Source organism: Mustela nivalis, assembly GCF_964662115.1.
Source record: "Mustela nivalis genome assembly, chromosome: 11".
NCBI classification, from domain to species: domain Eukaryota; kingdom Metazoa; phylum Chordata; class Mammalia; order Carnivora; family Mustelidae; genus Mustela; species Mustela nivalis.
This window is the reverse complement of record NC_139030.1, coordinates 98988216-99060304: the sequence shown is the minus strand read 5'-3', so window position 1 is coordinate 99060304 and position 72089 is coordinate 98988216. Positions and strand designations below refer to the sequence as shown.

The window sequence follows — 72089 nt, the reverse complement described above, 5'->3', positions numbered from 1 at the left end:
AATAAAGTTGGAGGACTGACAATACCTGTTTTAAGACTTATTATAAATCTATAATAATGATTGCTGAAAGAATAAAGAAATGGGTTGTAGGGAGGGAAAAAATGAAGCAAGATGATTTCGGTGGGGGACAAACTATAAGAGACTTTTAATCACAGGAAACAAACTGAGGGTTGCTGGGGGGTTGGGGGAGGGACAGGGTGGCTGGGTTATGGACATTGGGGAGGGTATGTGCTATGGTGAGGGCTGTGAATTATGTAAGACTGATGATTCATATGCCTGTACCCCTGAAGCAAATAATACATTATATGTATTATTATATGTATAATAATAAGGAAAAGAATGAAGAAACAGATCATGGAAACAAAATAGAGAGCCCAGTAGACCCACATAAATATAGTCAAATGGTTTTGGGCAAAGGAGCAAAGGCAATAACGTGGAACAGAGATAATTTCTTCTACAAATCATATTGAAACAACTGGGCATCCATATGAAAAATAGTAAATCTTGACACAGATCTTAAACTCTTAACAAAACTTAACTCAAAATGGAAAACAGACCTAAATGTTAAACCTAAAACCATAAGACTCCGAAAAGATAACGTAGGAGATGTGGGTGTGATAATAACTTTTTAGATATACATCAAAGGCATGATCCCTGAAAGAAATAACTGATAATATAGACTTCATTAAAATTTAAATTAAATTAAAATGTCTGCTCTGTGAAAGAGAACATCAAGGAATTGAGAAGACGAGTCACAAACTGGGAGAGAATATTTGCAAAAGACACATCAGATAAAGAACTGTTATCCAAAATATGCAAAGAATTCTTAAAACTCAACAATAAGAAAAGCAACCTGATTTAAAAAGTGGGAAAAGACCTGGACAGCAACCTTACCAAAGAAAACACACAGATGGCAACATATGAAAAGATACTCCACACCGTAGGTCATCAGGGAATTGCAAACTAAGACAATAATGAGATCCCACTACACACCTATTAGAATGGCCCAAATTGGAACACTGACAACACGAAATGCTGGCAAAGATGCGAGGCAACTCTCACTCATTGCTTTTGGGAATGCAGAATGGTATAGCCACTTTGGAAGATAGTTTGACATTTTCTTACAAAACTAAACATACTCCTACCATATAGACCAGCAACTGGGCTCCTTGGTGTTTACCCAAATGAACTGAAAACTTAGGTCCACACAAAAACCTTCCCATAGATATTTATAGCAGCTTTATTTATGCTTGCCAGAACATGGAAGCAACCAAGATGTCATTCAGTAGATGAATGGATAAATTAGTACATCCAAATAATGGAGTATTATTCAGTGTTAAAAAGAAATGAATTATCAAGCCATGAAAAGACATGAAGGATGGGGCACTGGGTGGCTCAGTGGGTTAAAGCCTCTGCCTTCGGCTCAGGTCATGATCTCAGGGTCCTGGGATCGAGCCCCACATCGGGCTCTCGGCTCAGCAGGGAGTCTGCTTCCTCCTCTCTCTCTCTTCCTGCCTCTCTGCCTGCTTGTGATCTCTGTCTGTCAAATAAATAAATAACATCTTAAAAAAAAAAAGACATGAAGGAAACTTAAATGAAAATTACAAAGTAAAAAAATCCCATCTGACAGGGCTACATACTGCATGAGAACAGAAAACTGTAGAGACAATAAAAACCCCTCCCAGAGTTAAGAGAGAGGAAGTTATGAATGGTTATAGCACAGAGGATTTATAGGCCATTGAAACTATTATATGATACTATGATGAAGGATACATGTCATTAAACATCTGTCAAAATGTTTAATGCATAGAAAGTAAAACACCAAGAATGAATCCTATTATAAACTATGAACTTTGGGTAATAATGATATATCAATGTAGGTTCATTGATTGTAACAAATGTATCACTCTGTAATAACAAAGTGATACATTTGTTACAATCAATGAACCTACATTGATATATCATTATTACCCAAAGATTTTGATGGTAGGGGAGGTTGTACATTCGTGGGGACATGGGGTCTATGAAAACTTTCTGTATTTTGCAGTCATTTCTGTTGTGAACTTAAAAACTGCTCTAAAACACAAGGTATATCAATAATAAAAATATGTATGAAGAAATATATTTGGGATAATATGAGAATTTAGTGATTATTCATAGTTTAGTGTGCATTAGTTAAGGGGGATGTCTTTTTTCTTCTATGAAGGGGAAAAGTGAGCTTTGATTATGAGTAGGGAAAGGAAGAAAATGGTAAGGGCTTAGAGAAACATAGTAACACGGATGGGTAGAAATCAGGTAGTAGAGGAATTAAAATGCACCAGTGTCCATTTTTTTTTTCAGCTTAAAAAGCTATCTAGATTTTGTTCTATGTTATATGAAGTCATTGTTGCATTGATATACACAGGTTTATTTTTCTTTTATAACTCAATTATTTGCATGTGTAGTTTTGTGTTTTCCTTTTCAAGGGTTTTATTCCTTAATTCCTTTTCTAGTCTTATTGCATTAACCAGAACTTCTGGAATAATGTTGAGTAACCAGAGTATGATAGCTGAATTCCTGGGTCTTGTTCCTGACTTTAATTTGAATATACCCAGGATTTTAATCATAAATATAATGTTTGCTTTTGATTTCTGTTAATAATCCAAGATTAGAAAAATACATAACAGTAAAGTATACTAAGAACTTTTTAGAAATGGCTTTTGAAATTTGTCAAATATTAAACTATTTTACTTTTATTTATTATAACTTTTGCATAAATTTCTTAACTATTTATACATATGCACATGCTTACACACATGCATAATTTTCATAGATGCATACGTGTGTAATGTCTGTACTTTTTACATTCTTACTACACTTTCTCCTATAACCCAGATGAACAGTTTAAGATGGATCCTTCTATTTTTTCCCCAAAATGATATAATTCATTACACATGTTCATTGCATGTACTCTTTTGGTTTTGACTTCTCTTATTCAACAATATTTCATGGAAATGCCTCCAGGTTAAACAGATGTTACATTTTAGTCTTGCCTCTGGTATTTATTAATTGCATGTCCTTGGGTAGGTTAAGTAACTTTTCTGGCACAGGTTTTCCCACCTAAACATGAGGATAATTATTCCTTTCTCTAAGGACTACTGTGAGAACCAAATGGTATCACACATCTAGCACTAACATGAAACCTGGAAAATACTAGGTTCCAAACCAGGGCTACTTGATCTCAAGTCCAGCAGTGGGAGAGCCACCCACTTTTGGCAATCATGGCCTTTGGCCCAGGGATTTGTAACTCAGCAAATGCCTGAGTTACCTGAGCACCTGCTGCAGGGCCATGCGGGTACCTTGTGTGGCGCTTGGGTTCAGAGCAACAGTCGGGATCCCCACAGTCTGGTTTTGAATCTATGTCCATCTCTTTGCTGTTACGTTCATTACTGGGGACAGACTGCTTAGTTTCTCTGTGTTCCACATGCCTCATCTTCAAAATGCAAACAACAGTCCTCATCTGTTACATTTGTCATGGGTGTAAACGGCACGATGCACGTGGCACACTTGGAAGAGGGACAGGCACACCGAAATGGGGACAAGCAAGTAATGTGAAAGTATATGGGTCTCGAAGCCATTCAGCTTATCTTTGCCATTTACCCGCTGTGTGACTTTGGCGGTTACCATGAGCTGTCTAATCCCCATCTTCATGTGGAAAACGGGGATTCTAATACCCGCCTTCAAGTGTTGCTTGAGAGTAACGGAGGTCAAGAATGGTCAGTGGGGGCAGAATGGGCGCTGTGCACGCAGTGCAGGCTGCCTCCTGCCGCCCTTGCTGCATATGGTCCAGGCTACGAGTGGCTTTGGCCATCCAACAGCTCTAACCACCCTTCCCCGTTCTCACAATTCCAGACATGGACCTGCCAATGAACTACCAAAGTGCATGCTTTCAGTGAGCTGAAGCGTGTCTGGGTCCCGACTGTCCATTCTCTTCAAGTGGTTCATCACCTTTCCCAGCAGGGGCTGGGGCACTCTCTGCTCTCAGGAGCCTTTGCTACCTTGTTTTGTTTCCTTCCTGTATGTGGAAATATACATTTTGTTTGAAATTTCAAGATCTCTCCAGAAGACTACAGATTTTCTTCTGGTCAGGCGACCACAGGAGGAAAACTATGAAATGCATTTGCAGTTAGAGAACAGGGAAATGGGACCGAGATGAGGTGGGCAGGTGGGCATGGCTATGGGCTGGTTTTCCTGCCTTCATTAGGCTATTGCAATTCTTCAAGGACATCCTGGTTTCCTTTTCAGAACTCTGAGTGGAAGCTCTCCCACTAACCTCCCCAAAGCAAAGCAAGATAAATAAATGGGTAGGTTTTCAGGTAGTCATCTTTCAAAGCAAACACAAAATTCTTTTGACAGAATCCAAGGGAAGGTATCACTACATGGATCGATCCATCTCTTCCTGCAGAGATTTTCTTGCTTTTGTTGGCAATACAGGGATTTAATGAGTTAGCTTTATTGGCCTATACAGCAAACTGTTAAAACAACAACAACAACAACAACAACAACAACAACAACAACAACAAAAACCTTTCTTACACTGCATGGCACGCATGCCTATGGAACGAGTTGATGGGTATTTTTATTTTTTCATTTTGCGAGCTAAATGTGATTCAGCAGCACCCCCTAGTGGCTATATTTGGAAACTGTCGGAAGTTGTGCAATACAAATGAATTTTGGGACTTCAAAGCAGGAAACGTATAGAAAAACTATTTTTTCTTTAGTACCTAGTAATATGAGCTACCCTGACACTCCCAAGTATGTTTAATTACATAGAACTCTTTTTAATCACCTGACTGCTTTGTTTTGTTTTGTGGGTTTTGTTTTGTTTTGTTTTGTTTGGACAGCCTAACTGAATAGAAACAACTGCTTTTCTCTGTTTTGGCCTTTGGAATATTCCATCTGGGCCATGCCTCTGCCTGTCACCACAAGCAGCACAAACCCAGGAAGGGGTGCCCAGTCCTATTCTTTGATTAAAGAAGATTCTGCCGTGCTGCCACGCCATGACGAACACAATGGATTCTGTATTCTACCACAAGCAGTTGCACTTTGATATCACTTTCTAAGCTGTGGATGCACACTGTTTGTACTGCTTGTCAAAGTAATTATCCCAGCTAACCACAAAGAGGTCGATGCTTCAGCCTCTCCATCAGACATTCCAGATAATTAAGAGTTACCTTATATACTCCTTACATAGATATCTAGGGAGATCTAGTCATTATCATGAAACCTGCTGATGGATAGACTCTCTATAGTTTAGTACTAATTAAAAAAAAATACATTCGACAGACAGAGATCACAAGCAGGCAGAGAGGCAGGCAGAGAGAGGAGGAAGCAGGCTCCCCGCTGAGCAGAGAGCCCAATGCGGGGCTCGATCCCAGGACCCTGAGATCCTGCTTGGAGCCAAAGGCAGAGGCTTTAACCCTCTGAGCCACCCAGGTTCCCTGTTAGTACTGACTTTTAAATAAATTATTAAACATGAAAAAGCTGATAAGATGAAACACTTAGGCAACCGAGCCAGCTGGAGAATATATAACGGAAAGAGTGAAATATGTGAATCCCAGCCTCTGCCCGTTGCTATTTTCTTGATCCTCAGTTTTCATATCTGGTAAAATGAAAACACTGAGCATCAAATGAAAGGTGTGTTAAGGTCTTAGCACAGTGTGCAGAAACTTGAGTAAACGTCAGTTCTCTCGCTATGTCATATAGAAAGAGGGCGAAGTTAAAACAGAGTTTACAGTTGGTAAAGCTTGAGTTGTGGGATTTGAATTAATGACGCTGCGGCTTCAAGAAAGTGTAGTGAGTATAAGCCTGGACTCTGGGATTCCCTCCCCATATTTCAGATTCTAGATCTGCCACTTAACAAGCAGAAGAATGTTGTACAACTTACAACCTATTTGTCACTCGGTTCTTTGCTTGCTAAGCAGGGATAATAGCAACATCTATCTTATCAGATTTTGTAGGGATTAAATGATTTTGTAGGAATTAAATGATTTTATAGATTTTATTTTTACCTATTTGAGTCAGAGAGAGAGAGAGCACAACTGGGGAGAAGGGTCAGAGGGAGCGGGAGAAGCAGGCTCCACACTGAGCTCTCGATTCCAGAACCCTGAGATCATGACCTGAGCCAAAGGCAGATGCTTAGCAGACTAAACCACGCAGGTGCCCTGGGCTTAAGTGATTTAATACAAGTAAGTGTTTACAAAAGAGTCTGGCATATAGTAGATTCTCAGCAAACCTTGGTTGTTATCAGTATTAAAAGGAGAAATACATCAAAAGAGCCTAGAAAATCAAAGATAATTAAATCCCTACATTTTCTACTGTAAACGTGCTCTTTTAAGTCATATACTTAATTATTTTGTGTGGTGTCAACCAACACTGCCCAATAGAACAATACTGTGACCACTTACAGGATTAAAGCTTTTGTAGGAGCCACAGTAAATAAAAGTAAAAGTCAGCAGTGAGAAGGCATAGTAACACCCCAAATCCCTTGGTTGGATACACTGGAAAGGATAACTCTCATCTGTAATTTTTCTTGCCCCAAAGAGAAAGCCTCATTCCAACCAAGAGAAAACACAGATAAGCCTGAACTGAGGGTTTTTCTGCAAAATGAAAGATGAACTGCTCTTCAACAGCATTAGGTTCATGAAGGATGAGGAAAGACTGGGGAACTGTCACAGGTTGAGACTAAAGAAACATGGCAACTAAATTCCATGTGGTATCTTGGATTCAGTCCTGGAAACAAAGCAAAACAGAACAAAACCAGTAGAAACAAGTGGTGAAAGTGAGTATAATTTGTAGTTGATAGTATCAGATCAATGTTAATTTTTTGGTTTTGAGAATTGTACTATGGTTATGTGAGATATTAATTTGAGAGGAAGCAAGGTGGAGATTATATGGGAACTCCATATAGCTGTGCAACTTTTCTGTGGGTCTTCAATTGGTTTAAGTAACTTAAAATTTAAAAAGAAACAAGTAGGGACACCTGGGTGGTTCAGTCGGCTAAGTGTCTGACTCTTGGTGCAGCTCAGGTCGTGATTTCATGAGTTGGGGGATTGTGCAATTGAAACTTGGGTTGGGGGGGGGCTCGCTCAGTGGGGAGTCTTTCTGAGATTTCCTCTCTCCCCACTTGCATGCTCTTTCTCTCTTTAATAAATAAATAAATATCAAAAATGAAAAAAGAAACAAGTGAACTTAGCTTTAATGTTTTATTCAACTCAATACATCCAAAATATTATTTCAACATGTAATTGTTATGAAATTATTAATAATATTTTATGGGTTTTTTATGGTCTTAAAAAAATCTGCTGTGTATTCTAGACTGGCGGCACATCTCAGTTTTCACTAGCCATTTTTAAGTGTTCAGTAGCCACACGTGTCTGGAGGCTGCCATATTGGACAGCACAGGAATGAGGGATGTCATTCTGGGGGCCAGTGTCTACTTGGCAGCATTTCCCTGCAGTGACACCTTTTCCAGCTCTGGTCTTGGGCCTTCCCCTAGAAACTCTGAGCCCACAGAGATGATTAGCCCCTAGGAGGGGGCTCAGGTAGACTAAGTCTGGTTACCATTGTTTTCTGGGCTCTGAGAAAATGTATAATGTGTAAAGACCATAGTTCTTTCTAAGGAATGAAATGTTCATAGCCCCTGTACTCTCCAAAGGGTGGAATGGATACAATTAATTTTAAGAGGTGTAAGACAAAATGATTTTGAGTGGTATTTGGACACTGAATAACATTGACTCACAAAGTGAGAATACATTTTTCTCATTTCAATTTTTATTCTTTTTGATTACATTAAAGAACAAGTCTCATTTAGTTCCTTTGTATCGTTAGCATATTGTTAACAGAGGCTAATCTCAAACTCTCTCTTGCTAGAGTTTAATGCTTTATTTGTTTCCATTTTGTTTATTTTTGTCATTGCCTTTTATTTTTGGCAGATAATCTAGCTTTCCATTTAATTACTGATATGAAAAATTTTGAAGTTTTTTCATCTAAATGAAAGACTTTCTTTTAATATTTTATTTATTTATTTTTTAAACAATCTCTATGCCTAAGCTGAGGCTTGAACTCAGGACCCCAAGTTCAAGAGTCACGCGCTCTACCAACCGAGGCAGCAGCGCGTGCCCCTTTAAGTTTTAAGTAAAAAAAATGTAAGGACAAATTTAGTAAAAACACAAATATTAAGATATTTTATAGCCCAATTTGGGAAAAAATAAAAACAGAAAAAACACCCAAGAATAACAACCACCAAAATCTCTCGGGACTACAAGAATGTTTCAAGTTTGGGGAATTTACGGATCAGATCTTCGTTTCAGAGGTACCCTCCTTTTATAGAAGCTCGAAGAAAATATTTAAGCCTAGAAAGGCAGAACGAGGTATTCTCAGTAAATCAGTAAATCTTTCTCTAGAGATTAGTTTCCTTCTCATAGTCCCCTGTTCCTCGGGCTGTTGTCTCTCCTTCCCTCTTTTATTTTATTTCTCACGCCTGAGCCCTTTCTCCACCCCCTCACGTTCTCCTCACCCCCTCATTTGTTGCCTCTGCCTCTGTATCTTCCACCATCTGACCAATCAAGGTGCTGGGTCAGACACCTGGCACTTTCCAGGTTCCTCTGGGGTCTTCAGAAGAGGACTCGCATACAGAAAGGCCCCTCCTTGGATATTTTGAATCCAGTTAAGGTGACTTTAACAACTTCCGGGTTCAAATTCTGCATAACTAGAGGGTACTTTTATCTGTAGAGAGTAACCCTGCCCATGACGCTTTCATGCTTGACTTCTCTTGGACCCAGGGGTGGGTTTTCCGGGTGGTGGTGCACACCATTTTATGTACTTTGTGCACTGCTGGGACAGCACAATGAAGCTTCTGGAGTGTGGCTTTGGATAACTTATGTTCTTGAAGGACTGATATTGTAACATAAAGTTCTGGGGGTGCTTAGGAAAAGCACTACCAACATGAAACTAAATATGTCCAACAAGGCCATCCATTTGGAAACGACCTAGGGGAAAGCAATGACAATTTCCCTCTTTCCCACCATGGTCCTGGGTGGAGTTGGATAGGAAAGAGAGACTCAAGGGAATTGTTCCCACCCGTGAGACAATATGAGAAAACCTCACACCCCAGAGCTGAAACTAATGTCCAATGCTGCATTTAAGGTCCTTTGACGTGACTTCTCTTTTCTCGCAATCTTTTTCTTTTCTTTTCTCTTCCTTTCTTTTTCAAGATTTTACTTATTTGAGAGAGAGAGTATGAGCAGAGGAAGGAACAGAAGGCAAAGGACAGGGACAAGCAGACTCTGTCCTGAGCAGGGAGCCCCACGGGGGGCTGAATCCCATGACCCTGAAATCATGACCTGAGCCAAACCAAGAGTCAGATGCTTAACCCACTGAGCCACCGAGGCGCCCCATCTTTTTTCACATCTCATATTAGTCCTCTTGTCTCTAGATTCAGCTTTTGAGCACATAATAAGGGATAGCTTCAACTTTTTGCTAAATCTTACAGGTTGGACCAGAGAAAGTTGGAGTTTTTTTGGTTTTGTTTTGTTTTGTTTTGATGACATTGAACAAGCCCTGCCTCTTCAAAACAAAACCCACTGAGAAATCTGGTGTCACATAAACCTCACCACCACCGCAGGCCCAGTGCAGGGCCCCTAAAAGACAACCTGCGGTTAAATGGTATTGACCATTTAACCACGCAGGTCATGGCGGAGAAGTGTGAAGAAGGGGTGAGAGTCACGTGCTCTTTGTCTGTAAAACCAGTGCAGCCCACACTTACCGACCCAACGAAACATGTTAGATTCTAGTGGAAGTACTTGACCTGTGCTAACTTACCCAATGCCTACAACAAGCCAATGAGTCAGAGATTGTCACTGTTTTCATTTTACCCTGGAGAACGGGGACCTCGGGTTCTGTCACCTGCCTGTGGGTCTGCATGCAGCTAGAAAGCAGGGGTGGGGAACCTTGGGCTCAAGCCCAGAAGGCGTGGCTGCAGGAGGCCCGCTCAGCCCTGCTCAGCCCAGCTTCACCCCTGCACCGTGAATGGGTCTCTGCGGGCCGGGGGTACGGCTGACTCCGTAGTCTTGTAGCTAACCAGAGTCTGTGAAGGGAATCCAGTTTTCCCTTTTGGGAATCCAGTGGTATTCCACAGGAAAAATTACTAGGCGTTGGGGGGTAATGAATACCACATTTGAGAATGAGAGAAAACTTCTAATTTTATACATTTGAAGGAAAAACTCCCAGAAACTATCATTAAGAACATGAAGCCTCACTAAATTAAATAAAAATGAACAGCTCTGGAACTTGAAAGGAAAATGAGACAGTATAAAACAAATGACTCCACGAAGAGGGTTTCTGCCACAGATGGCAGTCCGTTTTTTGAGGCCAAGATCTCTAAAACCCTAGCAGTTTGGTTCTGATTTTCTTTGAGTTTGTTTTTTAATCAGTCCCAAACCTACTTGATGCTTTTACATTTATTTTTCAGGCAGTGGGTTCCCAAGCACAAATTCCAAAAGAGAAATCTATTTTTTTTTTAAATTTCCACTATAGCAGACATATGATAACCTATTAGTTTCAGGTGTACATCATAGTGATTCAATATTTTTATACATTTTTAAATGATCCCCATGATAAGTCTAGTTACCTTTTGTGGGCATACAAAGTTATTACAATATTATTGACTACATTCCCTACGTAGCGTGTTACATCCCCATGACTTATTACTTTTTAATGATTGCAATAGAAGCAGGAGGTATCTTGGTAGTATTTACTTCTAGAGAGAGAAAAAAAAATAAATGTGATTTCCTGGGGGCTCTTTCTTTGTTCTCATTGCTGTTTAGACCTTCCCTGTTCATATAAGGCACTGGCCAACAACAAACGGAATAGACCATTAATCCTTAGGAAGCAAATCTGGCAAATTAAGGGGTTTGGTTTAGGTCAGGGCTCCTGGAGACCTTGCGGTCTCAGGTAAGGCGATGAATAATGTTTGTTGGAGTAGCAACACCTAGAGGCTGGGTAGGGAACTGACCTCTATGATCCAGGAGGAGTCTTATCGTATCTTATTTTATTATTTTATTTCTTACTCTTCACCCCAGTTGAATTGCCATATCTCGCCACCTGCTAATCCTTGCACTTTATCATTGTGTGAGAAGAGAAAACACATTAAGTCCTAACAGGCCAAGTCCTTGTTTAGAAATGAGGCTTGTCTGCGTATTTGGTGGGACGATGGGCAATAGCCCAACCCCAGGTTAATTTCCCCCGAACGGCTGGCGAATACATGCACTGACAATTTTACTGCCTCAAATGATGGATCTGATGGCATATATTGCTGAACAGATAGATAACAAAATGGCTTGCCTTAGGGTTTATACATACAACTTGCAGCTTCATGATGCTAAACAATGAATTAATGCGTTTTTCTTGGTCTTGTGGAGGAGGCTTTTTTTTTCCCCTCCCCCCAAAAAGAAGTCTTTACTTTAGGACCCTTTGGGGTTGGGTATAAATTAGCCTGCTAGGGCTGCCGTGAGGAAATGCTACAGATTGGGTAAACCACAGAAACGTCTCACAATTTTGGAAGCGGAAGTACAAAATTAAGGGGTTGGCAGGATTAGTTTCTTCTAAAGGTCCACGAGGGAATGATGTGTTCCAGGCGTCTCTCCTTGGCTGAGAGATGGTTGTTACTTTCTTCACGTTTTCACACAGTCTTTCCTTTCTGCCCATCTGTCCTAATCTCTTCTTCTTAGAAAGAACCTAGTCATACAGGATTATGGCTTCCTCTCCTGACCTCACTTTACCTTGATTATCTCTTTCAAAGTCGTATCTCCAAATCTAGTCACATTCTGAGGAATTGGGGGTAGGACTTTGACATATAAAATCTGGGGGAGACACAATTCAGCTCCTAACCATGGGTAACTTCATTTGTTCTATGCTGATAGAGGTGTTTAACTTTAGAGCTAGCCTACAAAATTTTAAGTTGAAAAAGTCTAGTACACACAGTATTTTTTTTTTTTTTATTTTTTTTTGCCCTGGATCCTGTCTTCACTGTGTTGTCAACATTTTCTTTATCCTTATCAGAGTCTGTGCCTCACTGTTCTGTCATCAGCCTCACTCTACCATCAGTGCTATCTCTCTTGAGAGAATCTGTTATCAGTCATTTATATAGTGGGAATATTTTAACTCAGGGCAATTTGCATGTAACAGTGTAATGAAAGGCTCTGTCTCCATTTCAAGGAAATCTACCCAGTAATGAGTGCATCAGTAGGTGACAGGGAAGTGAGATCAATGACTTTTCCTTGCCCCACCCCTGAAATAACAAGATGTAGCCAGACACTAACTAAATTCATCTTTTTACAAAATTTGTCCTTGGGATCAATGGGGGTACCCTGGCCCACTGCCCGCCATAAAGGAAATAAGCAGTAAATGCAAGCAGGAGTAGCTGAGGAAAGCTTAGTAAAAAGAGACTATTTGCAAGGGTGTGTATAGGGTTAAGGAAAGCCAGTAAGGAATGGGTGGACATCCCAAGGCAAGCGACAGCAGGAAGCCCTTACCAACTGTAGTCTGAACATCAAGGGCAGGAAATGCAGACCAGAATGCAGACAGAGCCATAGGAGTAGCTGCCAGTGTTAAAGGGTCCCAGGACCGAAGCTATGGGTTTGCAAGGAGCTAGATTAGGGAACCGTCAACCTCACTCTCCTCCTAACCTGCCATCTCCTGCCAGTGCTCCCTCTGCTGAAAGCAAATGGAAGCCAGAGGTTGAGGAAGTCAGTGTGGTCTATAAGGTTCAGCAGAGCAGACCAAAGCAGAGCAGAGAGGACCAGGTCCTTCTCACTCTGTGTTTCATCTCTTTGGGGCGTACGAGGAACAGTCCAACAGTGAGAGCAAACTCCAGGATCCCATTTTTCTCCTCCTCTGTTTTTAATGATGAAATGACTAAGAAAAGGCCTCTGTTAATCACTGTCAATTATTTAGTTTAAGAGTCTTGTATACCACCTACTGTAATGAGTTCTCATACTGTGCCTTGAACCTTTATTGTATCAGCAGTGTCAAAGATGAAGGAGGCATTTTCCCATCTGTGCAGACTTCTGCTGCTTTTATCTGCTTAACATTCCTTTTCTTCCTTTCTGGAAACAGCACCTTGGGTTTCCTTTAGGGGTCACTGTCCTCAGACTCTTAGTTGTGCTTGGGGCAGGCTGGCCCTGGGCTCCAGGGCTAAGAAGGGCTCAGCATCCTCTTTGCCATGGGATTATTTTTTTTACAAAGTCATGGGCTTCTATCAGTTGATGCATCAGACCCATGACTTCTGCTAGTGCAATATACTCTTTTATTTATTTATTTATTAAAGATTTATCTGTTTGGGAGAGAGAGAGAAAGTACATGCAAGTGGGGGGAGGGGCAGAAGGAGAGGGAGAGAAGCAGACTCCCCACTGAGCACAGAGCCCAAGGCTGGGTTGGAGTTCAGCAGCTGGAGATCATAACCAGCTGAAATCCAGAGTCAAAGGCCTCACCGACTGAGCCACCCAGGAACACTACATGCTTTATAAGCTGCCGCATTTGTAAAGCTGGCAGTGTGTAAGCCCAGAGTTTATTAACTTCAGAATGACGCCATGACAGAAAACAGCAGAAAAGAGATACAAATAAAGATAGATTTCTGGATCTAACTAACTGGATCTAGTTAGATCCTGAAGATCTAACTTCAGGAACTACCTGAAGTTCTCTTGAACTTATTTTAAATTTCATGAACAATAATTCCTTTTCTTTTCTTAAGCCAGTTTGGGTTTCTGTCACTTGTTTTTTTTTTAAAGATTTTATTTATTTATTTGACAGAGAGAGATCACAAGTAGGCATAGAGGCAGGCAGAGGCGGGGGGGAAGCAGGCTCCCTGCTGAGCAGAGAGCCAGATGCGGGACTCGATTCCAGGACCCCGAGATCATGACCTGAGCCGAAGGCAGCGGCTTAACCCACTGAGCCACCCAGGCGCCCCTGGGTTTCTGTCACTTGTAATGGAAATTTCTGACTAATATATTCTCTGTGGTCTTAAAAGTCAATATTGCTTTACGTTGGGTTCTATATACATTATATAAATGGTCTGGGTTCAGTCCTGCGCTTTGTGTTTCATCACAGGGATAGGTGGATTACAATGTTGAAGGTTCATTTTTTAGCAGAAAAGTAAAATTCTGTACAGGCTATCAACTGGCATGTTTTTGTGGGAATAGAAGCCACCTATCCATTGTAAAGAATATTACTTTTTTGATGGAATAATGCAGAATGAAGACATAGGCCATCCAGGGAGTATGGAGCATTAACTTTTAGGTTTTTTTTTTTTTTTTTAATGTGTATATACTATAGAACTAGGTTACTGGAGCAACGAAACATATAGCACATTTAGAAGCTGCTCTTATTTCTTATAGATCTTTAAGTTACATTAACCATATTCCAAAGCCCCCTTTCCTCAGTCTGGGAAGGAAAAGCAGAAAAGTTCCTATTACCTTTTTTATTTGTTTTTGATATTATTCTCTTTGTGATGATACATAGGTTTTGGCTATTTCCAGGGCAGATTTTCAAAGCTGGAACAGGTATATACTCTAGCACATTTCTCAACACTAAACAATTAAAAGAATAGAATTCAATCCTTGGATGATTCTAGATGGCTCTAAAGAAGAGGAAACATCTCAATGTTCAGAGTTTGTGTAGATTTGTAATGTAGAGAACCATCTGCCTATGGGCTTGAGGGTCCATCAGAGTTTCAGTAAGCAAAGGCCAGGATCTGTTTGGAACTCTCTGATAAAGTGGTAGAGCAGACTTCCTGGGAGAGGTCCCTTGGTCGGGAAGCTGCATGGTGGGCTTGAAGACTTGGGATATTTATTATCAACGTGCTCTTAGGGAGGTTGTACCACTGTTCACTACTACCTCCTGTTTATATCAAAGTGCCCATTTATTATTTCTTGATCTAAAACTGAACATTAGATTTCATTTAAAATCTTTTAGATATCAGGTTCCTGGGTGGCTCAGTCAGTTGTCTGCCTTTGGCTCAGATGATAATCCCAGGATCCTGGGATCAAGTCCCAGCCCCCACTGGGCTCCCTGCTCAGCAGGAGTCTGCTTCTCCCTCTCTCTGCTCTTGTGCTCATTCTTTCTATTTCCCTCTCAAATAAATAGGTAAAATCTTTAAAAAAAATAAGAAATAAAATCTTCTAGATATAATGTAATATCTTTTAAATCTCATTTAAATATCTTTGCCAACTTGGGAGGACAAAAATATATGTTTTGCTTTCCATATTGTTTCACTTACTAGGGAATTTGAACTTTATTTTCCTTAATGTGGATTTTGAATTTTTGCCATTCTCTCTTTGTGTAGATTGCCCCCTTGAGCTCTTTATCGACTTTTTAGAAGGTTCATCTTACTATGGATGACTTGTAAGCATTTTATATATTGATCATATTGGCCTTTTGCTGTCAGAGTTACAAATACCTTTTCTGCCTTCCCAGTTGACCTTTAACTTTAGATTTTTAAAAAGATTTATTTATTTATTTGAGAGAGAGAGAGAGAGAGAGAGAGAGAACAGGGGGAGGGGCAAAGGGAAAGGGAGAGAGAATCCTCAAGCAGACTCCCTGCTGAGTACAGAGCCTGATGCAGGGCTCAATACCAGGACCCTGAGATCATGACTGGAGCTGAAGGCAGACACTTAACCAACTGAGCCACCCAGGCTCCCTAACTTTAGATTTTGATGCATGAACATTTGTGAGTTTTTGTGAATTAGACTTATTAAGGTTTTTCCTTTGTCTTATTTTCTCTTTGATTTTGTATTTAAAATAATTTCTTCACCCTGAGATGAGGCACATAGTCATCTATATATTTTTCCAAAGAAATCTTTACTATTTTTTTTCTAACACATGATTTTTTATTTAAAAACCATGATAATAGAGATGAGGAGAATGTTTTAAAAATAACTATGAGGAGCGTTAACCTTTCAAGAAGTTAAGAACTTTTCTCATTTAAATTTTCTCCGAACTCTTTTATGATTTTTTAAAATTTAATTTTGTATATTTTGCCATTTTATGTGAGGTTAGAACCCTACTCCAACTTAATTTTTTTTAATTGTTGGCTAATTATTTCTAACTTTATTTAATGAGAAATACATATTTCTTCCACTGCCTTGAAATTTACATATCTATCATTTTGTCAAATTCCTATGTTGTGTGGATTTGCTTCTGGGCCTTGTATTTAGTTTAGCAAATTCATACACCATTCTTGGGGTTCAGCCACTTTGACACCTCACCTTCCAGTCCATTAATTGTTTTGGTTATTTTCAATTTAAAATAATTGAAGCCACTCACAGAATAGTCTGGGTTCAGCTCTTTTGTTTGGGCCGGTTTCTTGGTTTCATTTTTATTTTCTTCTTAGGTTATTAGTCTAATCAGTTTTCTATTTGTTTCAATTTTCTATGTCCCAGAAAATTCGCCATTGCAACCATATTTTAAAAAGATACAGCTTACTAGATGTTGTATTTTCTTAAAAAAACAAAATCTCATCAGTATCTGAATTTTTTTCTAACATTGTGCATGTATATATTTTTTCCCTCATACAGAGATAGTCTTGCTCAAGTTAAAAATTTTTAAAATAAAAACATAAATTTTAGTATGTATAATATGTTTCCAAATTTAGTTTTTCTATTTGTAAATATATATTAATTCTATGTCTCTGCCTTTTAAAGGCTTAGTTTTTATTTTTGTATCTCATATTCTAAGTGATTAGCTCATTAGTATTATTTTATTCTTATTTAATAATTAAAAAAACTAAAGTTATATGAATACTTTTTTTTTTTTTTTGCCAATTACAGCTTTGGCAACATCCAACATATTTTGGTAAGTTGTGTTTTTTCCCAAAGAGTCTATAATTTCAATTTACTATTTACTTTTTGACCAAAGAGTTATTGTAGAGTGATTTTTGAAAATTCTAAGACATATTTTTAAATTATTTTTATTTGTTATTATTATTTTTTTTTTGGAGAAAGAGAGAATGAACAATCAGGGAGGAGGGTGAGAAAGAGAGAGGGAGAAACAGATTCTCTGCTGAGCAGGGAGCCTGATGTGGGGCTTGATCCCAGGACCCTAAGGTCACAGATGCCTAACCAACTGAGCCACCCAGATGTCCCACAAGCAGACATAGTTTTAACATTTAAACTTTTCTTACTAGTTCTTAATTTAATAGTGATCACAGAAAGTGTATATCTTCTGTTCTTGAATTATATTGAGGGTTTCTTTGAGTCAATACATAATCATTTTTTATAAATATTCCAGATGTATTGGAAAAGCAGATATATTCTCTAATAGACTAAAAGTTTAATATGTATCTAATAAAATCAACCTTTATATTTTGTTTTTCAAATTTTATCTTTATACTTTTTGCTTACTTGAACTCTCAAAGACAAAAATAATCTCTCATTACTGTTCTGTTTCTGTCAATTTTCTATATATTTCTGGCAGTTTTATTTCTATATTTCAATGATATATCATGTAAGTACTAAGATTTATGACTACTAAAGCTTCACTGTGAATTTTTTAATCAATATGAAACTGATTAGATTTTTTAATCAAGATAAAACAACTTTTTTGTTTTGAGTTTTTCTTTGATAATGTTTTGACTCCATTTTTGTTACTGTTTATCATACAGAGACACGTCTTTTTATACTTTCCTTTGTCAATTTTATATCAAGTGCTTAGCCTAACCTCTCTGTGGGGTCTTAATGTTTTCCTGTCAGTTTTCATAGCATTTTACATATGAAAATATCAATCCTTTGCCTCTTTCTTATAAATATTGTTTGTAATCTGTTTGAATTATAATCCTTAATTTTTATGTTGTAGAGTTCTTTTTGGATCTAACCTATTACTGTTTCTCTAGGAGATTTGTTTTGTTACTTTTATACTTAGAATATAATTTTTCATATTCTTTTGTTTTTTAATGTGAATTTGATAACTTTTTAATTCATATGCAGTTTATTTTGGCATATGGTAAACTATAGATCTAAATAAATTTTTTTCCAACCAGGTATCCAAAGATTTTGTCATTATTTATTAATTAACTCTCCTTCTAGCTGATGTGAAACGCTGTTTTTATAGATACTAAAAATTGGCTTGCTCAAGTTTCATTCCAGCCTCTGAATGAGTTCTCCTGCCAATGTGGGAAATAGGAAAACTACTTTTCTGGGCTCTCTTATGGCTAAGGTTCAACTGAATTTTGGTTCAGCCAATCAGATGTGCCAACACAACACTAACTTTTGGAATCACATTAATGGAAGAAAAGAGAAAGACATCTATTTTGCTAGCACAAATTATGGCAGAGGCAGTATAGTCTTATAGTCAGCAGATTTCTGACACATCAGTCTCCAACAGTGTCCATGGTAGCTTTTATGATCATCATAGGAACTCTGTTAGCTGTAGGGTTGGGGAATTATTTTTGGAAGCTAAGCCCAGAGTTTACTTCTTTAGCCTTTCCAAGTATTTTGTAATATCTGATAACAAATCACTTCCTGGTTAATCTAGAGAGAATGGTTTCTGTTATCTGCAATAGAACCCTACGTAGTATAATGATTTTATCAAACATTTGAGGAAACTGCTCATCATCTGGGCTGGGAGTCCAGGTTGGACTCTCGATAATAAGCCCACTATAATGGTTCCAAATAATTCTAAGATTTAAGGTAGAAATTTTTTAAAATTTAAATTCAAGTTAGCTAACATATAGTGTCTTATTAGTTTCAGTGATAGAATTTAGTGATTCATCATTTACATACAACACCCAGTGGTCATTATATCAAGTGCCCTCCTTAATACCCATCACCCAAATCACCTCTCCTCCAGGAAGTTAAGAGTTTGTTCCCTAGAGTTTGTTCCCTAGAGTTAAGAGTCTCTTATGGTTGAAGTTTCAATAATAAAGTGGGACATTAATTTTCTTTTTTAGGGGGGGGCATTGATTTTTATTGCTTTATAACTGTACCCACCAAAACATTTTTATATTTTAATATTAAATGATTTACGAAAAGCTAACATCAAAGAAGTCTGGATATTTCAATACATATATAATCTGGAGAACGAGCAATGGTTGCATGAGAAGAGGCTAGGTCCAAGATTATTCCTAACTGCATTCTTTAAGCGTAGGAAATTATAAACTGTCAGAGACTGATATAAAACAAAGCCTCCGAGATAATCTTCAATAAGCCCAGCATGTTTCTCTCTTTCTTCCTACATACTTATAAGACTACTAATCTGAAGCAAGTACAGAGGAGTTTTGATTTTCACTCTGATCTAGCTAATTTGGGCAAAATACTCAACTTCCCTGAGACTCAGGTTTCCATTCCTGTAAGAAGGGAAATAATAACTATTCTGTGCAAATCACTGGTTTTTAACTTAGTATATGTGCAGGTGTCACATGACCTCCACCACGCCATACAAATATGAATTAACACATTTTCTGTCTTTTATCACCTCTTTTACCTAGCTTCATCATCAAGACATTCTGCTCTATCTTCTTTATCAAGCTTTGCAGCCCTCTCTGATTATTCTTAACCTATCATGAATCTAAAACAGCTACTCATTTGCCTTAGTTATTATCACCCATTTAATCTCCTGGTGAACACCACTAGTCTTTGTAAGATCCTTGCCCTTCTCTCCTCAAGTGGTTTGGACTCAAGACTGAGGAAAACTCTTGTTACATGCTAATTTCCTGTAGCTAGTAACGACTCCTCAGGACATGAAATAGTGCTTAGGAAATAAAGATGGACGTTGATTAAAAAATATGAGATCAATTTTGTACATGTTAAACTTTCATTGGACTTTTAAGATGAAATGGTTAATGAAAGCTATGAATTACCAGGCTGTAGGATGCTCCTGGGATTAGAAGCAGTACCATAGATCTGGGCACGAAATGCCAAATGAACTCAAAATCCCAGTGGGATTTGAGGTGTGAGGATGTTGGACAGAGAGAACTTGTGAACATTTGACAATGGTTATTAGGTTCATTTGGAAAAATAATTAGGTAACAATGGATATTTTTAAAAACGAAGAACAAATCAGAGGCTTCGCCTGGCCAAAATGTAAAGCTTGTTATTAAGCTATTAAATCACTTTTGTCCTTTGTGCTTTTGGTATTTTGCTTCCTCATGCATAAGATAATTTCATAAGACTTTTGCTAAAGAAAAAAAAAGTATCACACACACACACACACACACACACACACACACACACAGTGCTTAGTTGTTCCTGTTATGAGAATGATACATGTTCATAGGAAAAGATTTCAAAAGTTCAGAAAAACACAAAGGGAAAACAAACATTTGTTATACAAGCAAATTAATTTCTGGTGCCTATCCTTTGAATTTTTATATACACTTTATATTTTTTTATTTATAAATTTTCATACAAAATTTAAACATTAACCTCCTATATGTATAATACATGTAACTCGTTTTTTCTACTAATTGTATCATGGACATTTTCTCATGATTCTATGGAATTCTATGGATTCTATGGATTCTATGGAACCTGTACCTCTAGCAATTACACTTTGACAGTGGAGGACTCTGTTACATGTTCTCCCCACCCCTTATTTTGTCTTAAAAGATGAACATTTATTTTTCTTCTTAAAAAGAAAAAAGCAGATTTTCAGTTTATGCCAGTAGGTGTCATCCGTTCACACAAAGCACAACCCAAGAAACCTAATGTAATTTGACTTACCCTCCATAATTTCTACCAAATTCCAATGTTGTGTTTTAGCTACCTTTGCCCTGAGGGTGCTTGCAAAGCAAGCCAGAAAAAAAAGAAACAGTTTTAAAATGGAATAAATTTCATAAGCTTGAAGTCATTTTACATTCTAAAAATACATTAATTACTGGAAGAAGTTATTAAAATCTTACTCTGAGTAGCCACTCAAGAAAGGTCAATGATATTGTCATGTTTTCAGAAAAAGAGGGTCATGCATCTTGATCTTATGTGCAAAATTTGAGATGTGTCAAAATATAATAAAGTATTTTTAAAATATCAGAAACTTATGGAAAAAGTCATGAAATTTAAACATTATAATAATTAGATCACTTTGTAGCATGTAATAGTTCTTAAGAGCTTTCATGTCCATCAGCTTTTGGTCCTCACAAGAACCCCGAAGGTTATAGAAAATAAATTTCTGTTCAGAGAAGTTAGGTATCTTGCTCAGGGCCTCACAGCTGGTAAATGATAAAGCGAGGTCTAGAACAAGAGTCTTCTGACTTTATATGCATATTTATGTATTGCCAAAAGAGTTATCTTTTATTTTTTATTTTTTTTAAAGATTTTTATTTATTTCTTTGACAGACAGATCACAAGTAGGCAGAGAGGCAGACAGAGAAAGATGGGAAGCAGGCTCCCTGCTGAGCAGAGAGCCTGATGCAGGGCTCCATCCCAGGACCCTGAGATCATGACCTGAGCTGAAGGCAGAGGCTTAACCCACAGAGCCACCCAGGCACCGCAAAAGAGTTATCTTTTAAAACAGAGGTTAAAAATTGATAGTTCATGGGCCAAACTGGATCCTTGAATGTTTTACCTGTCTTCTATTGTGCTGGCTCACACTATATTTTAAATTATTTAAATGAGTTGCAAAATTTAAGAATTAGAATATTTCCCATCAAAACTAGACTTTCCAATCTCTTTGGGAAAATTCAGCAAGTAAGGCTCCATTGGACTTCTATTCTGTTTTAGCAATGTATAGCTGGATCTAATTGGCTACTTCTCCTTTGTGGTCTCCAATTTGCCCCGGTTTCCTCCCCTCCCTATTGCTTTATACCAGGTCCACTTCATTCATGTGTTCCATCTGCCTGGCCCCTGTATGCGTGTAAGCTTGTGAGTCTTTTGAGTTTCAGTCTTTTGGGAAAGATTGTGCACTTATTTCAGCAATACCATTATGGTTCAAACATTTGTTTGAATCACAGAATCACAGAAGAGACATGGGGCAGATATTTTAACCCATGTAATTTTTTAATTAACAAGACATTATCTGCTTGATCACTTAGGTAAAGTATATAGAAGGAGGAAAGCAGAGAATTGAAGCTTCAGTTCTGGGGAATATCAAATCAGCATTTAGGAGGACAGAAACATGGGGAGAACTAGCAAAGAGGCTCACACTGGAAGGGGCTTGAGAGATGTTAAAAAGAAGACAGCAATGATTCTGACCATATATGGGGACCATGAAGGGGCTGCAGTGAAATGTTTAAGATCAGGAAGCTAAAGGTTTCCTTCTGAGAGTTTGACTTTAATTCAACACAGAATAGATCAGATTAAGCATATGCAAAGTAGTCTAAAAAAGCATAATGGTTCTTGGTTCTGATTACTCAGTCAGAAATGGGTGCTACTGTTTCAAGATAAAGTCTGTGTAATATCAACATAAAGTAGTATAGCATCAAATGATTCAGAGAGGTCAAGGAAGGGAAAGATAGAGGATGTTGGTTGGAGTTGGCATTGTAGAGCTCATGAGTGGGCTTAGGGAAAAGAGTTTCAATGGAATGATAGAGACAAAAATTAATCTACAGTGCATTCAAGAATATCTAGGAAGACTAAGTATGGACATCTCCTTCCTAAGAAAGGAGAGAGAGCAAGAGATGGCAAGGGTTGCAGGGTCTGAGGAAATGTGTTAATGACCGGAAAGCTCCCAGCTCCCTCAATAAAAGGGAAGGAACTATAGTAGGTGGTCCAGGGGCTAAATATGGGTCCGAGGGGACCAGAACCCTGGAGAGGCTAAAGGGAATGAGATGCAGGGAGGTGCTTTATGATGTTTTTGTGCAATGGCACCATCACCAGAAGGAAGGCCTTCTTTGCCAAAGTGACTATGTTGGGGTATTTTTGCTAAAAATATAAATAATTCACTTTATAGTTACATCTTACACTGGATGTTTTCACTGTTTATGGAAATGTGCAATTATTTTTCTGGGCTTCATGAATTAATTACTTTTAATTTAGAAACTATTTGCCTGTTAAAACAGACTGTTCTTTTGTTTGATGTTTAGAGATGGACAAAAGGTTGGATAAGAGATAAATCAGAATGAATATTATATTATTGAATTAATATCTGTGTGAAATGCAGACATCTTGATAATTTTCTGTCCTCAAATTATGATTCAAAGAGCAAAGTGTTTAATTGGTGGTTATTCCAGAGGTAATATGGTTCCTTAAAAAAATCAAGGATTTTTCAAACATTCATTCATTCAGCAAATAGTGATGGTGGAAATTTTTTTAAATTTAAATTCAAGTTAGTTAACATATATTGTCTTATTAGTGCCCCTGGTGCTGTGGTAAACATTGACGATATGGATGCAAAGAAGGCATCTTCTTTGGACTTTAGTTATGGAAGTTGTTGGTAGTGAATGAATCAGGAAAGGCATCTTTGATGTATTGACGGGTGTGTAAGCAAAGGCCTGAAGCATGGTAGGTTTCTTGATAGAGAAGGGAGGCTGAGGTATTGGGAAGGGAGAGTAGGGACAAGAAGAGGGCTCCTGGCATTTGGAGGAAGGGTAGCTTGGGGAATCTGAAGAACACCACATCATTCAATATGGCTGAGGCATCCATTGCAGAAGGAAGAAAGAGCAGATGTGGCAAGAGATGATGTTAAACGGGGGGCTTATTGTAAAGCATCTTGTAAGGAGGTTAGGTCTTACCTAAGACTTACAGGAAGCCAAAGGAGGGTGCTAAGTAGGGGAGCAAGATGAATTAGATTTACATTTTGTAAAGATTACTTACTCTTGGTATACTGTGGAGACAGATTGAAATGGGACAAACGTGGGGACAGAGAGATCAGGAGAGAGATGCTGGAGGCCTGCTTTAAAGCAATGACACTGGCAAGAAAAGAAGAGAAACAAGATGGCTGCAGCCAGGAAGTAGAACAATAGGGTGTACTGGTGAATTTCTGAGGAGCAGAGGGAGCTGATACACAGGTTTCTGGCTGATTCACCGACTGAATGGTGGTACCTCTCAACAATGGAGAGAAGTGAGGAGGAAAAACCATCCTGATTAAGGAGAACACTTCTCTTTCGATGCTTTTCTCCCAGAGAATGGCAAACCAAGTTTAGGTGAAGCATGAATAACTTTGCAGGAGCTTTTTAAAAACCCCATTGTTGGAGCTCAGTGGCTCTGGCGTGTGGGCTCCTCTACACATGCACATGTTGCTTTCAGTAGGTTTCAAGCAAAGCAAAAGAAAGCTATTCACCTGTGGAACTTCAAAAAAGCAAGCACACAGCACCACCCAGGCTGGTGCCCACAAGGCAAGGAATAATAAACATTCCATTTTTAACGTAACAGACTTTCCATTCCCCACCCTCACCCCAGGCCTCTGCACACACAAATCAAAACCCTCTTAAGTCATGGAATGAAAAAAAGAAAAAAGCAAATATAAAGTGCTTCCTGGGGGGTGAACGGAAATTGTTGCCCAGTTTATTTTCCAAGCACATGAAAAGTAGTTCTGAATATTTAAAACCACAAGTAACTGCATTCTTAACTGAGATTTTTTAGAAGAGGCAGCCCGGACAGGATCACTCCCAGGGGTCTTGGACATAAGGCACATTTATATCAGAGCAAGGCCTGTTCCCCTTTAATATCAGTTATGACCAAGTGGCTTACAGAGAATCGTGTTGGTTGGGAAAAAGCAAAGAGATTCAGAACAAATAAGAATATGCATACCCAGTTGAACTAATGCGAGCCATACCATACATAAAGTGTGTTTCCTCTCCTGGAGATGGAAACACAGCTCCTGAATTTATTAGGAAAACTTTTTTGCATTAGAATATTTTAAAACTTCGTCTGGGACCTAAGTGCACCCTTCTTCCACCAAAATATGAGGCCCCAAATCATGTTACCAGTAATTTCTGACCAGATAAATGAAGACAAGCACATGAGTATAGAGTGGTAATTAAGAGTGTAGAATTCACTTCCATTCCTTTCCTTTTTTTTTTTTTTTTTTTTTTTTTTTAAGGTTTCTTTATCTTAGAAAGAGTGAGCAGGGAGAGGGACAGAGAGAGGGAGAGAATGGGGATCCTAGCACGGGGCTCGAGCCCAGGGACCTGAGCTGAAATCCAGAGTTGGCTGCTTAATGGCTGCTTAATGGATGTCCCCCAGGCATCCCATGGAACTTGGTTTCTTTGTCTGGGGTTGACCTGATTCCATTACTTCTTGGCTGTGTGAGCTGGGACTAATTACTTCATCTCGTTAAGTCTCAGTTTTCTCATTGTGAAATGGGAATAATAGTGAGATCTCTGTTCTAGAGTAGCTGTGAGCATGAATGAGATCATTCACATGAAACGCAGTTTTGGCACGTGGTATGTATTCCATAAATGTTCACTATTAGATTCCCGCCCTAGTGTCCTCTGCAGAGCCACAGCTGAGCTCTAGAATTTGTGGTAGCTTTTATCAGATGAAACGAAGAGCTTTCTAGACTTAATTCCAGAGCTTGACCACAACAAGGTTAGAAAAAATCAATTATTCTCCACTGTGTCCTTTTGGCTGGAAAAGGACTCCAGTACCATGATCATAGATCTGGAAGCATTTCCTCTTGATGCTATCAGGGAGTACACTGGAAAGGAAAAGAAGGAAATCAGGGTAACAGGTTCCCAGGGGTCTTGGTGGGTCAGTATTTCTTGGTCAGGCTAGCTCAACAGCTCAAATAGTTTCTTTCACACCCACTACTGAGGCCTAGGAGCTCTTAAAAAAAAACGGTTGGGGAACATCAGAGCCTTAGTGGAATCACTGTAGGATCAGCCTCCTACCTTATTTGTGTGACCCCTTGGCTCTGATCCGGGAGCCCCCATTGCTCTCCTAGAGCTTCACACCTGGATTCTGCTTCAGAGGTCATACATTGAACTGAAACCTTGGTTGCCCTGACCTCCTGATCTCAGCTTCTCACCTGGATGTCCCTTCTGCAGACTGATAGTTGGTCTTGCCCTGTTATTCCCCAGAAACCCAACCTGGATCCAGCATCTTGGAAGTGGTTCAGACCTCCGGATGGTTGGCTTGAGAGCCTCTACCCCTTTGGTTATGAGTGAGGACTCTGGAACTAGACTCTCCAAATCCCAGCATTGCCACTTACTATTTGATTTGTGCCAGTACTATACAACTCTCTGCCTCAGTTTTTCTCATCTGTAAAACGGGAGATTAGCAGTCCCCATATCATAAAATGGTTAGGAGAATTAAATGAAATAATATTTGTATAAAACATAATATAAATTCATATACACAAATAATCCAAATTAAAATAGTAATATTAGCTATTTCTATTCTGTTTTATACATAGTAAGTATATATGGTTTTACATTTAATTTTATGTATGTTTTACATTAAGATGAATATCCCATATAAACACATATATACAAATATATATATACAAATCTATACAAACACATATATACAAATCTACTTATTTATATTATTATTACTATTGTTGTTATTGCAGAGATGGAGAGACCATGGGTAGGCTTTTCAACTTTCTTGTTTTCATCTGAGGCTATAGGCACAGAATTCCTGGTTTCTACAAACTCTGCTGTAATATGCAGGACAGAGTTTAGTTTTGATTAAAATAGACCCTATCATTTGAAGAATTACAATCTGCAGTGAATGTGATATAAATATTTCTCTGATTCCTACGTCTCTCTTCTTCCAGATACATCTTCATTTCCATTTCTGTAATAATTCCCTTTTTTCTTGTCCTGTTTCAAAGGGTTTCTATCTCTGGAGCAAATCGTGGAAGATAGAAAGGTATCAAAAAACATGTTATTTATCATGTGGCTATTTTTAGATCCTGTTATCCCCAGTAACTACTGATTCAGTGGAGTAGGGTGGCTTTGAAAATAGGCATTGCTTCTTTCCCTCATTATATTGGAACCAGATTGAGGGTAACATTTCCCTCTGTTTTCAAAATTTTCAGCAATCCAATGGATTAAACTAAACCTCTGTAAATAGTAATGCCTCTCACATAGTCACTGACATCAATGGAGAGACACCTCCTTGCCTTGATGGTAAGTGTCAACGCTCATAAAACCCACTTCCTTTCCAGCAAATAGAAAACAGTTGAGAACATGAATTCACTGTCAGCTTTGAACACTGGTGAGGACTGCATCTGTTTCTGGCAAACATGAAATCAGACTTGTGGTATTTCCTTCTCTTCTGCTTCCAAGTTGAAGTCCTAACAGGTAAGTGGCCCATTGATTATTTCTTATTAAATTATTATTCAAGTGAACATTAAGAAAACCCAAAAGGAAAAAAAAAATCAGGCACCCCATAGGAGGGCTTTTTGTTTGTTGGTTTTTTCCTGTGTTTTGTTTTATTTATTTATTTATTTTTTGTTTTTGAAAGTAGAAACAATTGCAGAAGAACCCTAAGCCCTTGGCTCAGGGAATCTGTGTCGCCATGTCACAGTTGATGGCATTGAGTTTGTGTTGCTTCCTTTGATACTGTGTTTTTTAAGATGAAGAAAAAATATTTCATCAGACCATTAAAATTTTAAATTACTTGCTTGGAGTTACCTGTTAGTGGAGAAAGTAGAAGAGTGGCTTACTCTTCTCAGAGAAAGATGAAAGGCAAAATGACTTGTGTCAACTGAATGAAAGTAAAATAGTCCTGGCATCTGGGCTGGGAACTCTTTTTGAAGGAGAAAATAAAATGGAAGGGCTTTGAAAAAAAGAATTTTGATTTTAATTTTATCTGGGTGATCTGTTGTCAGAAATGTCCAGGCTGCCACTGAGTTTTGTTTTGTTTTTGTTTTTGACACAAAGTGTCAGGGTCCCTCTAAAAGGCCAGGGAGTAACGGACACTGCAAAAAGGCTCCCTGGACCCTGGAGACATTAAAGAAAAGCAAACCACTAATCTGAAGTCCTCAAGTCTTTCTTAGATGGTATATATCAGACTATTTGGACAATTTAAATAATGTGACCTACAACTAAACTGAAAAATGTGTTTTTGTTGCTTTTTACTTGGTACATTTTTGTATTACTTTTTATCTTTCACTTTGAGTCATGTTCTAGAGGCTGGCAAAAGCAAAGTGAAATTGTATTAAACTGGAAAGTTCTATTAACACTAAAAATGAAAGAAGAAATCTAGTAGGTATAAACTTGCCTAGGACATAAACTTTGTAGTGGTGCAAGGAAATAGGGTTTACTTTTCTCTCCAAAGAATTAAAACACAAAAGCAGATTGGTCGAATGTTTCATCTTCTGGTAGCTCAAGGTGATTCGAATGCTCTTACGTAAAGAGGAATGAAGAGTGAACAATTAGAGTCTACTTACAAGTTCCAAAGTCAGTTTGGGGGGCTACTTGCTTATTTAAGCCTTGTCTACAACCCAGTGAAATCTTTTAGCAGCATGAATGACAAATAAGTCATTTTGGAGCTAGCTGATATTCATTGATTCATTCATTCACTTCTCTGTTCATTCACACAACACCAAGCACTTGCCATGCGGGAGGTACAGTGCTAGCTGCTGTGTGTACCATGATGAACAAAACCACATCAGTCCCTGCTCTCAGGAAGCTAACTGAATGGCTGGGAGAGAGACATTTTTCGAATAATTTCATGACTTAATGATAATTACAGGCAGAACTCAGAGAATGTAACAAAGAAGCCTCTCTAGCCTGGGCCTGTTTTGGGGTCGGGTTGAGGAGTGGTGTTCATCAAAATCTATTCTGTGGCAATGACACTTGAATTAAGATTTGAAGGATAAGTGGAATAAATGGGAAGGATAGTGTATGTGGGGGAAGAAGAACATTACACAAGAGGAGAAGAGGAAGTGCAAAGGACCGGTGGCAGGAGGAAATGAGATAAGGTCAGGGAACTGTAAGATGGTGGGTGTTCCTCAGCACAGAAGGAGATGGGTTTGGGATTGTACAAGATGATGCTGGAAAGAAAAGCAGAAGCCAAGGACCACTTAGACTATATGGGTCATGTAAAGGATTTTGGATTTTTTCCCAAGAACATTGGTATAAGTCATTGAAGGATTTGTACTGCCAGAAGTTACCCCAATATGCTAAACCCATTTAGGCACCTATGGTTGCTGATAGTGTGCTTATTATCAGCTTTAAATTTGAATTAACAATTGTGTTTTCTCTGTGGAAAGATAGATGGAAGGAGAGATCCAACCTAGGTAGAATATTTCAAATTACTAGACTAAGCTGCTGAAGACATTGTGCTTCTAGAATGATATTCATCATGGGCTCCAATGGAAGAAAACCAATGTTCACTCTCACCACTTAGAAAACGATGCTACATGACAAGCCATTTGTTGGTTTGAGGTATGAGTGACTAAATGGAGATTGTAAATTGCTAACCTTCTCCATGTTCAAAATACCATTAGGACGCATTTATCTAGCACCTACCCATTCTTCAAAGCCTACACCAAGCACCTGCAGGGTTTTTTTCCTTTGGCATAGTCTTCTAAACTAAGTAGGTTTTCTCATCCCCCTAAAAGGTTAAGCATTCTTACCGCCAGTGGATGTTTGAAGAATCTCAGACCAGGAAAGGCTAAGTGATTTGTTATGTAGTAATTCATAGCAGAACAAAGATTAGAACACAAATGTATCGGACTCCAATATTCATATGTTCCACATTGCACTGAAGTAGCAAGAGATAAAACATAATCTTAAAAGGGAGAAATTCTCATCAGTGTTACATTTGGTTAGTGAGTTAATAGGCAGGAAATCTTGGTGATTTCTTATCTATTGTTCTTAGTGTGAAATTTAACAAAGCCATCTTCTTTTAATGATTCTCGAGCAATAGGAAGCTCTTGTTTGTAAAAGGATCTGGGAAAAATGTGAACCTCTACCTCCATTTGGAAGACCCTCTTCCTACACCCCAGTGAGAAGCATGCTGGTTACCTTATGAATTCTGACTTTAGAAAGACCACTCTGAAATCAATGTGGAGGCTGCGCACGAGTGGGAAAGATGGAAGTCAGATGGTGCTTAATAAACGTTCATGTCTCAGAGTGTGTTCTGGGAAGAAGCTGGGAGATAACCCTCGGGTTCATTTTGAACCTTGCTTTTGTTTCTAAGCCTTCCAATCCATGATTCCGGAATTCCATCACCCCAAGAAAAACAGCCCTTTGGTGTCTGCAGATCGGTTCCTCCCCAGAGCTCAGAGAGAAGTCTGCTGATCTGAGCCGACCTTCAACTCCTCCCACAACTCCCTTCAAGTATTCATATTGGCTTTTTAAAAATCCAAATCCTCCCCCACCCCGCTCCCCAGCAACCCCCCAGCCCCAGAGAAGAATTCGGGTCATTTCCATTCAGTGTGATAAGTCTGTACTTCATTTTATCCCTTCATTGTTATGCTTATTTCTATCTATCTTCTTTTGCCATTTTATCTTTTTTTGTTGTTTTTTTTTTAAATCTTCGTCAAATTCTTTTAACTTCCCCTCTTTGCCTCTGTAATTTAGAGGGTTGGCTACAGTTCTTAACTGAGTCAGTCATTATGTTCGGAGCATCTTGAATGTCTATTTATTTATTATTGGCTTAAAATAAATAATAACAATGGCCTTGCCTGATGTGCTGACCCCACACTCCCCATTAACCTGAGAACTTCTGAAGGTTCCTCCTGTTCCACTCTTATGCTGCCCTGTTAATGCACCCCAGCCCCAAATTTGGGCTCTGTTGAAATAATAATTATAGATCATTGCTAGTTTCCTCTTACAGTATTTCTCTTCTGTTTTAAGACCCTTCTTTATGCTTCCTTCAAGGATTTTCAGTGACAGTATCACTCTTGCTTTCTGCTCCTGTCCTGTGATCTCTATTCTGATACAGTGATTGGTGGCTTCCATTACTTTCCTCAGATACCCTGAACTCTATGAATTCCGGCACGGGTAAAGAAGTCTTGCTTCTACTCTGATGAGTGACTAATATCTTTTCTGGGACTAGGATTCCTGGACTGACATCTTCTCTCTTAATGATCTGTGGATCCCCTTTGTGGCCTGCTGGCTTCTAGAATGGCAGGTGAATAGTTTCCTGATAGTCTGATTCTCGTTCATTTGTAAGCAACTTAAAAAAAAAAATTCTCTAGAATCTCATATGCTATTTATTTCAATATTGGAATTCAGGCATTCCACCAATATGTGCCTAGCTTTGTGAGGATTTTCATGAGCATTGCTTGGGACTGGGTGAGACTTTTCCATCTGTAGACTTGGTAGTTTTTTTGTTTGTTTGTTTGTTTGTTTGTTTTGCTTTTTGTTTTTTAAATTTCAGGGATATTTTTCTCCCTGTAGCTGTCTGATCATATCGTTTTCTTTGCCTTTTTCTCTTCTTTCTAGGAATACCTAATTATTCTCACAAAAGATTTTGAGTGCCTTGTTTTTTCATCATTTTGAACACAGTGGCTTTCATAACTTGCCATTGTTATTAGCAACTCCTTCAGGTGAAATGGAATATTATAGTTTTTAAATTGCTAGCAGCATAATCTCATTTCTTGGTAGAAACAGAATGTAGGTGTGTAGAGAGGACCTAATTCTCAGTTTTGCTCACTGTAGGGTACATAGACTTGTTTGACTTAAAAAAAAAAATGGCCTCTATATTCACAGTTGCAAACTGTGCAAAACCCACAGCTTAAGCTACCTTCCTATCTTAAGGATATACATTTTATATGTAAAAGGATTTATTACCCTTTGTAAATTAAAAAAATTAAAAATCATCTGTTGTATTCAATACCCTAGGAAAGGGCTACATTTACTCCATAAAAGGTATTTCTGTGCTACCACTATTCTAATAAATTGAGTCTACCAAATGGTACTTTTTGGTCATTCTAAGTAAAATAAGACCTTTGGCATTTGAAACTTTCTCATGAAAACTCAAAACTATATTTTAGAAAGTGGAACTTAAATAGGTAGAAAATATAGAACACAAATGAAAACTGTTAGTAAAAATATGATTTTTTTTCATTGGTTTAAAATGAAAGGTTGATCAAAACAGACCAAGATCTACAAATTCAATGAGAGTCAAATGTTGGGGATATGGGCTTTCTCTGGGTCACATATAATGCATTGATGCCTGTTTCTACTTTGCTTGAGGAAGAGCTAAGAAAACTCAAGTAGTCTTTAGGGAGGATGACAGACTCAAGAATTTTGATTCTGTCAACCACTTGATCTGATAGAACCTTTTGTTTGTCTAAGCCCTGTTGACACAGGCATGGCACTTTCAACAAGCAACTGAAAATGACTTAAATGTTGCTGTTTTAAATTTGAGAGATCAAACTTTTTGCAACCAACATTTATATTTTTCTAGGACTCGGCACCAAAAAACATCCATTTATAGAAAACAACAAACAAAGCTTCTAGTGTGCTCATAATTAAAGTTGTGTTTATTTTGTACTCTCTAGATCTAAAGCAAATATCTCATAGTAGTTCCTGTTTGTACTTATTTAATGATGATGAAAGTTCTTGTATGTGAATCCATATTTTTACATGTCTACAGGCAGATAAGTTTCAGAATAATCATTAAAAATTTAGACCCTGTCAGAAAAAGGAGCTAGACTTTGCTACAGATTCAAATACATGGGACAGTTCAACACATAATGGTTGATGAATGAGGATGTGTAGAGAAATGAGTGTCTTCAGCATAAAATAATTTCATATCTAAGAAATTATTTTATATATTTTTGGCATATGATAACTTTAAATCACAGAATACATATGAGGCATCAATCTAAATAGTACTTTAAGTACTTAGGACATTAATATACCTAATAAATCTGGAAGGAAAAGAAATACCTGAACAAAACTATCCAGTCAAATTTAATGTTAAAAGCTTCTTCTTTGTTCTTTCTTTCTTTTTTTGTTTTTTGTTTTTGTTCTTTAGCAAGTCTCTTTAGCTTTTACGCTGTAGCTTCTATAAAGTTAGGGGGTTGGACTAGATTTTTGGACTAAAAAACTCCTTAAGAATGTGGATTCTGGTCTCAGATTGTCTAGGTTCATATCAGGGTTTCACCATATATTGGCTCAGTAGCCTTGGGGCATTTATTCAAGCCTCAGTTTCCTCAAATAAACGGCTGACATAAAAGGCTGTTATGAACATCAAATATTCATATATTTCATTTAATGCATTTAGCACAGTATTCAAAGCATGATAAACTCTCAAGGCTTACCAGTTGTTGTTATATTATTATTTGGAAGCTTTTGGAAGCTTAAATATTCATTTAGCTTCCAGAGAACTGGTTGAGGATTACTAGTTTGAACCTTTGCCTTTGGACTGGAGAACAAGATCCAGTAAACGAAGTCTCTTGCTCTGCTTTTCTCCTTCTTCTCCTCAGTCCATTGTGGGACATTTGCCATCCAGGCTCAGTCTCCGTTTTTCTATGCATCCATTTATTTCATTGAGCCTCTAATATGGTCCAGGTCCTGGGATGATTTAGGTGACCATACTATAGTACTTATCTTTGTGAAGCTTATGTTTAAATGAGGAACACAGACAAAATAATTGTGATCTAAGCCGATAATGCATTCTAAATACATTGGTGTAAACTAAGTGTTATTGAGAGGATAAAGAGGAGTCTTTGAGGTCTCAGGGACCTTAAAAATGGTTCTTAAAGCGTGATGGGGGAAAAAATGAATGGGGTCTCTAGAAAGATAAAGATACACTGGGATATTCTAGTTTATGGGAATAGTATAAGGATGTGAGAAGAATTGCCAAAAAGTTTAGCGTGGCTTGAACATATGTGGTCCACGGATTGTGAAAGGATTTTGTATAATGCTAAGACAACTGATTTATTTATTTATTTATTTATTTATTACCTCATAAGCCACCATCTAATAGAGACTTTAAGCTGGGGAATGAAATGCTTTTTAGAAACACAATTTTGAGAATAGCATGGAGGCTGGACTTGGAAAGGGAGAGAACACTCTGGAGAAGGTTAATCAAGAAGCTTCCATAGATGAGGGAAGATAAAAACATTCTTAGATTGGCAATAGGAATAGAGAAAAGCAACTGAATTCAGGAGATATGTTGGAGCTACAGTCAGCTGGACTCGGTGGTCAATTGGGACAGGAGAGTCAGGAGGGGTCAGATTAGTGACTCGCTTAAATGATGAGGTTTGAGTTTGAGAGTGAATATTGAGTTCAGGGTGGAAATGTTACTCTTGATCATCAGAAGAAACCAGATGGAGATGTTAAAGGAAATTGGAAATAAGGGATGGGAGACAAGGGAAGGGGTGGCTGAGATAAAGGTGTGGGTTATTGGAGCAGAGATGAGAGCTGGAGCCTTAAACGTAACCAGTTCACCAAGCCAATGCTTTCCTTGTTTCTGTGCCCAAAGGGCTTTAGATAGCAGCTGAGGGATGGGAAATAATGTGGACATTTTTGGTTGCTAATGAAGTTCTTTCTCCTCCCTTTTCTGTGGAAGAGACTCGGTTCATTTAATCTCTTGTGATTTTGCTGGTAGGACAATTTCAAATCAATAACAATGAATTAACTAACAAAATAACTTGTTTGAAAGTTAACTACATCATGAATATTGCTATAAAGTTTTATAACCTATTTGACATTCTTCCATTTTCACAAAGAAAGTTTTTGCTAGAAGAAAGTCAGTCTATTATTTCTTATTATATATATAATAAGATGCACACTTGAGAGGACCAAGGATTGTTTTATTCCTCCATACAAAGTTCCTTGGAGAGTAAAAACAATTCACACATTTAGTGTGTTTGTGTGTGTGTGTGTTTGTATGCTCTTTTGGCTTTTTTGATTTTCTCCTCACTTTTCTTCTTCACATTTTTTATCTTTCTCTCCAACACATGTTAAGAATTTAGATCAGACTGAGCACCTGAATGGCTCAGCTGGTGAAGTGTCTGCCTTTGGCTCAGGTCATGATCCCTGAGTCCCAGGGTCAAGTGCCCCATTGGGCTCCCCACTGAGTGGGGAGTCTGCTTCTCCTACTGACCATTCCCCCCTCTCATGTTTTCTCTCTCTCACTCTTGCTTTATTTATTTGTAAATAAATAAATAGAATTTTTAAAAAATTAGGTCAGATTGGGTTTATTTTGCCTATCCTACCTACTGACTTCAATCACTTCTTTAGAGTATGGATGCCTTTGAAGAGCAATGTAAGTATAGAAATGATGCATGTATAAAAATCCAAGTCATAGCCAGTAGACTTACAAGAAATGACAATTCTTTTATAAAAGGTGGAAAAAAGTGGTAAATGCAGATTTTTTTTAAACCAAAATTTCTTAGTAATAGATCAAACGTAACAGAACTTAAACACTGCAATTTTTAGAACTTCACTTATGTCACACTCATGTGCTGTGCTAAGCTAAAGCTTATTGTTTGATTACAGAAAATATGTTTAATAAGCACTATAATTAATTGCAAACTCAGGAGATCTTATCTTTCTATCACTCAGATCTTTGTGAAGGTTTGTGGTTAGTCTGAGTTGAGGAGAAAAAGTCAAATTGCTGATTAGTCTCACACACTCTGCAATTGTGTGGGTTTTCTAACATGTTTTTGCCAAAAGATTTTCAGTTGAGGATAACACAACTGCTTTTAAAGAGTCCTGGCAGGATGGTTTCTAGCAAGACCATCGGATACTGAAGAAATGGAAGAGTTTAGATATTAAAAGAACAAATTTACAAATAAACTTTCTGAGCCACAGTACAATTCTCAGGTGAATGATCTTTTCTTCCAAGTTTAACAGCCTCCATACTGCCCTCACTCTGGAGATATGAATGTTCTTACCCCTTAAACAATTTGAAATCACCTAAATATAAAGACTAAAGAAATCACCTAAATATAAAGACTCTGAATTTACTCTTGAAAACATTAGTCTACTAATGTCAAGAGTAATGTTATAAAAATCATAGCAGCAGTTAACAGGTTGGAACCTCTATTGGGAAGGTGTTACCCTTTAGATATGGTATTCAATGTGCTTTGTTTCCTAGAGTACTTATAATCTAGGAATATCAACAAGAAGTACATAGATATGGTAAGAAAACAAAAACCGATACTTAATATTCAGATTTTTAAGACCCATTACCAGGATTCAAGAGAACATATTTTTATTGTGTTTTTAATAGTGGAGTAAATGCTAAAAGATATAGTGTGGCATTTTATCACAAGTCACTAACATAACATGCTGTGGTTATGAAACATCTGGATATATTGGAAAAATCATTGGTCCAGGGGCCCTTATTGTGGCCATACATTGGGAAAATTTAAGAAGTGTGCACTCTGGAGGATCTAAATAATCAACCAGGCTTAAACTTGTCCTCTCCTCTGTAGACAAAAAAACAGTCAAGAAAATCATCAATTATCTAAACAAGCCTTTACGAATCTAGTGTATATTTATAGATAAAGAACCCGTTTCTTTGAGGCTCAGACAGAATTTTCATTAGAATCTGACATTTCATTTCAGGGGATTGATTGATTGATTATACATTTTGCTTGATTATATATTTGCACGTACTTGTTTCCAGAAGAAAGACAATGTGACATAGCTAATCACAGGATCATGTTCCAGCTATGAGCTCTGTAATCCTGGGCAAGATACTCACTTTTCTGCTCCTGGTCTAGCTTGATAAATGTAAAGATAAAATGAAAGGCTTAACTGGATCATTTCTAAGAGACTTTTTGGTTTTTACATAGTTTATTCTATTCATCTCCCCAGATTTATAACATCACTGAGAGCTACATATTCGTTTGTTCATCTATCCATCCTTCCAATAAATATTTATGATGACTTACTATATACAAGGTGCTATTGTAGATACTTGGGAGGGGTTGATGAATAAGATCAACAAGGTGCCTGATTTTAAGGCTGATCAGGTTATGGTGGGGTAGCCAGACAATAAATAAATAAATAAAAAAACCAGATAATTTTAGATAATAATAAATACTTTCCTTCAGGTACGTATGATAGAAAATGACATGGGGTCTATGTTGGATTGAGTGGTCAGTCAGTGGCCGCTGAAGAAGTAAGAAGCTGTCATGTGAAGATCTGAGAGAACATCCCAGGTGAAAAACCAACTATTTCAAAGCCCAGGGGACCAGTTGCTTATGTTTGAGGAATAGAAGGAAGTGCAGTGTGGCTGCAGTATAGTGAATGACTGGTGTAAAATGGTGTTAGAGAGGTAGGTGGGTCATGCAGGTCATAGAAACCAGGCTAAGGAGTAGGATTTTATTCTAAGTGAGATATATGTTTTATAAGCAAGGGAAGGATATTATCTGTGAATGTTAGAAGATCATTCTGGCTTTCCTGAGGAGAATAAATGGTAAATGGGCTGGAGTGAGAGCAGAAAATCAGGAGGCTCTTGTAGTCCTGCGGAGAGAGGATGCTGGTTTGGCTCAGTTGAAGTTTAGGTGCAAGAGTAGTGGATAGACTCTACCAGACATAAAAGAGAGGTACAGGAAATTAGCCCTTCTTCCTGTAGACAGATTTTAATATGATCTTATAAGAGTCAGTCTGTAGTGATCATGAAGTATCTAGCTTCATGTGGTTGCCTGCTTCCATTATACTTCCCTCGATTGTTGCTAGTGGCACTTCAACCTTAGATTGAACCTAGAATCTTTTATGCACCTAAGAAGTTGTATAGCCTCAGACAAATAATCTAATCTGTCTGGGTCTTTAGTTGTCTGAACAAAAGAATTAGACTTGCTGTATAATTTCTAAGTTTACCAGGTCTGGTTGTTTATGACGCTGGGTGGAGTTTGAATCATGTTATAGAAAATGTGAAGGAGAAGGTGTTTATGGGGCTCTGAAACATGGACAGTTGTCTATGAACACCTATGGGTACTGGAGATGGAGATAGGATATTAGGGAGGATGAGGAATATATCAAAGACTGTGAGAAGGAATATTTTGGGGCATGATTTTTTAAGATTTTATTTATTTATTTGACTGAGAGAGAGTGAGAGAGTGAGTGTGCATGCATAAGCAGGGACAGTGGTAGAGGCAGACTCCACGCTGAGCAGGGAGCGCCACATGGAGCTTGATCCCAGGACCCTGGGATCATGACCTGAGTAAAAAGTACATGCTTAACTGACTGAGCCACCCAGGTGCCCATGGCGGATGATTTTATATTAAGAGGAGATACATGAAAAAAAAATTAGGCGGAGAGAAAAGAGGAAAGAACAAAAAGAAAGAGATTGGTAAGGGGAATACTCACAATTTTTAACTTCCAATATGGCAGAAGAATTGACCAAAAAGATCTGATACTCAACCAAAACAAACACTGGTTATAAAAATTGGTGCTGGGATACCAGCACTCATGGTTGAATGTTAGAGTTGAGATGAGAACATCCAGGGAGGGCGAAGAAAAGATTCTAGCTGTTTCTGCAGTTTAAGAAACTAATACATTCAGGTTTTCTTTATATTGTCTGCTGATCCACTAAATGCTTTAGCCACGGTTCTAGGGATGATCTTCTTTTGATACTAATTTTTCACATGTCATCAAAGGCTAAGGAGCATTTGTAATTAGGTATTTCAGCGTATCTGTTCTACAGGGTCTACCAGGTAATTAGGAAATAATTGATTCAATATCATACCTGACTCTTTTAATTGAAAACATTCAAATTGCAGACTTAGAGTTGTCAAAAGGTTTTCCAGATGAAAAACCTAAGCAGTGGATATGTAGAGATACAAGTCAGGTGTCTTATCACTACGTTTCATAATAAAAAGCTCACCTGGGAAGTTTTTATAAACATTTTTTTAAGATTTTATTTATTCCTTTGAGACAGAAAGATACAGAGAGAGAGCATGAGCAGGGGGAGAGGAAGAGGGAAGGAAGAAGCTGACTCCCAACTGAGATGGAGCCCAATATGGGAGCCCTACGTGGGGCTCCGTCCCAGGACCTAGAGATCATGACCTGAGCTGAAGGCAGACGCTTAATCCTATGAGCCACCCAGGTGCCCCTCACCTGAGAAGTTTTTAGATTAAATATCAAAAAATGAACAAGTCACACCGTCCAGCAGAAATGACACTTTGGAATCCCCTGTTACTCCTCTAATGTCAATGGCACAGGACCTTGGCACTTATCCCTCAAGAAAAATTTAGGTAGTCTTCTTAGCCCTACCTAAATACTTACATAGGGAATGTGAATGTCTCATTCATTTTCATTTTTCCTGACTCTCTGGAATCCCTCAGTAAGATGCTGGGACAGAGAACTATGGGAACAACAACAAAGTCATAACTCTCTTAGTTGTTTGCAGTCTCCTCTGGATATACTTTGATCCTGGATCCCTAGAGAGTAAGTGTTGGAAAGAATTTTATGTCTTGGTTTTACTTCTTTATTTCTCAGATCAAGAGGCTGAAGTCCAGAAGGGTACCAGAGTCACAGACTTGCTAAAGGCAAGACAAGAATTTTCCTCTCATTTCCTCAGGAATCATGACATTGTACTCCCACTACTCTGCTCTGCTGACTATGACATTTCATCTTGTGTTGGGTTGCAGGTCATAGTGTGGGCATAGGGTGGAGAAGGAAAGCTGCTGACAAAACATCTTCAGAAACACAAGACAGTGCATCTCTGTCTAAGTGTTTACATGGTGGTCACAGTCACTTTTGCTCCAAGATCTCTTTGTGGCTTTCTTGCTGTCATTCTCAAGTCCTTGGGAAATGTACTCTGAACATTTCTGAAGAAACTGAGAATGAGCCCACTGATTTTATCATTGGCAACAAGCTATAGAGATTTAAACATCAGAACAATAGTCATGCAACATCATTTACTTTCAGATAAATAAGTCCCCAAGCAAGAAAGCCTTTCTTTGAATCTAATGTAGACTACACAGGCTCATGCTATCCATTTTTTCCTTTTTTGCCTTGTGCCTACATTGCTTCCTCTATTTTTTAAATGAAACAAGCATTATTTTCCTTCTGTATTTTTAATTTTGTATTCCAGAAAAAAAATCTATACAGAAAAGCAAACATAAATGGACAACTTAATGAATCATTGTAAAACATTACTACCTTACTCCCATAATCACCACAGCTCAAGAAATGGAACATTGTCAGCACTCAGAAGGCTTTCCATCCCTGTGTTGTCCTTTCTGATTTCAATGCTTCCTTCCCTTCATACAAGATCATTAGGCTGCATTTTGTGATATCTGTTTAGGTTAAATATTGTTTCTATTCTTTGAGTCATTATGTAAGAGATAATGTGCATGCTTCACTTATTGAAGTTTTTCTTATTATGTATACCTTTACTCTTTTTCACTTTACTTTTTACTGTTAATGTTGAGACATCACCTGTTAGTCTAATAGCTCCTTCTCTGGAGGTAATCAGTCTCTTTTCTATGGCTTTTTAAAGTCTTTTTTCTATGGACTTTCATTATGATTTGTCCAGACATGCATATTTAAAAAGTTTGCTTGTGATTTGTTGGGATTCTTAAATCTGGATGAGGACTGCATTTCAAATAATTTTCCAATCTAATTTTCTAGTTCACCAATTCTCTCTTTAGCTCTGATATTCTTTGAACCTATCCTGATCATAGTTACTATGTTTCTTTTTGCCAGTTCTACTTGATTCTTTTTTAAAATTAGTTGTTTTTTTTTTTTTTTTAGTTTCCTGTGCTTTGCAGATATTATTATAAGTTTCTCTTTTATTGCCTTAAATGTAGTAAGCTCAATTGTTTATTTTGGGTATCTTATAATTCAAATATATGATTTTGGGGGGTTTGTTTCTGTAGTCTGTTGTTTCTATTGTTTTGTTTCCTTGCATATTGTTGTTTTTAAATATTATTTGCAGATAGGATTTGAGGTCTAGGATGTAAATCTCTTCTTCCTGGAATAGTTGCATTTTTACTCTCAAAAGTTCAAGGATAATAATGATCCAAACCATCTTAAAATTCAAGGATTTGGGTTTTCTGGACTATTGAAGAGATTTGAAGATGAGCTATAATCTGCATAAGAGCTGGGTTTCTTTTGGCTTAACTGTATTCCAGGATGGAAACCCTTTGAGATCCCAATTTATTGAGGAGACGCTTAGATTTAGACGCTTTAGATTTCTTGCTTTGCAGACTCTAGGAGTTGAGACATACAAACAAAAGCTTGAACTTGGCAGAACAGCAAATGCTCTCAGAATAAAAGCAACTTCTGAGCTCTTCTCTTCTCTCTGGAGTCTGGTTCTCCTCTTTGTGAAAACTTGTTAAGCCTTTTTAAAAAATAAAATATTTTTTATTTGATAGAGTACAAGGAGGGAGAGTGGCAAACAGAGGGATAGAAAGGGGCAGGGCTCTATCCCAGGACCCTGGGATCATGACCTGAGCTGAAGGCAGATGTCCAACTGACTGAACCACCCAATTACCCCTCGCTTTTTGATAATATTTTTAGACCTTTTTGTTCAGCATTTTTGGTTGTTTTGGTGTAGGAATTTGTTTGGATTTGGACTGCTGTAACTGAAAAACTAGAACATTTGTACATATTTTCACAATCAAATCCCCAAGCGGAAACTCTATTTCCCTTGTAATATGAGAGCCATAAGTTAAAGACTATAGATATTAAGGAAAATAACTGTGCTAAGTCTTTTTTTTTTTTTTTAAGATTTTATTTATTTCTTTGACAGAGAGAAAGAGATCACGAGTAGGGAGAGAGGCAGGCAGAGAGGCAGGCAGGCTCCCTGCTGAGCAGAGATTTCCCGATGCCCGGCTCAATCCCAGGGTGGTGAGATTACGACCTGGACCGAAGGCAGAGGTTTAACTCACTGAGCCATCCAGGCACCCCTAACTGTGCTAGGTCTTAAATAAAATCAAGGCAACCAGTGCTAGCAGAGTTGTGGCAAATGAATCCACCTGTCTAATGCTAGTCCTCTCACGAATGGGAGTTCTTTCAGAAAGCAGTGTGGCAATACATAATGTTATAAGCATGTTTAGGCATTTTGGTGATGTGTCATAAAAGCAAAATGCTAAAGATAACCATAATATTCAATCTTAGTGGAACACTTTAACAAATTATGTATTAATACTATGTCCTAATATGTAGTCATTAAAAAGGATACTTGTGGCAACTATATAAAAAATGGGACATTTATGATATACCATTAAATGGCAATAGCAGGATGCAAAGTAATATGTTTGTTGTATATATCTGGAAGGTAAAGAGCAAATACACATAAATAGCATTCCTATTTCACTGTAGGGCTGGGCAACTTTTTTTCCTTAAACATTCATTACACTTGTTATATATTCTTTTTAGGAATAAAGGCAGAGAATTCAAAACATAAGCAAGAAACTTTCCTGCTAATAATTTTCCCACATTTATTTGAACAGTACTCCACTGCTAGCATTAATTAGGATGGTTTACTATGTATTTATTTGTTTACCATCTGTCTCCAATATGAAAGGGCAGGCCCATATCTGTCTGATTATACCATGTAAATATATTACTTAATATATTACATATGATATATTCATATATAACAAAAAATTTTCTGTTTAGGTTTTTTTTTCTCCCCAAGGGCGCAGTTTTTTCTTTGCCATGTTCTTTTGGTTTTAAAATTCTTTTGTTTTGATTCAATAGAGGGGACTCTATGAAAAGAAGACATTACTTCTGTGTTTAAGTATAATTACTAGAGTAACATCTTCATTAAATGTCGTTTTTGCTTTGTTTTCTTCTTTTTTATTCAGGAGAAACCAAGGATTCTGCCAAGTCTGAGATGTTTACGTTTCGCGATGGAGGTGTACAAATTTTATGCAAATTCAGTGATACTGTCTGGCAATTTAAAATGGAGTTGCGGAAAGGGACGGAAGTGCTCTGTGATCTCACTAAGACAAAGGAAAGTGGAAACACAGTGCCCACCAAGCATCCCAAATTTTGTCAGTCTGAGTTATCGGATGATGGAGTCTCCTTTTTCCTGAATAACTTGGACAGTTCGCATGCCAGTTACTATACCTGCCAACTGTCAATTTTTGATCCTCCTCCTTTTCAGGAAAAGAACATTAGCAGAGAATATCTGAATGTTTATGGTAAGACGATGTTTTTCTTTCAGACTCAGGAGTACGTTTGCATTTTTAACAATGTTTCTCAAGAATGTAAACATGCAAATAAGTATCTTCTGTGAGTTCATTTTGGTGCAATTGATGACAGTCATTTATTATGAAAATATGCAAGGGATAACTGATTAATAATAATTAGTATTAATCAGTAATATGCAATTTGGACATGTAGATTGCTAGGTTAGAAATAGATCATGTTGTCTTTAAATTGCATATGCCATTAGAAATCAGGAAAAAAATTAAGAAAAATTACCTAAATCCATGGCTTCATGGTCATTACCTCTATTCACATAAAGTTTAGGTTTTGGTTTATGGAGTGAAATAATTGAAAACAATAGTTTTTTTAATTGAAGATTTTACTTATTTATTTGCCAGAGAGAGTGCCTGGGGGAGAGAGAGAGGGAGAGAACAATAGTACAATCAGAGAGAGCAGCAGGCAGAGGGAGAAGCAGGCTCTCTGCTGAGCAAGGAACTCGATGGGGGACTCGCTCCCAGGACTGTAGGATCATGACCGGAGCTGAAAGCAGATGCTTAACCAACTGAGCCACCAAGCATCCCTGAAAATAATAGTTTTATACCATTACTGTTCTTACTTACTTTTCTGCAAAAATATAGACCAAAAAAGTCCTTTCTATTAACCCCATTTACAAACATATATGTGCATAGAGTTTTTTAGGTTTTAGCTTTTAAATTCTTGCTATGGTACTGAGAGGATGTTATTTACAACTTATTGGATTCCATGATTGTAGTGAAGCCAAGCTTCATTTGATTAAATCACTTTTAAAAATTTGGTAAAAGAACCTGTGATTCAGGACTGAAAGAGGAGATTTGATTCTCTGTTTTCCCTTAACACATCTCTTTTCCAACCCAGAATCACAGACTTGCTGCCAACTGAAGTTCTGGTTACCCATAGGATGTGCAGCTTTTGTTGGAGTCTATATTTTTGGATGCGTATTTCTTTGTTGGCTTACAAAAAAGGTGAGCGATGTCTATTTTTTCTTGCATTTGTTTTTACTGAAGAATATCAGTAGTTATTTACTCATCAAAGCACATATTGCTCTAGCCAGAGTAATTCGATTAACAGACAGACAATTTCTTTTCCACAAGATATGCCTACTAATTAAACTACTAACTTGGCAGAGAAGCTTATTTATTTTACAGCTGCTTCAGTCTAAAAAAGGATTTGATGGCTTACAGAGGGAGCTGTTATTGTTATTATTCAAAAAAGAGAAGGGAATCGGGGCCAAGAAAACACAAAAAGGCAGGACAAAGATTGAAACATAAAAATAGATGCTTCTGATTTCTAAGAATTATTACATGCAGGCTGCATTTGAGTTTAAGTTTTCAGAGCCAGGGCAAAGATGAAACTGCCAGTTTTAATGTTTCCCTGAACTTGTCAATTGAACAATCAGTGGGAAATGACCAGCTTCTTCCCATGGTAAGTTGTTAGGACTCTGTTTTTAAAGAACAGCACAGAAAAACTAGGTAAATAACTCAACAAGGACAAAACAATCTCTCTGTGCTGGGGATATTCTTTTTAGCTTTTCACAATGGAGGTTCTCAATGAAAGAAGTTAACATCATTTTCATATGACACAAGTATACTAATACCCAAGTATATCCACAGTGTGATCATTGACCAGACCGTGGGTATATCTGTGCCAGAATGGAATTTGGAAAGAAAGAGAAAGAAGGAAGACAGTGGGATAGGGTCCATTATCTAAATCTACAGAGGAAGAAACAATTAAAACAAAAATGAGGAAGAAAATAGGGCAGAGGTCTCTTTATTTAAAACCCTTTTCATATTGTTTTCCTACTTAGCTACAGGTCAGAAGCCTGAGTCATAACCTAATACTTTTGTCACATACCACTTCAAGAATAAAAACAGTAAAGGGGAAAAAAAAAAAAAAGACCAGAGAGACCAGGGATGGAGATAAGGAAGAGCAGATGACAAACCATGCTTCTGACTTTTCTTCCAGAAATATCGATCCAGTGTGCATGACCCTAACAGTGAATACATGTTCATGGCAGCAGTGAACACAGCCAAAAAACCTGGATTCACAGGTACCTCTCCATCTGGGGCTTTGGGCAGAGCAGTGTGTTCTTCACATTAAGTCTGGAATTTTCATTTTTTATTTTAGAGGACGGGCCAATATCTCTAAGGCCCAATTTTAGATTTTCCATGAAATTCTGAATTTTCACTTTAAGTTTTTACTTTCTGCAGTACATTGAAAACAAACATTAAGTCTGTAAACCACTATTAAAAGTAAACAAGTAGAAGATTCACAAGCCACTGTTGTATCAAGGCAGTTTTCCAACTAGTATTTCAAAAACTGAGATGATTCTAAGTCTTCCTTGGGAACAAGTTCTTTCAGTCACCTGAGGAACATTTATTAGGTTTTGATGAAGTGCAAATTACTGAGTTGAGGCATAGGAGATACACAAACATGTGGAGGAGTGTTTGGGGCAGAGATTTGGAAGAAAGATCTGGGCTGGTGCTCCCCAGGGGAAGGAGGGGGAGTCGGGGAGCCTGGTGTTATTCTGATGAAAAGAAAGTACAAGGTCTGAGAGTCTGGATGACGGCACAAGGCCAGTTAGGTGTGACTTTGCTTTTTTCCATTCAGAGTGAACATTGCCAATTTGAGGGTTGTTAAGCATAGAGCACCTAGAAAGTTTGAAGCATCCCTTGTGGAAAGTTATAAGTCCTATGCCTTTGAGGTTGGGATGAGTTGAAGGACGTAATGAGGAAGTTTCTAAATTTTTGCCACCATTCAGTGGTGAAGGACTTGTCTACAAGTCCTTGGATGCAAAGAGCATTTGTAATCATGGACTTAAAGCATGGGAGCAGAGTTAATGCTCCTTCAGTCTAACTCTTCATTCATTGGGTGAGAGAATCAATTATGTCCAGGGTGTTCAGTGATTTCTTTTGCTCCCTAGAGATTTCCTACCCTAGCTTTGTGACTAGCAAAGAGTGTGTGTTTCCTGGCTTTGCTGTTGAAAACAACAACTTTTCTTCTAATCTCCCTGCTGATGATAATGTGTCCATTTTAGCTCAGATCCCTGAAAGCAGACCCTGAGACAGAGACTTGAGTTTATAAGTAGTTTATTTGGAAGGTGACCCTAGGAAAAAAAGGGGTGAGGGAGCAGGGAGTATGAGATAAGCAAAGAGGAAAAGCAAATCAAGGATGTATTACTGAGATCTCAGCTGGAGGCCACAGAACCTCTGAGAAGTGTTTAGATGTCTCCCAGAATTGTTCTTCCCAAGGATGGCAGGTGAGGTATCTATCCACTGGCTCAGGGTTGCCTGCCAGAGCCTCCTGGAACAATGCTCTATGCATGGAACGGTGTCTCACAAGTCTTCAGACAAAGCCCTGCGGTAGAAAGTAGAGAACTGCGTGGTGGCGCTCTTGTGCTAGAACAGACAGCATGTGCCAAAGTATCTACCCAGGCTGTGGCTGAACCAGAGGTGGGAAGTTTCACACCCCACCTACCAAGTGTAATAACTGAACATGACCAGAGTGCAAACTTCTTGAAGGTAGGTAGGGTCTCTCTGTATTCTGAAACCACCAAGCAGTCACAATTTCAAGAAGAGCATGTCTCAGTTGCCAATATTTATTGTATGATAATTATATACTTGATATCATGCTGAGTAATCCGTGTTGGGTTAGAGGGAGGGGAGACTCGGGACAGTCCTCGTGTTCAGTCTGTAATGTCATTGGGAACGCTGATGTGTTTGCAGAGAGGGTGGAATCATGTGAACATGTCAAAAGTACTCAATTAAGCAAAGTGTAGAGTTCAGATAATGTCTATTACAAGAGTCAAGAGTGGGCTGGGAAAAACTTCGTGGAAAATGTGGAACTGGTGCTGAGTCTTGAAGCATACAGAAGAGTTTGGATGGCACATGTGTGTGTACACACGTGTGTGTGTACAGGAGGCAGATCAAAAGGACAAATATGTTGAGGGGAATTGGAATAGAGTGCTTTTAAGAATGTTATGCTTCATGTTGTTACAGGTACGACTCATAACTTGGAACTCTGTAGCACCCAGGCATGAACCATGCTGGTCAGCTCCCCCGTGACATGAAGTGCAAGATTCCCACATTCCCTGGACCACGGAGAGTAACACTTGATTGGAGTACATACATCTTCTGCTGGTGTTTTGTTCAACCTGGATCAGTGACTCTATCAGTCAAAAGGGATTTTAACAGGCTGCTTCAGTACTGTTGGGTTATCAAAACACCTTCTTGCAACTAATTTTACAGAAAGCCCAGCTCATGTGTGCGCAGCAAACAGACGTCACTGGGCCAGAATTCCTATCCTCATACCTGCTTCTAGCAATGCACCAGTGAGTAAAACAAACACGTCTACCAATATTTTTAAGAGAGGCCAAGGGTACTAAATCTGCAGAGCAAATGGGCAGCCGAGGGCCAGTATCTGTTTGCATTTCACTAACAGACTACCTCTTCTTCCTGTAGGAATGAGCATTCCTTTTTAATGAAATACTGGAGGGAGATGCTTCAAAATTCGTTAGTTTATTTCTGAGGTGTGGACATGTAACCATACTTTTTAAAATCCATTAGTACACAGGACTCTTTTCAAACTTCTGAACCCCAGTCTCCCACTCCAAGGTTTAGATGCCCTTGTCTGCCTTCAATTTTCCTTTTTAAAATATTTCTATGCGACCACTTGACAGACATTCTGAGTAAGGATCTAGATCTACATTTCTCCCCTCTACTTCTCAATAAAACACATATAATGCATACTTAGTTGCAGCCTAATGAATATCATTTGCCTATATTCTTCCTATAAGAATATTTTTGCTCCAGAAAGACATCTTATTTTCCCAAATTCAGTAAAAATGATTTACTTTGTGGACTTATTTTGACCACAGTAGTGGTAAAAACACAAACAAACAAACAAAACCCCTACACAACAAAACATTGCTTAGAAGCAGAAAGGACGTTACTGTATGATTCTATTTTCTACCATTAGCTATGTTTTCATGGTGCTATTAATAACAAGCCAGGCTGTTTCTGCAGAGCATATTAAAATTGCAGAACAAAAACTACCAAAATCATCTTTCTCTCTCAAGCATTGTCCTGGAGAAAGAGCCAATGATTCACTCAGCAGAAAGGTATAGTTCCTGGAGGTCACTTCCCAACTATAGCCACGTTGACCCCTGGGCTTTACAGTTTGAAATGATCCTATCAGCCTGGAGCAGCCCTCCAGACATGGGAAGGAATTTGAAGGGTTGAGAGACTCCCATGAGCCAAGGACAACCATCTGCTCTCAACCCAAGTGGCAGAAGTCACTCTGGGGATCACGGCGAGTCCACCTGCGTTTGTTCTTCTGAGGTCTGGGAGGAAGCACAGATGTCTCAGGGAACATCAGCACGATTCCCTCTCCTAGGAAACATTCAGCCTGGAATATGGCCCTGGCCCTCAGGATAGGCTTCCTTTGAATACAATTTCGTTGGAAAGATTCCTAAATACTCATAATATGTGATTGGTCTTAGCTGGGTTATTTTCTCCACTTCCTGTTTGCATGCCCAATGTTTCTGAAGCAGCCAGTGTATGTGCAACGATATTTTAAACTTTAGGTCAAATGGCGTTGTTTAGTAGTGTTAAGATTTGTAGGTGCCTGCTTCTAGCATACTTTAAAAGTGAGACCAGGTATGTCATTATGCACACTTATGTTGTTGTAAGCGTGTATAATGCTGGATGTGTACAGTACAGTACTGCATTTGTAATTTGAATCAAGTATGGGATTCTGTTTCCAGCTGACTTGGACAACCTGGCTGGCTCCGCAGAGGTGTTCCCAAAGTGGCCTGCAGCTTGCTGGGTGAGGGGTTGGAGTGGGGAGTGGAGCCTTCATGTGGGGACCACCTGGCCTGGTGGCCCAAACTGGGCATCTGAAGCATTCTCCTCCTCAGCACTGGACATTTCAAAGGGAATTATTAAAAGATACAATTTCTGTGAAATAAAGACTTGTTTTAAGAGGAGCTACTCATGAACTAGATTTTAGCAGTAGTACGAAACTAAGGAATAAATGTTTGATATTCAGCAACTGAAACTACCTCACAGTGTTTTCTTGGGGGAACAGAAATGGTTGCCTCGCAAACTAGCGCTTGCAAACTTGACCTTCTTTGCAAACTAGCGCTTGCAAACTTGACCTTCTTGAAGGTATTATGCTGCTCGGAATAGTCCCTCTTTGTTTTTTCTTTTTCCTTTTTAAATACTGAAATAACCACAGACTTGTGAAAAAGCTGAAAGTGTTGCAGAAGGACTCTTCTTTTCCTCAGTGAGTTCTGGTCTAATGCCCTATTCACCTCTGAACGGTGTATATTTCCTAGAGACAGGAACACCCTAGTCTCCATAACCACGATAGGACCACTCTCATCAGAAAGTTAAGTCTGATACACTGCTGCCTTCTCATCCTCAAGCTGTATTCAAGTTTGTCTGGTGTCTTCCTAACGTCTTTTGCAGCGGAAGATTACGTTCAGAATCTCCCTTTGCATTTAGTCGTCATGTCTTTGTGGCGTCCTTCAGTCTGACAGATCCTCAGTCTAGACTGGCATGGCCTTGACTTTTGAATATTGCAAGCAGTCATTTTGTAAAATGTCCCTTGATTTGGTTTAGTCTGAGGTTTCTTGATAATTAAAATCAGGCTATCGATCTTTGGCAAAAATAGTACAAGAGCGATGCTGTGTTTTTCTAGCGGCATCCTGTCAGGTGGCTCACGATCTTGATCTATTACTGATAATGTTCATTTTGATCACCTTGACTAAGTTGGTGTCTGTGAAGCTTCTCCACCGGAAAATACTCTTTTCCTCTTTATAGTTAACAAGCAGTGTGTGGGGAGGTCCTTTGAAACCTTCTAAATTGTCTGTTCCTTGTCAAATTTTCAATGTATTCATTCGTTCATTTTTATCTGTACGGTTTCCTGTCCTGTGCAATGGGTAAACATTTGTTATGTAATTATCTTATTCTGTTGCTCACCTTATCCCATTCCTGGCCTGCAGGAACTCTGTTTAGGAGTCCTTCTGCCACACCCCCCAACATTCTTTCGGCACTTCCTTGCTTTCTGGCAGAACAAGCTACTCCCCGCTCACTTAGTGTTTTCCCCTCCCAGTGCTGGCATCAGCCATTTCTCCAAAAAGCCCTGGTTTCTTTGAGTAGCCAGTGGTTTTTAGAATCCAAGATCTAGGCATTAGTCAATGCTCATTATTATTAGGGTTTCCCTGCTCCTAGGACCTTTGGTGGACAGAACCAGGATGCATACACACACACACACACAGATGTAAATGTGTATGAATATATGGGTGTATATATGCCAATATATCTATATATAATATTTATATATATTATTTGAGTATAGTTGACAAGTATTACATTAGTTTTGGGTATAAACACAGTGATTCTGTAAGTCTACTTTATGCCCTATTCAAGACAAGTGTAGCTGCAATCTGTTTCCATACATCACTATTATAAGATCACGGACTATACTCCTTATGCTATACCTTTCATGCCCATGATTTCTTCATTTCTTGACTGGAAGCCTGTATCTCCCTCTTTCCTTCATCCCCTGCCCTCTGGCAACCCTCAGTTTGTTCTCTGTATTTTATCCTCTGTATATTTAAATATAGATGTCACTGTGTGTATATTTGTGTATAGACCTATCTATGTATATATTATTAGAGACATGGAAGTGTGTGTACATTCACACCCACACATATATATACACTTTTATTTCTGTATTTATTTCTGTATCTATCTATACATGTTGAAATACATGGGATCATCCGTGTACCTTTAATTCTAGTGTAACATTTCAGGGTTCATATCAAATTTATTCCTTTCTATTCTTGGCCCTCTTGGGACAGTGAGAACCCTGACTCTTACCATATTTGCTCAGTCTCACTGCATGAATCTCCCATCTTGGTTGCGGGCTCTCCCTGACATGGTAGCTTCCTTCCTTTGCCTGGGCTCTGACTCCTCATTCCAGGTTGTCCAAGCCCAGAATGAGTCAGTTTGAGTCCTGACTCCTGGCACGGGGCGCTCCCACTTCACAGATGCCCTTCTCACCCTCCTCGGGCTCTAATACAGGGCGGGTTATCCCTCACTTCAGCTTGGGGCCACAGTGACTCCCTTGCACTGGGGTGGTTCACCTTATGGCCCATGTTTTACACTGGCTGGCAGAAGTTATCCTTCATGTGAAGTTCTAATCTCCTGCTGTGATGACTGGTTTGATGCCCTGTACTGGCATTGATTCCTTCCCTGTCTCACATCCTTGCATCCCTACTGGTTCTTCCTTCACTTCTCACATAAACTGCTTACTCTGGAACCTTTGCCATGGCCTCTACTTTTGGGGGGAACTCCCACTCAGACACTTCCTTGTCCCTCCAGGCCTAGGGTAAACATCTAAGGCAGTGAAACAGTCTGTTATCAAATCTAGAAATAACTCTTAATACCGATTCTTGTGAATTCTTACTTTCTTGGTCTTCCAACTATATCCTGTGTCATTTCAGGGACACGCTCTGACCATGACTAAAAATCATAACTTCTTCCTCTGTCCCCTTAGCATAGTGCTTCTTATGTCTTTTTCCATTTTTAAGAAGCTAATGGAGGTGATTAGGCAAATTCAACAGGAATCTGATCTCTGCAGGTAGAGTCAGACAGAAGCCTCCAACTAACCCATGAACATCCTTCACCGACCCCTCTCAATAAGAAAGGGCATTCATTGATACAGGATTAAAAACGAATCTCAGAAAGTGCCTGGGTGGCTCTGTCGGTTAAGGGTCTAAATCTTAATTTCAGGTCAGGTCATGATGTCAGATCATGAGATTGATTCCTGCGTCAGACCTCACACTGACCGTGGAGTCCGCTTAAGATCTTAAGATTCCCTCTCCCACTGACTCTCTCAAAAAAAAAAAAAAAAAAAAAAAAAATTCTCTGGCTTCACAGGGAGAGGTTTTTAGTCTTTATGGTAATGAAGATTATAATGGCAAAGCATGGCTCTTTGAGAAAATACTGAATTCTACATTCTCCTTTGTATGATTTCTCTCTACTCGTTTCTTCTGACTCAGTGGTTATAGTTCAAAATGACTACAGCTTGTCTAGAGAACATGGCGTTCTTCCAACAGTATTCCAATAATTTGGAAGTCATGATAAAATGTTCTCTTGGGCTGGACTAGGAAGAGGACTTGATTTCACTTTTTTTTTTTTTTTTAAAGATTTGATTTATTTACTGGATAGAGAGAGAGATCACAAGGAGGCAGAGAGGCAGGCAGAGAGAGAGAGAGAGAGAAGGAAGCAGGCTCCCTGCTGAGCAGAAAGCCCGATGCAGGACTCGATCCCAGGACCCTGAAATCATGACCTGAGCTGAAGGCAGAAGCTTTAACCCACTGAGCCACCCAGGCGCCCTGAGGACTTGATTTCAAAATGCAGCTGAACACCCTGTCATATCCAAAACATCAGAAAAATTATCCTAAAACCCCTAGAATAAAATCAAGATACCTCTGGGCCAACTCAGAATTACACTGAAAGAGGTGACACTCCATCAGAAATAAATTTTAACTGAAAACATGGCTCTTCTCAGTCTTTTGAAAATATACCAAAATGGGAATGTGTTTCATTCTCAAAGCACAACAAAACTTCATTCACAAAACTTTTCCTCAAAGCTTTCCACCAAGCTTTTCCTCATTCTCAGCGCCTCTTCTACATCTGCAGGCGGCTCTCAAAGCAGCTCCTCCCTCCTTTTCTCCTCAAGTCTTTTCCAAGCCACCAGGACATCTCTTCCGTTCCCTCCCTACACTGTCCCTTTCAAAGCACCTGATAAAATTGCTCTCTTCCTAATTCATGTTGTACGTGTATAGGTTTCCTATCACTGCTATAACCAATTACCACAAATTGTGGTGGCTTAAAACAACACACATTTGTGGGGCACCTGGGTGGTTCATTCATTAAGTGTCTACCTTCAGCTCAGGTCGTGATCCCAGGGTCCTGGGATTGAGAGCCCCGCACTGGGCTCCCTGCTCGGTGGGAAACCTGCTTTTCCCTCTCCTTCTCCCTCTCTCACTCCCCATTTGTGTTCCTGCTCTCACTGTCTCTCTCTCTGTCAAAAAATAAATAAATAAAATCTTAAAAAAAAATTGTTGTTCTTTCATGGTTCTTCTGAAGGCCAGAAGTCTAAAATCGGTTTCACTGATTAAAGCCAATGTGTTGGCAGGGCTAGTTCTGGAGACTCATGGGGAGAGTATCTCTCTTTCTCCTTCTCTTCTTTTTTTTTTTGCTTTTCCAAATCTTCTGGTGGCTGCCAACATTCTTTGGTTTGTCATCACTCCAGTCTCTTCTTCTGTATTCTAACTGCCTTCCCCATTTCTACTGTGGCATCTCCCTCTGCCTACCTCTTATAAGGATACTTATGGTTGCATTTAGGTCCCACCTGGATAATCTGGGATAATTCTCCATCTCAAGATCCTTAACCAGTCTCATCTGCAGAGTCCTTTTTGCCGTACGAGGTAATGCACAGGTTCCAGGGATTAGGACTAGGATATCTTTCATGGGCCATTTTTCAGCCAACCAGAGTTCCCTAAACACCAGGGATTTGGGGGGTGGGGAATTCTCTATGAATCTTGGTTTCTATACTTAGGATTCCCCATTCTCTCTTCTAGTTCTCTTTGGAAACTCCATACCCTTCTTGACAAAGCACCATATCATTTCCCTTAGGTTTTCTTTCCATTGCATCTACCAAAAGGAGCTGAAGACCACTGGTTTGTTTGCTAGTTGGTCCTTATAGTAAATACATCCCTGAAGAACAGACTCTACTTGGGAGTAAGTATAGTCTGAAACCAAGTTAAGAAAGGACTCGGTTGCCTCACTTAGCCAAGACCCCACCCTATCCTTTATGTCACTGGATCCGCATTACTGTGAAATAAAAATGTTTTTCTTGCTTTATCTGGCAGGGCCTTTCAGAGTTCTAAAAGAAGTTGACGTTAGCTTTTAATGGTTGTTCACTTTATTAATGTGGGAAGGAGGCTGGACCTAATGAAATTATTTTGGGTCAGAGTTTCCCCTCTAATGGAAATCAGGGTGGGATTTTCTATTTGCCTCCATCCCATGGAATATATTAAATGCTATGGGATCTGAATTTATTTCCTAGCAACAGTCAAGAAAAATGGATATTTCTGGGAAACACTCCTCTTTTAATATAAGGAAACCCAAGTGAATGAACATGAGAGATACGGGAGCCTTCGTCTGCCTTCTAGTTGGAGCTTGGATTCAGTCTAGCTTTTCCCAAATGGTGCTTTGAGCATAAATATTATTGGTATGTGAGGACCCAAAGAGTGATTTAAAGTAATCAAAGTGCTTCTTTATCCTTTTCTTTCCTGCCCAATCCTACTCTCTCATCTTCAAGGAGCAATTACTTTATGTTGAATTCTAGGTTTCAAGCAAAATGTTACAGAAATCCAACTGTCCAGATTTTCAAATGTTTAGAACAATCAGCTTTATATGAGTGAAGGCAAGGTCTGAGGTTTCAAATCTGATGACAAGGAAAAGCATTTATAAAGCTCAATGGAACAACCACAGAATCTCCCACATGCTGTCTAACCACAGAATTTCCAAGGATCCAGACAAAGTCAAACCTGATAGATGCTCTGAAGAAGTAAAATGATTGCTCATGCTTACATTCTTCGTGAGTATCAGAAGCAGACTAGAAACTGTGCCTTTTACTTTTGACACATTTCTTATCTCTTTCCACTTGCTTTATCTCACCTAATTTCCTTTCCCTAAACACTCATTCTCCCCTCTTATCTCCCACTTTCTACCACCCACCAAGGCAAGACCAAAGAGGTTAAGGAAGAGGAATCATAAGGCAACAAGTGGGCAAGCAGCCTCTATGACAGACGATGTGTCAATTCTAGTTTCCTTCTCACTTTTCTTCTTCACCAAGACCGGTCCCCATCTCCAAGCCCCCTGCCTGCCCTGCAGGACCAGTGTTCTCCCAAAACCCTACTCTGCCCCGACACAAGAGACACTGGTGTAACCTCCTTCTTCCTCCGAGTTCTAGCCACATTTGAGACGCTCCGGCCAAAAACTGTTTTTGAATGAAAGGATCAGAGAAGATGAGGGCTATATACCTGAATTCTGGGACTCAGACTCTTATCTTTTCATTCTCCACTAAATCCTTTCAGTTTAATTGCATCTCTACTGATCACCACCTTTGCTAAAACCTGAGAGTTATACAGTTACCTCATCACCACTCTAAGTGATAAATAACTTGCCAGGACTAACCTTGGTTTCTAAGAATTCTGAGTAAGAGAAATGGTTACTCTCAGTCACTAAAGTTCCAGAGCCCTACCTTATCTGAATCTATAGTTTACTCCGCATTACAACTCTAGCCTGTGTAATCCACCAGTGTAACTACTAACCTTCAGGCTCTGGGCCTGCCACTGATTTGGATTTATGGAATACACACACACACACACACACACACAATATACAATATTATATATATGTGTGTGTGTGTGTATGTGTATATATATACATATATATATAAAGCACAATTTAAAAGATGTTCAGCATCATATTTATCAGGTTAATGCAAATTAAAACTATGATAAAATAGTTCTACCCATCCACAGTTACAGCTAAAATTGAAATATGGAGCCTCTGGAACTTTTATTCATTGCTTGTGAAAGCGCAAAATGGTAAAGCCACTTTAAAAAACAGTTTGGCAATTTTGTATAAAGTTAAGCATACCCTTTCCATATGATCCACAGTCCACTAATAGGAATCTTCCCCAAAGAAATGGAAATACACATCTTCACAAAAGCCTTTATTGAAATGTTCATAGCAACATTATTCATAATAACTGAAAACCACCAAAATGCCCATTAACTGGTGATATTCAGGTCCAAAAATTATGGTAGCTCTACTTATGATAAATTAGGAAATGATCCATTTAAGCATTAGATTTAATTGTTAGAATCTCAACTAAGACTTTCAGAAAGAATTTACAGAACAGAAGAGAAAAATGACCCCCACCCGCACAGATATACCCCATGACTGACGAACAAAATGGAGAATGAAATTCTTCTCAAAGCCTAGAACATCCAAAAGTTGAGGGAAGACAATAATGCTTTAAGGATACAGGCAGAGAAATCAACTTTCGTTAGACCTGTAGGAAGAAAATACTCTGAAACAGTCATAGCCGCTTTAGCTTAGAGATCTACTGAGGCTAAGACTCTGGCAGACAAAAAAAGAAAAAAAACAAAAACATGGAAAGTATTAACATCTTTTCTAGGAAATGGATTTCAGGCCCAAACAATTCTACCTCAAGAGGTAGGGGCAGGAGCCATTGTATCATAAGGCTGAAAATGCTTGCTAGGAAATGGGTGTGGAAATGGTGGTCTGAAGAGATACTGTGCTAGGCATGGCACCAGGCACCAGAAACAAAAGACTTGAAGGGGAAGTGGCAATAAGATCTTCTGACTGGTACAGTAACCACTGTAAGTTTCTACACTTTCTAAGAAGGCTACAAGGTCTTCAACACTTCTCTCTGAGAAAAGCTCTTGGATGCTCTTGGATTTTTCCCTCAGATATGACATTAACCCCTTGGGAGAAATTAGTCTCTTATGAGAAATTTCTCCCAGTTGAGTTTTACTTCATAGTTATGAATTTTAGATAACTGATATCAGCTGACTAGCATCCTGAAAAGACTAAAATTGAGATCTTCTCCTCTCCGACTCCTCTTTTCCTTCAGTACCACTGATTTGCTGCCATGATCTTTGGCCCCATTAATGTGGATCTAGACTATGGTTGAGTTTGGGAAACAGTTTCATCTTAGATAAATTTTCTAGGGGCTGGGTTTTGTCTCATTTAAAATTTCATGACTGTAGTGCTACTGCTGTGATAATCTGGTTATATCTTTGGGTTCTTTAACTATCAGAGAACATAAGAAATTATGTTCATTTTAGTGATAAAAATCCCAGGCAGCAGTGGATGAGAGAACCCAGACTCTACCAGATATCTGAGTCTAAGTTCTTTTTCTGAGCCTAAGTAGAATAAGAACTGGGGAGAAAGAATTAAGGATGTTAATTCTTTCACCCATTAAATTATTTGAATTCTAAGTTGCAATTGAATTTAATCTTTCGACTTCAATTTCTTCTGGGAATTTCAGAATGGGAGAGAGTTTATATGCAAATTTCAGGCACCTTTATGTTGCGGCAAACTTATTAGTGGAATATGTTAGTGTTGCCATTTAATCATATTGCCTAACCTCTGGTGAGCTATATTGGGCATAATTTGGGATGGGAAACAGAGGGAGCAAATTCTCAGCCTTAGATATAGTGTGGATTTGGAGTTAATCTAATGAATGTACTATTGGGAGCATTTTTATTCTTCCTACTAGTAGTCACAGGAGGGTAACAAAGGAGCAGTAGGTGGTATTGAGGAAGCCGCCCATGAAGGTAGAAACAAGATTGCCTTGAGCAGCGGGATCTCCTCTCTTTCAGAAGATTGTCACTCTCTTGGTTGTTATAATTCATGGTGAATCCCAAAGAATAAGATAAAAAAAAATATATATAGGAAATGATGTAGGAACCCACCCCCCTTCACCTTCCACAATCTTTTCTTTTCTAATCAGAGGGTCTTTAGCTGACACCCATGTCTTTTACCCATCTTATCTCTTACTCTACCCCTTCTGATAAGAAGAGACCTCAATTAGCTTCATTTGACAGAGTTGATTTATTATAGTGTCCCAAGAACTGGGGTGCTAATTTTTATTATATCCTCTCCGTCCTAGCTCAGTAGGCGGCTGAGATCCTAGATAGTGTTTTATTTTGCAGATCTTAAGTTTTTCCCTCAAGTGGGCTTTCCTAAGGTCTACCTGGGTAACGAATGGGAGATTGCATAGTAGGAAGTGTCCGTACACCATTTTTATTGTGTAAATGACCACATACCCCACCCCAGCTTTCATAATAGCAAGTCTAATATTTGGATCTCCATTTTCCTGACTACAACTGAGAGTCTATTTCACAGTTGGTTTTTAACTCAGGTGAGGGGTAGAGGTGCTATTATTTTATTTTTATTTTTACTATTTATTTATTTATTTATTTTGGGGGGATTCTCTCAAACTGGAAGCATCAGTACAAAATCACAAAGATAGTAAAGAATTGGGTTTGTTAGAGACAAGTCCGTGATTGGAGTTTGTATGAAAATAGCGAGAATGAGTTAGGAAATGTATCTGCCTCCAAACATGGGTAATTGGTTTAATTCTTTTTAGCAAATGTGAGAAGCATTGAAAGTATTTGAGCAGAACGGAAACATTGCCAGAGAGATGGGTTTTCTAAAAAGCAATTTGGTAACAGGTAAACAGACTGAAGACAGATGAAAGGAGATGACCAAGGGGAAATGTAATGGCCGAGGAACAGGAAGAAGGAATGATAATGCTAGAGGTACAACTTGGTAGATAATTCTCTATTGAGGGTGAAGGGAGTGCAGTTGTCAAAATACAAACTTTGGAAGTTTGGAGCGGGGGTTACAAAACTTTTTCTGTAAAGGGCCAGATACATATTCTAGGCTTTGCGAACGATACAGTCTCATGGCAACTATTCAACTCTGCCACTGTCGCATGAAAGCATAGCTAATATGTAAAGGAATGAGCAAGGCTGTATGCCAGTACAACTTTATTACTAAAACATCCAGCCCACAGGCCATGGTTTACCAATCCCTGCTTTACAAGGCTATAACATCAGTGCTGGTTATTAAGCTATCCCCTTTGAGCTCCAAACTCACCGTGTTCCCTGCCCCAGGATGCTGGGGGTTAGACTCTTGGTTACTCAGGAAAATGGAGATCAAAATATTAGACTTAACTATTATGAAAGGTGGGGTGGCATATGTGGTCATTTACATAATAAAAATGGTGTACTGACACTTCCTACTATACTATCTCCCATTCATTACCCATGTAGACCAAAGCACGTTTCTGTTTTCCCAGCTGCTCCCTATGAGATCTGGAGTGGGGAGAAGGGATATACTCCTCCCTGTTTTGCTCACTATTTCCTGTCAGGTCATCTCCACAGTGGTTCTTTACCTTGGCAACTGCAGTTGGTTTGGATTTCCAGTTTGTTCCCTTCCTCAGAGATACTAGCAGCAGCTGCCTGGCAGCCCCTACACAGGAGTTGGAGTCTGGTATCACGAGGCATCTCCTCTGAGATCCTAAGGCATCAGTCCCAGCCATGCAGAGCTCTCTCCCCAGATCTGGGAGTCTAGGTCCTAACAACCCTAACCTCTTCCCTCTGCCTTACCAGCACTACCAGTGGTAACAGCTTCCTGCAGTTACTGTCTTTGTGTTACTCCAGAATTCCCTTTTGCTTTCTCCTTGCAATTCACCAATGCTTGTTTAACTTATTTCTTGTATTGAATTCTATTGGAATAACTGGTATGGTGTCTTTGACAGCATCCTGACTAATATGGAACATTCTGTGTAGAATAGGAATTTACATAGGGATGTAGATAGCCAATATGAGAAATGTAGTCTTGAAGGGGGAGATGTTGAGTCTACTTTTAGAAATGATGAGTTTGAAGTACTGACAAATAAATCACTTCTAAACTTCTAGCTGGGAATTGGATATTGAAAAAAGTCATGGATGTATTATTCATATAAAGGTGTTATTTCTATGAGCGGACATCAATAACTAGGAACGTATAGCTAGAGCGGAAAAGCTATAAATGGGAAACATCTTCGTTTTTGAGAGAAATGATAAAGGTAGGAAAGACAATGAGCAGGACAAATAAGTAATTGCCTGAGAGGCAGAAGATAAACCTGCAGAATACAAGAAGGCAAGAAGACTGTTTTAAGAGAAAGGTTGCCAATAGGGGATCATCCTATATATAGCAAGGGAGATTACTGTGACTTCCCAAGGGTAGTTTCAATAGAACAGTAAAGTTATAATAGGAAAAATTGGTAGGAAAAATGAGGCCACTAAAATCTTTCTTTTCTTTTTTTTTTTTTTGATGATGATGAAAGGAAGATAGAGATTATACAGAGATCTATAAGCCTAAATAAATCAAATGAATTAATGAAACCAGGAAAGCTTAAAGTTTTTATGTAGAGAAGTTATGGGTGGCGCGGGATAATGGAATATGCGTAGAATAAGGGACTAATACATGGAATACATGAATGGAAAAATGTGGGTGAGTATAGATGGATTAAGAACCAAACTGACATAAAGGAAGGGCATCTCTTTCTCTGAGATTCAGGTCAATGGCTTATCAGGAGGAAAGAAGCTGAACTTGTTTTGAAAACTGAACTGTCCTAATTCTGTATTCCTGTGTTAGTTAATGGAACCAGACATATTTTCCTATTCTTATACTAAACAGTGCTAAGACCAAGCAATAACCAAGGCTGTTTGTTTAAGGAATACATGTTCAAGGATGAGGAGACTCTGGACCACACTATCTCGCTCATTCTGCCCTAGCTGCTGGCAAATGCTGTTGGCAGAAAGCCTTTATCTGCCATTCCCTTCAAAGATTGCCTCAGCTGCAGAAAGCTGCCTTGCCCATTGCTTCCTTCCAGAGGTAGCTCATGTCCAGTGTTGTGGTCCAGTGTGGGACATTTCTGAGGCCTCATTTTATACACACAGAGCTCTCTATGGAGATTGGCAGAGACTAAAGATCACAAGCTTGACTTCTCCCCCTGACCAATCTGGTTTCCTCTCTCTCTATAGCACAGGTGTTGATCTCAAGTGTATTCCCTAGTGACTATCCTGAATATTAAACTATACCCCAAAGCCTGCTTCACAAAAAATGCAACCTATAATGTCAGCTCACCAGTTTACTTCAGGACTTGCTTTAACATCCATGACCCACTGTATTAACCAAATCAAGTTATTTCATCATAAATTCAGCCCAATCTCAACCATTTTCCTGCCTTAGAAACCCTGCCTTAGAATCATCCGGCCTGGGCCCTAAAACTCTATAGATAACTTGTTTCAATTTTCTGTTTTGAGACTATCAAAGTGGTATCCTCCCTTATTACTTCAGTGAGTTTAACAAACTAAGCTTTGCTTGATTAACAGATTTTTCTGGGGTGAGGGGTCTTTTGGAGAATTGATACCTGAGAATTTTCATCAGATGTCCTTATTATTCCTATTATAGAAAGCCTGGTTGCTTCAAGGGAAGAGGAAAAGCTTGGAAAATACGTTTTGCCAAATATAATAAGGAATCAACTAAAAAAACCCCTAAATTTTCTGTCTCAATTTGGGATTTTGCAGAGAAGAATGATCTCCTGGGGCTGGAGAGATGGTGGGAGTTCTATAAACGTGGGCTCAGATAACATGTTACAGGACAGTCAGAGTCCATAGTTACTGTCTTCATTTACAGCTGGTGTTCCCAGAAATTCTTATGCCTCTGATGGAACAGCTTGGGTTCTGGTGGAAGAGGAGTCCTTGGTATCAGCTTAGACTCAACAGTCATATTTTTTCCTTTGGGCTGGGATGGCACTGATTCTGAGGAATCTTTCACTCTCACTTCTCCTTTCCTCTATTCTCCTAGTCTTTTTATCCTACCTCCATGGTCCTCTACTGCTCGTAGGCTTGGCAAGAGACACTTGTAGCTAGTGCAAGGTTTTCTCTCTTCCTTCTATAAAATATATTAGGAATTTGGGAACACAGAGACAATACAATAATTTTCCTTCCAAATAATCCCAGAGATAGTATAAGAGTGATCATATTACTTTTGATATGTTCAAATAAGATATGATCTAGGAAAGTACAATCTATTCTCTTGCCTTCTGCTCTGTTCTTAAAATATCTTCATATATAGGAATTTTTCAGTAATTATCTACTAGGCTGTGCTTAGTTTTTGAAATTTAAACCAATTTCTTCTTGCCATTAGTGATGATAGCTCACATTACTGTTAGAAGTCTGCCAACCCTCTCATGATATCATGTTATATCCTTGAGAATGGTTTGTTAACCTCTTTTCCAATTCTCTTTTGGCCAAATGGACCTAGTTTTTCCTCTACCTGATTTCCAAAAGACGGTTTCTATTTCTCTTTTTTGAATGCATTATGGTAAAGGCAGGGGTGGGGCATTAATCAAGTTGAGTTCAGCCCACAAAAGATCCTTAACTCAAATTACCAGCCTCTGAGTTTTGAAACTTCTGAAGTTTAGGCTTATTTGAAGTCATTTGGGTTTTCCCCTCCTTTTATTATCTTCTTTATCAACAGCTAACTCTGGTGCCTAGAGGCACTAAATATTATCATTTTAAGCACCCCACCTAACTCAAACTCAAGCCTATTATGTTTGTGAAAAGTACCTTGAACACCAGCTGGCTCTGAGGCCACCTTGGGAGCCATTTTTACATAGGGGTGTAGCAAAGTTAGGACACAGTATTCAGAGACATAACGAGACTAGGTTCTGGTGCCTATAATCTAGAAACTCCGCCACCCCCACAAAGAACAAAACAGAAGTTTTTGCTAAGCATTCTTTTCCATAGTATAATTTGCTTTTCTAAAGAAGTAGTACCTAGTGTTGCTGTAGATCAAATTAATGTATGAATCTTTAAAAATGACAAACCTGAATTCAAAATGACACTTAAAAAATAGATTAAGACACATTTTTAATTACATGCTTGAAAGAAAGTTCATAATGTACTTATACAATTTTCACTAATAATTTGTCTAAAATTAGTCAATTTTCTGTTCTCATAATTATCACGAGCTTTTTGGCTTTCATACTGTACATCTCTTCATTTTCTCCAAGTTATCACTGGTTTTCAAATTTCAAGTTTCTTTGTATCACCATCTTCATTGTCACCCACTGTTCTGTACTTAGGGAGAAGAAGTCAAGAGTGTGCCACTAGTAAGCCTAGACTGAAGCTTGGCGTCTTTGAGGATGATTGCATCCCACAGAAATGGGATTACACCCAATCCCTTTTAGGACTAACTTTGGCACATAATTTTTCCTATTATCTAAAGCATGTTGCCTTTTGTCTGTGCCCTTATCTTCACACACTAAGCCGTTTCACTCCCCATTTAATACTCTCGAGGGCTGGTTTTCCTCATTTACAAAATGTTTCTGAAGTCTCTGCTATCTGTATAACTATTTTAGGATTTAGAAATCTTTACCTACAACCTCAGCACTTGAATTTCAGCATTTCTTAAAATCTATCCTGGTGATAATTTGGGGGAGTATCAGAGTCTGTGTTGATTTAGTTCAGGGCTACAAACTTATATTTGTACTCCCAAGATGATCTTTGTAAGCAAAGGTATCTAAATTACATTGGCAAGATGAATTCCCATTAAAAAACAGTTTTTATAAGACTTCGTATTTCTTAAAGCTGCACAGTAATGCTTTTTGCAATTTATTATTATTATTATTGAATTTCTGGGAAAGTCCTAAGGCCCCTAAAAGTCCCTGAGAAAAAATCACCCAGATCGCAAGATATTTTCTATCTTCTACCATCTTTGTTGATTTCCATTTTCCTTTGTTGACCTGCTTAAGGTAGTCTGTTTAGATTTAACTTCATTTTGGAAGTTCCCATTTTCCCATTTTTCGTATTTTTATATTGTGAGTTATAAGGGTTTTTTCCCCCTTGAAAGTTAGATGGCGAGAAGGGGGCTCTTCCAATGAGAATGCATAGAAGGGAATGACTTTGCAAATTAAATAACCAGTTTTACTTGTGGCAGTCTTACAGTGGGAATATGTTTGAATTAGCAACCAAACTAATTCATAGGTTTATAGAACAAGAATATATGTGATACAAGCTCTGAAAAAGTGATTTCAAAAGGAAAAACTCTTTTTAAAATGTTACAGATGATAGTCAAAATGCTTCCTGGACTTAAATAGCAATTACAAGTGAGCAATTTCAAAATCAGAAACATTTGGATGAGATTTCACACAAAACATAGTAGAGATTTATAAAGAATATTTCAATGTAATCACTGTCTTTTGTCACCAACTGTCAGTCTTTTGAGAATTTATAGTGATTTTAAGCTTCATTGGAATAAAAAACAAAGCAGCATAGTTTTCCTTTTGCATAAATTTAAAAACTTGGGGTAAGAGACAAAAAGCATTTTAATCTCTGACTCTGTGAGGGCCAAAGAGGTCAAGGCTGGGAATGGGGAAAGAGAAGAAAGTTTCTGAGTGGTATAACTGTACACGGAGCAAAAGAACATTAGAAGAGTGAGGTGAGTCTACCCAAGACTGCACAGGTAGACTCACTAGTTACATCCTAGGGCATAAGTCAGGAATGCCTAGGCAGATGCACAAGTCAAATGGGATCTGGAGGAATGCCTATTTTCCTATGAGTTAACAACCAGGGTTGTTAATGCAGATTAAAAAATGCAGATTAAAAAATTGTTTCTGGGAGCTCCAGTGTTGGGAGGAACAGGTGGCCAGAAATGCATTAAAGTTGACAGAAATACAAATATATAAAATACTATGAAGATGTGTTTACAAGGAGGCCCAAACTAAATCTGAAGACAAGAAAGTTATTCATCCTGCTGTGCTCCTTATTTGGAGCTTTTAAGATTTTCTGCCCAACTTCTGACACGACTGTTTATTCAGCACCTACTATATGAAGGACACAGAGAATAGAAACACATCAGACTCTAGAACAACTAGTGTCTCTTAAATATTCACAGCATTCACCCATTATTCTCCCTGTCTTCCCTAACTCCTTATTATTCATTTCCATTCAACACTTTATTCTCTTTTACTGGTTCCTCTGTCCATTTTTTTTAGTTTCCAAGTTTTCTTTTCTGATATTTAACGTATCCCCAAAGATTAATCTATTTTCCTCAAAGAAGATGATCACATTTCCAAGTATTTGGATATTTCTCTCTGAATTTCTATCACTTCATACATTGCATGTAAATTATTCAGTACTGGGAGAGGGGTATAAAGGTGAGTATACTATCCATTGAAATGTTCATTTGCTCATTTATCCAATAATTTATTGAGTGCTTAGCAAATACTAGATATTATTTGAGACACTGGAGGCACAGAATTGATGAAGATGAATTTCTTGTTCTTACCTACTTGCAGTCTAGGAGTAAAACACAAAAACTGAGGGGCCCCAGAGACTTATATGAATACTATGAAGGGCTAGGAAATGTGTAGAATTATGTGAGAAGCACTTCATGGCCTAATATTACTCCTGTCTTCATCTTAATTTCATATCATTTGCCAAGTTTTAGAATATATTTCACATTGCTATATAATGTGTTTCTCTGAATGAAACATCATTTTATTTTATGTCTTAATGTATGCTATAAATAAATAAAATTAGTAGAGGTCTATATTGAAGGAAGTTGATTTTTGAGGTGGGCATCGAAAGGTAGAGTTCAGGTGGCAGGAAGGAGAGAAAGAAACAGAATTTATAGTATGGGGAGATGAAAATCTTGGGGTGTTCAGATAACCCAATGGTGGGTGGTTTTTTGTGGGATCATGGAATACCTAGAAATAAATAGAAAGGAATTTCTGGGAGAAAAAGAACTAGTTATACTGAGGAGATTGACTCTTATCCTCTAGAAGATGAGGAAATACAAGTGATTTTAAGGAGAGGAGGGGCATGTTCTGTTCAGTGATAGCAGAGTGAAAAATGTTGGTTGTAATGAGGGAGGGAAAAAATGAAGAGATAACTGCACCGAGGGCCTGGGCTAAGACAATTAGCAATGGTGGTATAAATAAAAGACCAATCTGAGCAACACTGAAGGAACGGAGTGGTAGGATGTCAGGAATGTTAAGGTAAAGCCAGTAGGGGAGAGGGGAGGCAGGCTTTCACTAGGGTGGCGGATGAGGTCCTTATTCTCACAGATATTCACTACAGGGTCCTTGAAAATAACTTAGAATCTTTTTGAGATTAGAGGGCATCAGTACATGAAAAGTGAGTTATCAATAGTTTGCCTTCCCTCCAGTTTGCAGTTTGTGATGGCCTTCCATTCCCTTGTTTGATAACCTGTGAATGATATCTCAAGTCAATGCATGACTGAGTGTCAAACAAATGGTTTCAACAGTGAGGGCTATGTGTGGGGAGATGGTAGCATGATATGACAAAGAATTCTGAGCTATCCGATAAGGGGACATGACATCTGTAAATATTTATGTACCCAACATAGGAGTACTAAAATTCATAAAGCAAATATTAGCAGGCCCACAGGTAGAAATAGACAGCATTAGGATATGATAATAGTAGGGAGCTTCAATACTTCACTTACATCAGTGGATAGATATCCAGATAGAAAATCAATAAGGAAACACTGGACTTAAAGGACATGTTAGACCAGATGGACGTAGACATTTACAGAACATTCCATCCAAAAGCAGGGGAGTACACATTCTTCTCACATGTACATGAAACATTGTTCAGGTAGGATCATATGTTAGACTACATAACAAGGCTTAATAACCTTAGCAAGATTGAAATATCAAGCACCTTTCTTGCCCACAATGGCATGAAACTAAAATTCAATTATAAGAAGAAAACTGGGGAAAATTCACAAATATATGATTAAGCAATATGCTATCGAATAACCAATGGGTCAAAGAAGAAATTAAAAGAGAAATAAATATATTGAGGCAAATGAAAACAGAAATACAACATGCCAAAGCTTATGGGATATAGCAAAAGCAGTTTAAGAGGGAGCTTCATAGTGATAGACGCTGACATAACAAAACAAAGAAAGATCTCAAACAACCTAACTTTGCACCTCTAAAAACTAGGAAAAAAAACCAACAACAAACTAAGCCTAAAGTTAGTGAAAGGAAGGAAATAACAAAGATCAGCATGAAATTAATGAAATAGAAACTAAAAAGACAATAGGAAAGATCAATGAGACTAAGAGCTAAATTTTGAAAAAGTAAACCAAATAAACAAAATTTAGCTATACTCACCACGAAAAAAAAAAAGGACTCAATCAAATAAGGAAAATCAGAAATGAAAGAGGACATGTTAGAACCAATTCCACAGAAATACAGAGGATTATGAGACTATGATAAAGAAATATACACCAAAAATTAGGCAACCTAGAAGAAATGAACAAATTTGTAGAAACATACAATCTTCCAAGAGTGACTCATGAAGAAATACAAAATATGAACACACTGACTACAACAGATTAAATCAGTAATAAAAAACCTCACAACAACAACAAAGCCTAGGACCATATATTTTCACTGGTAATTCTATTAAACATTTAAAGAAGAATTCGTACTGATCTGTCTCAAACTCTTCCAGAAAATAGAAGAGGAGAGAGCTCTTCCAAACTCATTTTATGAGGTCAGCGTTACTCTGATACCAAAACCAGATAAGGACACTATGAGAAAATTATAGGCCAATATCCCTGATGAATATATATTTAAAAATCCTCAACAAAATATTAGCAAACCAAATTTAACAACACATTAAAAACCTCATACACCATGATCAAGCTGGATTTATTCCAGGGATACAAGGATAATTCAATATCCACTGATAAATCAAAGTGATATACTACATTAACTAAATGAAAAATAGAAATCATATGATCTCAATAGATGCAGAAAAGGCATTTGACAAGATTCAACATCCATTCATGATAAAACTCTTAACAAAGTGAGTGTAGAGGGAACATATCTCAACATAAGAAGGCTATGTGACAAACTCACAGAAATTATCAATTGTTAAAAGCTGAAAACTTTCCTGTAAAGCAGGACCATGATAAAGATGCCTACTCTTACCACTTTTCTTCAACACAGTACTGGAAGTCCTAGCTAGAGCAATTAAGCAAGAAATAAAAGGCATCCAAAATGGAAAGGAAAAAAAATATCTTTATTTGCAGATGACATATTATATACAGAAAATCCTGAGGACTCTACCAAAAGTCTCTTAGAATAAATGAATTCAGTGAAGTTGGAAGATCCAAAATCAGCATGTGGAAGTGTGATGCATTTCTATACATTAATAAATGATCAAAAAAAATTAGAAAACAATCCTATTTATAATCGTATCAAAAATAATAAAATGCTGAGGAATATATATATAACCAAGGAGATGAAAGACTTGTGCACCAAAAACTATAAGACATTCATGAAAGAAACTGAAGAAGATACAAATAGAAAAATATTCTATGCTCATGGACTGGAAGAACTGATGCTGTTAAAATGTTCACACTACTCAAAGCAATCTACAATGTAATGTCTCTAAAAATTCCCTTGATATTTTTCATAGAAATAGAACAATAAATCAAAGATAAATACCATATGATTTCACCTATATGTGTAATTTGAGAAAAAAAATCAATCATGGGAGGGGAGAGAAAAATCTAAGAAACAGACTCTTAACTGTAGAGAAGAAATTGATGGTTACCAGAGGGGATGGGTTAAATAGGTGATGGGGACTGAGAAGTATACTTGTTGTAATGAGCACTGGGTGTTGAATGGAAGTGTTGAATCAGAAACTGTACACCTGAAACTAATATCACACATAGGTCAACTAACAGGAATTTAAATAAAAACTTAAGAATAAACAGAACAAAGAATCCTAAAATTTATGTGAAACCACCTTGCATAACTAAAGCCATATTGAGAAAGAACAACAAAGCAAGAAGACTGTTCTTCAAACTAGATTATAAAGCTCTAATAATCAAAACAGTATGGTATTGGCATAAAAACAGCCACATAGATCACTCTAACAGTACAGATAGCCCAGCAATAAACTCACAGTATATGGTCATTTTATAATAAAGTAGCCAGGAATAAACAATGAGGAAAATTCTTTTCAATCACGGATGCTGGAAAAACTGGACAGTCACATAAAAAAGAATGGACCACTATCTTACACCATATACAAAAATCATCTCAAAAGGACTTAAAGATTCAAGGGGCACCTGGGTGGCTCAGTCGTTAAGCCTCTCCTTCCGTTCACGTCATGATCTCAGGGTCCTGGGATTAAGCTGCACATCAGACTCCCTGGTCAATGGGGAGCCTGCTACTCCCTCTCCCACTCCCCCTGCTTGTATTCCCTTTGTCGCTGTGTCTCTCTCTGTCATATAGATAAATAAAATGTTTTTTAAAAGAGTAAAATACTCAAGTTTAAGACTGGAAATCATAAAATTCCTTGAAGGCAACATAAGGGATAAGGTCCTTCACATTGGTCTTAACTATGAGTTTTTGTATTAACACCAAAAGAAAAGCCAATGAAAAGCAAAAGTAAACAAGTAGAATAACTTCAAACTAAAAACTCATTATACAACAAAGAAAACCATCAACAGAATGAAAAGACAGCCTACAGAATGGGAGATAATATTTGCAAATCATATAGTTAATAAGAGCTTAATACCTGAAATAAGTAAGGACTCACAACTCAATAGTGGAAGGACAAAAGGAAGGATGGGAAGAAAAAGGGAAGAAGAAAAACAAAAGGAAGGAAGAAAAGGGAAAAAAGAAAGAAAAGAAAAAGGAAATCCAATTAAAATTGGAAAAATATCTCTTCGGATCCTCCACCAAAGAAGACGTATAGATGGTCTACAAGTACATGAAAATATACTCAACATGAAGGAAATACAAGGGAATCAAAACCATAATGAAATATCATCTCACACTTGTTAAAATAGCTATTTTCAAAAAGACAAGAAATAACAAGTGTTGGCAAGGATGTAGGGAAAAGGGAACCCTTGGGTACCACTGGTAGAAATATAAATTAGTACAGCTACTATGGAAAACAGTACAAAAGTTCCTCAAAAATTAAATTAACTATTAGCATAACTACCTATTATCATAACTACTTATGATCCAGGAATTCCATTCTGGGTATTTATCTGAAGGAAACATTATCTTCATCTTGAAAAAATTTCTGCACCCCTGTGTTGTAAAGAAAGTTGCAGCATTCTTTACGATAGCCAAGACATGGAAACATCCTAAGTGTCCATTAATGAAGGACATAGACAGATACATCCATACAGTGGCGTATTACCCATCCATAAAAAGGAAAGAAATCCTACCTCTCCTTCCTGCTTCTGTAGGCCTACATCCTAGAACACTAACTGTAGGGATCAAATCAAAGCACTTGTAGACCTCCCTCTGGTTCGAAGTTCTTTTAAGGAATTACTAGAAGGGGCCAACACTGAAGTTGCCATTTTACAGAAGGTAAGCTGAGGTCTAGCTAATGAAGCTGGTGGTGCCCACACACTCACTGGTGAGTGACAAGGCCAAGGCCAAACTCCAGCAGCCTCAGAGCTGGTTGCCTAGGAAGTTTCTAACTCTGGGTTTAGGGCTAAAGACTCCTAGTCCTGGTTTTTCCTAGTTGTAGGGGCAGATAATCTACTAAGGTCTCTCATTCCTCTGGGCTCAACCATCTATTTGCATTATTTTTTTTCCAGACAAACTCTTCTTTGCAAAAGTGGTGCATCTAAAGTGGCTCTTTATTCCTCAGAGGGCTTGTAACCCTCCCCCAGCAGCCACAGCTGTCTAGGGTGAGAATGCCAAAGAGAATGTCCCTAGGGAAGCCTCACAACACGTCTGCACACATCTACCTTTTCCAGAGTCTAAATCGTTCAGAGGAAGTTTCTGGGAGAGTGGACCTGGCAAAAAGGATCCCAGGTGCCACCCCTTCTACCCCCAAATATTCCAGAGAGACTCCCTCATTCAAAGTCTGGCCCTTCCACAGGTCGATGGCAAGTCCAAATCGAAGCCTGGCTCTCCTTCAGAATCACATGAGCATGAAGGTAACCTGTTGGGTTACCAGTCCACCTTCCCAGCTCCTTTCACCAACCACTTCCCCTTCAAAAAAAAAAAAAAAAAACCAACCCCCCCCCCCAAAAAAAACACACAAAAGAATTCTGGGTTAGCTCTGACAGTAATAACTGGAGGTGTGAATTTTACTCTCTTTGGACTTCAGTTTTCTTTACATATTGTTTCAGGTGGGGCAAAGTGAGGAGTACTCTAGATGACATTTAAGTTTTTTCAGATCTATAACTTATGAGTAAATATTCATCTTTCTTCCCCAGGCTAGTTTCCCTTTCTGACAAATCAGTTACTTCCTGGAAGGCAGGGACTGCTGTGTTCATCTCAGGATCCCAAAGGCCTGGCACAGAGTCAGATGTAGACTGTGTGAAATTCATATTGTTGAACAAATGACTTTAATAAATGACCTTCATCTGGGATTAAATCTGCCTCCTGGAATTAAAACCTTAAGAGTGCTCTGTGTCTCCTTCCTCCTGACACCACCCACTCCACTCTGCCCTTGGGTACTATGTCAGAACACAGTTCTTCGCTCTCAGTGTCTTTCAGACCTAGCTTTACTTTACACCTCTAGATGGTCACCTGTATCTCTGTACTTCACAGGAAGTTTAGGTGATGTTGACAATGTGTTCACCTTCTGTTGTTCCTTCTTCCCAAACTCACCCTGTGTGCCACCACCCCACTAGGCTTCCATAGCTTTGGGTCTTCAAACCTTAAATGCCCACAATGTACAGTTATACTTAATGTTTTAGTCAATTTAATTTGGCTGTAACTTACACTGGCATGATCCTCCTCTGAACTTGTCACTTACGGTTTTCTAAACATTTGCACACTCCTATCTCTGCCTGTTCCTTGTTAGGTTTTTCCCTATTTTGAATGTTCTTTCTTTTCACTACCCACCTAAGGCCATTTCATCCATCAAGGTCAAGATCATTATTCCTTCATCAACCTAAAGTCTTTCCAGGTTATATTCTGCCCAAAGTATTCTGTCCTTCACTCATCTGAGAAATAATAGCATCACATAGTTTATTAGGATATCTCTAATGCTGTTGGCTTGTCACACAGTTCTGTTGTCTTGTCACCCAGTTTTGTCTTGTTATCCCAAGTAACTTGTAAGCTCCCGGAGGGTGAGGAATACGTCTTCTGTATCTTTGTGCTCTCTGTTTTCTAATGATAACAACAACATTAGCAAACTTTAGTTACTTATTTGTGCCAGATATTATACTAAGTACTTTATATTCACTATCTCTTATTACTCAAAACTACCTTATGTAATGGGTTCTATAACTATCTCCCTTCTTTATATGGGGAGACTGAAGCTTAGAAATGTTAAGTAGCAGGGCACCTGGGTTGTTCAGTTGGTTAAGCATCTGCTTTCAGTGTGCGTCATGATCCCACG

General features: G+C 38.3%; 1 protein-coding gene across 1 annotated transcript; it reads left to right on the top strand.

Moving 5' to 3' along the window:
• Positions 1 to 27067: 27067 nt before the first annotated feature.
• On the top strand, positions 27068 to 49036 carry ICOS (inducible T cell costimulator). The gene is made up of 5 exons (XM_082690880.1): positions 27068 to 27214; positions 42598 to 42936; positions 43838 to 43944; positions 44945 to 45029; positions 46978 to 49036. The coding sequence occupies exons 1-5, from the start codon at positions 27157 to 27159 to the stop codon at positions 47016 to 47018; spliced, it is 630 nt and encodes a 209-aa protein (XP_082547006.1). The 5' UTR covers positions 27068 to 27156; the 3' UTR covers positions 47019 to 49036.
• Positions 49037 to 72089: the final 23053 nt, after the last annotated feature.

Bases quoted from the DNA above. Each gene is read 5' to 3' on its own strand.
- ICOS (XM_082690880.1), top strand. From the start codon at position 27,157: ATGAAATCAGACTTGTGGTATTTCCTTCTCTTCTGCTTCCAAGTTGAA. The intron at 27,215-42,597 runs GTAAGTGGCCCA...TTTTTTATTCAG, and splicing joins CCAAGTTGAAGTCCTAACAG to GAGAAACCAAGGATTCTGCC. The intron at 43,945-44,944 runs GTGAGCGATGTC...CTTTTCTTCCAG, and splicing joins TTTGTTGGCTTACAAAAAAG to AAATATCGATCCAGTGTGCA.